General features: G+C 32.7%; 1 protein-coding gene across 1 annotated transcript; it reads right to left on the reverse strand.

Annotated features, from left to right (window-relative positions):
* Nucleotides 1–11322: 11322 nt before the first annotated feature.
* LOC145390228 (putative zinc finger protein 876) lies at nucleotides 11323–34648 on the reverse strand (the record flags this gene model as incomplete). Its single annotated transcript, XM_080265223.1, has 3 exons — nucleotides 34549–34648; nucleotides 29747–29801; nucleotides 11323–11454 (listed from the first exon to the last, which is right to left on the reverse strand). Coding segments are annotated over exons 1-3 (287 nt in total), but the record flags the coding sequence as incomplete, so codon positions are not given.
* Between the last annotated feature and the right edge of the window lie 30364 nt (nucleotides 34649–65012).

Consider the following 65012-nt stretch of genomic DNA (forward strand, 5'->3'; position numbering starts at 1 on the left):
TTTTAATATATATATTATTTTTTTTCAAGGTATTGCTATACATAATGATGATGAGTATATGGATTGTTCTTCTGATGGCGACTATATTCGGAGAAAGATATGCAGATGAAGTATGTCCAACCCTGTTCGCCCAGGACAAGATGCCAAAACCTCGGCCCCTCCCTGTTGCCTTACAACTGGAACCGACTACTACCCCCAGCTGGATGAGTTACTGGCAGATAGTTGATGGAAAAGATGTACACCCCCTAGCCTGTCTGATGATAGAAGGAGATTTCAACCACACTACTATCCACTCGGCAACCACCTCCTGTGAAAATGTTTCCCACTGGAACCACTCGGTTGTCTGGCCCCCTTTTCTTCGTGGTGGTGAAAAATGGTTTAATCAGTATACAGTGTTCATAACCACAAAAAATAACACCTTTAGTGTACAATTGAACCAACGAGTTGACTCTCAGTTGATTGAATATACTATTTCGAAAACAATCGGAATTAAAAAGTTGGATATGACAACTTGGGGGCCAAAGGTGAAAATATTGAACCTACGAGAACAGAAAGGTTGTCTCATCCTGACCAACTGTGATAATTGGAATGGATGGAACTACCTCAGCATTAATTCTTCTGACGACACCCTTCTTCTCGCACCTAAAAGTATCGATAAAATTGAAGTCAAGGTGACACTATCTAGTTGTTTTCCTGAATACCAGTATGGTATATATAATGTGAAAGGAAGAGATTTTCTACCTCTAGAAGTATCCTACTCTAATGTTGATCTATACCACACTCTTAGTGCTAAGGTCAACTCTAGTATCATCTCCTTAAATACAATGTATTATTTAGAGTCTAATTGTTCTTTCCAGTGGTATTTAGTGGGGGTCAAGGGTGCGGATCTGATAATAAATTGCTTTCCAGAAGAAGAAATGAAAAGGGAACAAATAAAAGAAAATAGAAAAGGAAAATATAGAACAGTGAAAGAAAAAGATATAAAAAAAAGGATAAATTCTGCATCTGTCTTTTTTTCATCTATTATAAAAATAATATTTTTAAACCTTTTACTAACCCTTTAGCGGGCAAGTGGTTATATAAGGTTATCAATAAAGTTGGTTTTTGAATATTTTTTATTTTTACATCTTACTATAGACAATTAATATCACTCTCGTCGACGAATGGAACACGTCGAAAGTCTGCCACAGATGAAAGGGACCTCTGAAAATCGTAGGGTTTAAGAAAGAAGGAGGTGTACCTTCGGGGTCTAGGTCGTTGCTCTGCCAAGAGTGATATTACCTACAACGACAAAGTCCCCCCAACACAGAAACATTCTCCAAACTTTCAGCTCCACCAGCAGTTAAAGTAATAAGAACAACAACAACTTTTTGTTCAATCAGTGGATAGAGACTGTAATGCGGCTGTCAATATTGTTCAAAAACTCTTTCTAGCGGCACCGTCCACCACTCTAGTTCGAGAAGTTAAGGTTCAAATGAAAGAGGTGTTTTGGTTGAAATATTATTGTGAAACAAAAAACAATCCAACACTAACTACTACTACTCACTACTCTGTGCATTTAAGACAAAGGTGTAGTCGTATGACCATATAGTCGAAAAGGCAACCTTGCTGACCTATCTGGCTGCCCGCTAAAAGGTCATATTTTTTACTTTAGATTTTTCCTTAATCTTCTTCTTCTTCTTCTTCTTCTATTTCTTCTTCCTCTTCTTCTTCTTCATAACAATATTCACTAGATTTTTCACTATCAGGTTCTTCTTCTTCTTCTTCTTCTTCCTCCTCCTCTTCTTCTTCTTCTTCCCTATTATTATAATTTTTATAATTATTTTTAATTAGTGAATATATAATTTTATGTGAATCAATATGAAATTTGATACAATTCATACAATGCATTTCATTATAGTTGAAAATTTTTTCCAACCATAGGTCACTATATTGGGTGTAATATATGTTCCCCTTCCAATACCTCTCAAAATTAAGTTCTGAAATAAAAAATAAATATTGATCTAACATTTTTATTCTGAAAACAAATTTATAATTAGCTTGGAATAAATTATTATTAATTTTTTTTTCACATTTACAAAATAGGGCTAATAAATCCATATTTTTTAATAATACTTCCTTGTTCACTTCACTTGGTTTTATAATAACATTTTCAGAAAAATGATGGGATATTTCATATTTACTCCAAAATATATTAAATATTTTCTTAATGAATTCATACTTCTTTGTTAAATTTTTATAGTTTGATAAAATATTATAAACTTCAAGATTGTTTTTATTTTTGTACATTTCAATCCCCTTTTCCATTTTTAAAATAATAATTCTTATCTTTTAAAATAAAAAAACGACAGCTCGTTTTTCTTTCCCTTCAAGTATATATATATAAGGAATGCTCTCCGATAAGCCTTTGCCGAGAGTCAGACACGTAAAAAAATCTCAAAATCAGCTCACCATGAATTCTTTCAAATTCAAATATTTGGATTTACTAAATTACTCTGAGGAAAGATATAAAACATTCAGAGAGTGGAAACCTTATTATAAAATAAAAGCTAAAACTTTAGCTGAAAATGGATTTATCTCTATCAGACATAACGATTGGGTAATGTGTATACATTGTTATACAAAAATAGGATTATGGAAAGAAGATGAGAATCCCTCAAGAGAACATCAAAAATTATCAAGAGGAAAATGCCCCAATTCAAGTAAGATTAAATCCTTTAGCGGGCAAGTAGTTATATCAGGTTATTATTAGGTTTTGAATATTTTATATTTTACATCTTACTATAGAAAATTAGACAGTAGACTTTTCTGGGAATCATAAATGCGTTTCAACCCTTTAGCAGACAAATGGCTATATCGGATTGTTATCAATAAAGTTGGTTTTTGAAATTTTACTGTAGATCATTAATACACAGTAGACTTTTTGGGATCATAAATGCCCAAGGAACAAGAAGGATGGAACTTCGTCTTTAACGCGAAACTATTAGCTCGCATGGGATGGACGTTTGACCGCTGCGTATGGAGTGGCTTCCAGCACAGAAAAATTCTCCAAACTTCCAATTCTATTCCATCAGCACTAGCAGTTAAAGTAATAACAAAAACAACTACTTTTTATCCAATCGGTGGAGCCTTTCTGGATAGAGACTAATGCGGCAGTCTCTTTCTAGCGGCACTGTCCACCACTCTAGAGTTAAGGTGTTTTGGTTGAAATATTATTGTAGAACAAAAACAATCCTATTACTACTCCATGCATTTATGACAAAGGTGTAGTCCTATATAAAACTGTTATTTTTCATTACAGCGTTAATGAAGCCCACTAAAAAATGGACAGAGGACATTATCAAGGAGAGGCCCAGATTGAGTAGTAAGTATATAATTATCTAAATATGTTTTTATGATATATTGTTATTCCTGCTTGATATATAATTTGAATTAATTTTTTCTCTATTTTTAGGTGTGTGGAGAGAAGAAAGTACTCGACTGGATACCTATGCTGATTTTCCAAATATTGATATAGATGTAAATTATTTGGCAAGAGATGGATTTATATACACTGGTAATTATAATTTTTTCTCTAACTAAAATTGAAAAAAATTAAAATCAAGTGAAAAAAATACTACTATTTTACTTATATACATTTAATTTTTTTCTCCTCTTTTTTAACAGGAATAAGTGATATATGCAAATGTTTTGCTTGTGGTCTTCTTATCGGAAGTTTTGTAAGGGGAGCAGACATAACAGAGGAGCATGAAATCTTCTCACCTACTTGTATAATGGTTACCCTAAATGAAGTGGATTAATCCTTTAGTTCTTCTTCGTCCCCACCTCCTCTAGCAACCGAGAAGGGAAATCGGCCCTAGTAGATTGAAAAGTCATTTATATATTGTTATTTGAGATATAATAAAAAATCGAGTTTATTTAACCGCTAAAGGGTTAAATAAATTATATATAAAAACAATTTAGACAACGCCATTCAATTGTAGATATGTTTAATAATGGTTGTTCTTCTAAACATTCTAGATGATAGGCTGAATCACAGGAGTTGCAAAATACAAATCTTTCTTCATTGTTATTATTGCCACATACCTGTAAAATATATATGTATATATATTAATTTTAGAATTACTCACTAATTTTTATTTGTTACCTATCTTGGTGATATATTTAAAATAAAAAAGGTGAACTTTAATTTTTATATAATTTCTCCTATATTTATTTACCGATAATTCTAATAAAGAATATTCCTAATCTTGAAACAATTATACATAACTTTAGATTATACATACCTCACAGAATATAGATCTTTGCTTTTTTGGTTTAATCATTATAGGACGTAAATGTTTTCCATCAAACGTTTTTACAAAAATCAAAGAAAAATCGATACGGTCTTGAGGACAGGTATTACAGATCTGAAAAGATAAAAAAAAGGTATTATTTTTTAATATTAGAAAATCTTTGCATAAAAAATTAATAAAAATAATAATTCATACCTTACTCCACTCCAAAATACAATGAAGACAAAAAAAATGATTACATTTCCCTGGGGAACCAAAAGCACCTTTGATCTTTCCTAAACAAATAGAACATAACATTTATTATAAAAAAAAATAAAAAAAATATTTAGGACTGTATAAGAGAAGAAAAAATTAAAGCTACTGAATTTTTTTATAAATATAAAAATATTATAAATATACAATATTTGAGAGAATTTAAAAAATGACAGATTTAGGTAAAGACGATCTTAGCGATGCCATACTTTATGCATGTAAAGCCACTGAGGATATAAAATATTCCATAGCACTCAAATATAGACCTGATTTATTTCGGGGAATGAGACTTATAAATAAGGGAAAATCAGGATGGAAAGAAATTGGTGTTTATGTCGAGGAAAACCAAAAAATAAATGACTATTTAGAACTTGAATGGGATCAAGATCTCTTTGACTGTACAGCCTTTAATTGTCATCCCAATGATCCATCTAAATTTAAGGATGAGGATCCTGGCACTCATGTGGCTTGCGATTTTTATGAATCGGCACACAGTGAGGTCAATGCAGGAGGTATGAAGTTTGAGACTTGTCAGGCTAATTGCTTTCTTATAAATAAACAGGTGGATCCTCTTTCAGGAAAACCTATACCATCAGGAAATTATTTCCTTCCTGGTTTAGATAAAAATGGTTTCTGTCGAGCCATAAACCCACAATTGTTGACCTGGGCCACGATACCCGTATCGCGTTTCAGTTCTGCTGGAAGGGTAGAAGGTTTCAACAACCCCGATCTACCCCCATTTACAGTAGTAGATAAAAATGTTTCCAGTATAGTACCAAATTACCCCTACTGTCAATATTTTCAAAAAGAGTTTGATCCAGAAGGAAAAGATTGTTATACAACAGCAGGTGGATATATTGCTAGGTTTTTTTTGGGTGATGTTCTGACGAACTTTATCTATTTAGAAAATAATACAGCCATTCAAGAGAGTTTACCAAAAATTACTAAAATAGGTCCCTCAGCGAAAGAGGTAACTTTAGATAACGGGTCTGTCGTAAACCTGGAGGAGGAGAAAAAGGATGGTTTAAATTACAGAAAGGTGCTTCAGTCTTTATTGTTGAGAGATATGGATAAGGACTTTGAGAAGGATCTCATCCGAAGGTTTTCATCTTCTTATAGTAAGAAATATCCCGACACCTTCAAAGAGGAGGAGGTATATGGTTTAATAAATGATCTGATGTTTCTTTTCACAAAAATATCTGTAGGTGTGAATAGTATAGATGAAATAAAAAAAATATTTTTATCAGAAGTTGTAAATATAGGAGAAAGTGAAATGAGCGAAAAAGAAAGAGCGTATTTTATTACAATATTAAATATATTATTTAAATATAAAAGTAAAATTATTTCTAATATTCGTCAGAGGGAAGGAGATTGTAAGAATTATTATTTGGTTACACGAATAAGAAACCCATCAAATAACGATCTCATACCGATACCACACGTCCCGACAGAAAATTTCTGGGATGCTCCTGTTCAGAATATTGCTTTAAAGATTTGGGAAGATTTATTAAGTATAGGTCGGTTGATGCAGGGGTTAGAGGATAATTTTGATTTTTTGAATAATATTGTAGCCAATCTAGGAACCGATGTTGTGGTGGACAAGATTTTAGATATTTTGGCGGAGGGTGGTAAAAAAATAACAGCTAAACTGACAAGCGCTACAATGGGTAAAATAAGTACTCAGGCTGGTGTCAAGGCGGCTTCCTTTTTTGTGGCTGCTTCAATCGGTAGAAGATTTATTGGTCTAGCAGTGAAATCCTTAGTGAAGGTGGTAGTTCAGATGCTGAAATTGTTGGCCAAATTAGCGACTATAGCATTTAATGTTGTTGCTATGGTTTTAACCTTCATCTCTATTATCGGACTCATTTTGGATTTTGCCATAGATACGAGCTGGATGAATGAAATTAAATACAGAGCTGATCTTGAAAAATATGCCCACTCTTTCAACGAATCATTCCGTATTAAAATGAATATAACAGATGCTGAATCTACAACAGCTCCCTTCAGTCCCCGTGATTTACTCAATTATGTAATAGATTCAAATCTTTCTTTCTCATCTTCTTTTGAGAGTTCGGTAGATCCAGTCACGGGAGAAACTTATTCTACTTATCAACAGTTAATGATGGATTTATTTAATGATAAACCAATGTTCCAAGAAGAAGAAAACCAGCTATACTTAAAATATTATTATCAATATCTTGGTTCGAGAACTATTAATCAGTATGGCCAGCCCATTAAAGGCGATGAAATAATGGAACATTTTGATGAAAAAGCTAAATGCGATAAAATTAAGGAAGATGTTTCAAAAATTCTTCAAAAGGCATCTATTCATGGAAAAGTTATAGGTTATAATGCACGTCGTCTCCTTCTCAAAGCAACTCTAGAGAGAGAGAGGGAGCGCTGTAATGATAATAATAATATTGTTACTTTCATTCTACTTTCCTTATCTTTTTTTATTCCTTTGGCTCTTGTACTGAATATGGCTCTTTCTCTACCAATTCTTGCATTTTTAATATATTGTTTATTATTATGTGTTTTAGTTATTAAAAGGAGATATATAGAATTTATAAAAGGAACGAGATTATTCAATTTTGATAAAAACTTTGATGATTCTATAAATATGGGAGCGATGAAATATAAAGACATCCTTAAAGAAGTGGCGATGTTCTCCAGAAAATTCCTCATTCCTTTCAATAAAGAAATATATGATGAATACGAAGGAATAAATGCTTTTCTTAAAAGAAATCAGTAAGTTACTTATGATGGATCATTCTGACAAGAGAGAAACAGAAGTTATAGAGTTATTCTTTTCTAAGAAGAGAAAAGAGGAACAACAAGAAAAACTTGATCCCATTATAACTGAAACCCTTATGGAAAAAGATGGAAATTCATGTTTTTCACCTTTATCTTTCAAATATTTTGTAAACTTCTTATCGATGTTGAATGAAGGTTTTGAATCTTTATCTAGATTTTTAAATTTATCTGAAGAGTTGTACAACCAGGTGTGCATTGGTGTTTATTTTAGTAAAAATTTAAGTATAGAAAAATCTTATTGGTTAGAATTAAAAAAATGAATTTATCAGTCGATCGATTCATCCAGGGTTCGAAAGATAGTCTAGGAAAAACAATAGAGAAGCTGATGAAAGAAAAATTTGGTGATAACTATAAATTTACAGTGGAAGGATTAGAACATTTCAGTATAGTTCCCTGTATTGGAATCAATGTAGGTTTTTATTGGCTCGAAGATATAAAAGATGTTGGTAATCGACCTTTTTGGGAAATAAATAAAATAAAACCTCAACGATATGCTCAAATGTTTTCAGGAAGATTATGTAAAATAGGGATTGTAAATGGTGTAAGAATATTTGAAATGAAAACAAAATTTAATGGTGTAATAACAATATTTACTCTTTGGTCTGAATTTCGAAATGAGTTGTTCAGTGCACGAAGAAATAAATATACCAGGGAAGATTTTTACCGATTAAAAAATATAGTATTCAATGACAATGTATTAACAAACTATAAAATTGAGAAATATTTTGGTTTAAATATTGTTGAAATTCCCAAAGTTAAAATATCTACTTTTCACTGTTTGAATGTTCCTTCTAATTTAAGAGAAAAGTTTTTTATGAAACCATATATTGATAAAAATATACATTTATATGAAATATATTTAGAAAGTGCATTTGAAATGGGTAAAAGGGGAATTAGGACTGAGTCAGAAAATACTGGAGTGTCAAAACTTATTATCAACGAACCTTTTATTTTACGTTTTAGGGATAAAAATGGTTTAGCCACTGTAGGTGTAGTAACAGAGCCTATATGGGCATAATAGAATATTATGCATGTGAATAAATATTTTTTAAAATAATAATCTATAGAGAAATGAAATTGATATATGTTTGGATTTTTGATTCTTATAATAAAATATTGTATAAATTATTCTCAAAATAATAAGTTATATGAAACAGAAAAAATAAAAACAAAAAGGAAAGGGGCAACAGGGGATATATAAAGCTCCTCTCATCCCGACAAGAGCTATAAGAAAAGATGGAGGCGCCAGAAGAGGAACCCCTGTTGGAAGAAAAGGATTGGGATAAATCCATTATAATAGAGGCTCTCAAGAATGATAATGGGAATACATGCATCTCGTTCTTTGCTTTCAAGTATCTCCTTGATATTATATGGCACTTAGATAAAGGAGATGAAGCTGTATCTGTTTTTATGTCTCATTTTGCTGAGTTACACGAAAGTGGAAGAATGAATGTGGGTGTATTTCTCGCTAAAGATTTGAAAATGAAAGAAAAATCTTATTTATCCAAGTTAAGAAAAGAGAAATATTTATCGGTTGATCAGTTCGAGCGAAGAAATCAAGAAAGTCTAAGAAAACTGATTGAAGAGATGATGAAGAAGCTTTTCGGTAGTAGTTATGAGTTGAAATTACTACCCTCATCATATCTGGCTTTTGTTGCCTGTATTGGTCTTAATGTAAACCTCCGTTGGAAGAATAACATGAAAGATGCTGGTACTCAACCCTTTTGGGGAATAGATGAAGAAAAACCCCAAAGAAAAGCTAAGATGTTTTCAGGCAGTCTTAGTAAAATTGGCTTTTCAGATGGGATTACTTTTTTTGAAATAAATACAGAAGATAATAGTGTAGTGACAATATTCATATCTTCCAAGAAAGATTTCTTCTTTACTGCACGAGATGAGAAATTTACTAGAAATGAACTAAACCATTTAAAAAGGGTGGTCTTTGATAAAAATTTGTTGGAAAAGTATGAAGTTATGAAATATGATGGTATTCATGAAGTTGTGCTTCCAAAAGTTAAAATAAGCAAATCACATTCTTTGGATGCACCTCCTTATATGAGGGGAAAATTTATGTCAAAGTTTATTGAAGAAGGTGTATATCTGAATGAAATTCACTTGGAAAATAAATTTGAGATGGATGAAAAAGGGGTCAGAATTGCATCGATTGGTATCGCCTGTTGTATTGATGGGGTTATACCAACTCTTACCGTTAATCAACCTTTTATTATGTCTTTGAGAAATAAATATGGATTAATCTCAGTAGCTGTAGTAACAGAACCCATTTGGGAAGACTAGAGACCTTTCAAATAAATATTATATTTTATAGCAGATTTTCCTTTCATCTTTTGACTGAAGAGTAAGATAGAAATATATAAATTTTCATTTTTGAATATAAAATATAATACCTTTTTTATTTTTATATATAGAGAAATGAAATTGATATATGTGTTTGGATTTTTGTATATTTTGATTCTTATAATAAAATTTTGTATAAATTATTCTCAAGATAATAAGTTATATGAAACAGAAAAAAGAGAAAAAATAAAAACAATATAGGAAAGGGGCAACAGGGGATATATAAAGCTCCTCCCATCCCGACAAGAGCTATAAGAAAAGATGGAGGCGTACAAGAGAGAAGAGGACCCCCTGAAGAAGAATCGGGATAAATCCATTATGATAGAGGCTCTCAAGAATGATAATGGGAATACATACATCTCGTTCTTTGCTTTCAAGTATCTCCTTGATATTATATGGCACTTAGATAAAGGAGATGAAGCTGTATCTGTTTTTATGTTTAATTTTGCTGAGTTACACGAAAGTGGAAGAATGAATGTGGGTCTATTTCTGGCTAAAGATTTGGAAATGAAAGAAAAATCTTATTTATCCAAGTTAAGAAAAGAGAAATATTTATCGGTTGGTCAGTTCGAGCGAAGAAATCAAGAAAGTCTAAGAAAACTGATGGAAGAGATGATGAAGAAGCTTTTCGGTAGTAGTTATGAGTTGAAATTACCACCCTCATCATGTCTGGCTTTTGTTCCCTGTATTGGTCTCAATGTAAACATCCGTTGGAAGAATAACATGAAAGATGCTGGTACTCAACCCTTTTGGGGAATAGGTGAAAAAAAAACCCAAAGAAAAGCTAAGATGTTTTCAGGCAGTCTTAGTAAAATTGGGTTTTCAGATGGAATTAATTTTTTTGAAATAAATACAGAAGATGATAGTGTGGTGACAATATTCATATCTTCCAAAAAAGATTTCTTCTTTACTGCACGAGATGAGAAATTTACTAAAAAAGAACTAAACCATTTAAAAAGGGTGGTCTTTAATAAAAATTTGTTGGAAAAGTATGAAGTTAGGAAATATAATGGTCTTCATAAAGTTGTGCTTCCAAAAGTTAAAATAAGCAAATCACATTCTTTGTATCCACCTCCTTATATGAGGGGAAATTTTATGTCAAAGTTTATTGAAGGAGGTGTATATCTGTATAATATTCATTTGGAAAATAAATTTGAGATGGATGAAAAAGGGGTCAGAATTGGTGTCGACTCTTATGTTGATGGGGTTCCAACTCTTACCGTTAATCAACCTTTTATTATGTCTTTGAGAAATAAATATGGATTAATCTCAGTAGCTGTAGTAACAGAACCCATTTGGGAAGACTAGAGACCTTTCAAATAAATGTTATATTTTATAGCATCCAAATAATTCAAGTATTATTTAGATTTAAGATTTTTACTGAAGAGTAAGATAGAAATATATAAATTTCCATTTTTGAATGTAAAAATTAATAGGCTAAAATAAAAAAGAATATAATACCTTTTTTTTATTTTCCCAAGACGAACAACACAACCTTGAGAGAGAGAAAAATTCCAAATATAATACAATCATTTACCTGCTAAAGGGTTTAAAGGAGAGGAAAAAACTTTATTAAAAAAAAAAACATTATACAAAGAATTTTTACAGATGTGTTTTGATGTGGGCTCTGATATGAGACCGAGTTCGAAAACTACGATCACATTGAGGACATATATATGGCTTTTCTCCTGTATGAATGCGTTCGTGAACCATCGTGTCCTCTTTCCTCATAAACTTCCTACCACAGTATTTGCAAACAAACAATTTTACCCCTGTATGTATCCTCTCGTGTGTTTTTAGATATTCTTTTATTTTAAAAGATTTATTACACTTATCACATTTATAGGCCCTCTCATCGCAATGTATAGCCATGTGTCTTTTCATATATGCTTTCCTTAGGAATGACTTATTGCAATAGGAACAGCAGTAAATTTTTTTATCCGTATAAATTTTATTTAAAAAATTAGATGATTCCAGAGGTTCTTCTTTTATATCCACCTCTTCTTCTTTTATATCATTCTCTTCTTCTTTTATATTTTCCTTCGAGATCCCATTTGGCTCCTCTCCAAAAGATGTGGCCCAACAATCAACCTAAAAAATTCTCTTTTTAGATAATTATGTTACAAAGAAAACCTTTAGAATATTTAAAAAATTAAAATATAAATATTCTTTCTTCAGAAAACTAAAAAAAAAATAAAAAGATTTGGGAAAATTTTTTTAAAAATAAAAAAACTAAAGTTGAAGCTATAGTATAATTTTTCATTATGGTTGTAAAAGAATTAATTACCTTTTCATCAAAAGGTTCCAGAGGTTCTTTTTTGATGATATTTGGATCCATAGTCACACCCCTACTTCGGTGAGTGTTTGCTGAAAAATGAAAAGAAATTTCAATCCTATATGGTTGGCGGGTGGTTGCCCAGTAAAGGATTAGTAGTAGATGATGATTTTTCTTTTATAGAATCTTTACGTTTATAATTAATTGTAGCTAATATTATAATCAATATTATTAATATAACAATAACTAAAATTAATATGGCCCAATCTGATTCAAAGGGGAAAGCCATTTCATTAACTTTATTTTATATTTATTTTAAAAATATAAATATCTATTATAATAATTTACTTCAAAGATTTTAACAAGGGCCTTTTCGCCTCAGTGTTATACAACCATATGGTCATACGACTACACCAATGCACGGAGTAGTGCTAGTGTTGGATTATTTTACAATATTTCAACCAAAACACCTCTTTCATTTAACGGTGCCGCCGCTGAAAAGAGTTTTTGAGCAATATTGGCTGCCGCATTACAATCTCTATCCAGAAAGGCTCCACGTTGTTGCTGGTGCTGGGATGGAGCTGGAAGTTTGGAGAATGTTTCTGTTCTGGAAGACTTTGTCGTTTTAGTAGGTAGTATCACTTTTGGCAGAGCAACGACTTAGACCCCGAAGGTACACCTCTTATTGAACCCTTATAGTATCGTTTGGTCTTGGAGGACCTCATGGCCTAGCCTAGCCTGGCTGACAATTGAGAAGGGAAGGTCTGTCTCATTTTTTTTTTCCTCAATAGGTTTAAAAGATATTTATGATCCAAAAAGTCGCCCGCTAAAGGGTTGATAATCCCCCCAAAAGTTTACAATCAACTTTATTGATAATAACCTAATATAGCCACTTGCCAGCTAAAGGATGTGAAATATTAATTGTCTATAGTAAGATGTAAAATAAAAAATATTCAAAAACTAACTTTATTGATAATAACCTTATATAGCCACTTGTTTACCGTCTGTATTATTATTAAATTGCAGTTGTGTCATATATCTGTATCATGCTGTGATGTGGTTTCAAATCACCTTCCATCCTCTTGTGGTAAAACATTAAAATCAGGCATTATGCATACTCTGATAATTTACCATAGAAACATCACCATTTCTTCATAATAAAATGATTCAGTCCAAAGATCTCTTTCATTTGAACCTTTATTTCTCGAATTGGTTGTCGTTGTGTAATCTTTCTGAGCTGTTGCATTACAATATCTATCCAGAAAGGTTCCACCAATCGGACAATTGACCGCCATATATTATCGGAATACTCTGGAAGCGGGTATCACTCTTGGCAGAGCAACAGCCGAGACCTCGCAGATACTTCCTTCTTCGTCCTCAAATCTTTTACGAATTCTACTGTATTCAGAAATTCCTTGCGTTTGTGGCGTGGACCGGTTTTCTCTCATCACAAGTGAGCTTTAAAAAAAGAAAAAAATTAATGAGTTCAGTTATGGATGGTAAATCCTCAGATACTACTAGTAAATCTATTATAGGGAAAAAACGGAAATTGTGTCTAGAAAGCACTTCTCAATTGAAAATCCAAAAAATTATGGATAAGGTAGATACTATGGAAAAAGAAGAAGAAGATGGGATTGAAAATGAAAATATTGAAGAAAGTGATATAGAAATAATTTCTGAAAGTGATGATGGAGATACTGAAAGTGACATAGAAGTTATTTTGGATGATGACTCTGATGATCAAGCTATTGATGAGGAACAATGGTTAAATGTGACTGATAGTTTTCTTGAATGACTAACCCTTTAGCGGGCAGCCAACTGCCAACCAGATAGGTCAGCATACGACTACACCAATGCACGGAGTGTTGATATTTCAACCAAAACACCTTTTTCAACTCTTCGGACTAGAGTGGTGGTGCCGCCGCTAGAAAGAGTTTTTGAGCTGCCGCATTACAGAAAGGCTCCACCGATTGGACAAAAAGTAGTAGTTGTTACTTTAACTGCTGGTGCTGATGGAAGTTTGGAGAATGTTTCTGTGCTGGGGGACTTTGTCGTTGTGGTAGGTAATATCACTCTTAGCAGAGCAACGACGTAGACCCCGAAGGTACACCTCCTTCTTCTTTCTTAAACCCTATGATAATCAGAGATTCTTTGCATCTGTGGCAGACTTTCAACATGTTCCATTCGTCGACGAGAGTGAAGTTTGTCGGACCGGCTCCTCTCTCTTTCATCACTCTGGCCTCCCCTCCCAGTGCAAGAAAACTTGGCTGAACCGTACGCTACTTTGAAGGGTTTCTTAGTATCTCCCAAAACCTTGTTTAGAGTCTTTTTGATTAGACAGTAGACTCGAAATGATCCAAAAAATAAAAGTCACCCGCTAAAGGGTTGAAAGGCATTTATGATCCCAAAAAAAGTCTACTTTGTAGTAGTGATCTACAGTAAGATGTAAAATAAAAAATATTCAAAAACCAACTTTATTGATAATAACCTAATATAGCCACTAAAGGATGCGAAATATAAAAAACAACTTTATTGATAACAATCCGATATAGCCACTTGCTCGTTAAAGGGTTGAAAGGCATTTATGATTCCCAAAAAGTCTATTGTCTATAATAAGATTTAAAATAAAAAATATTCAAAAACCAACTTTATTGATAATAACCTAATATAGCCACTTGCCTATTAAAGGGTTAAAATTTCTCTTTGTCTCGGGGTTTATGTATAATTATATAGTAGTATGACTATCTTTGTCTAAATGGTATAGTAGAATTTGTTTCTAATAAACTTCAACTATTCATTTAATTTCTGGTATTATTGAAGTTTGAAATGGGGCAATAATGTCGTTGTGAAGATCATTTTTTTAGCAGAGCAACGACAGATACCCTCTCCTGTAGCAACCTGAACTTTATTACAACCTGAGCCATAAATTAACCTAATCAGTTATGGGGTATAGGCCACTTACCCGTTAAAGGGTTAAAAATAGATAGACTATCTATAAAATAAAATAAAAATATTTCACTCCAGTATATTTTTGTCAATTTATAAAGTTCTGGGCAATGTTGGCTGTTGCTGAATTATAGTCTTCATAAAAGCTTAAATTTTATATAATTTATTTGAAAACCGGATACAAAAGGGTATATAAATTTTTACAATCTTTCACAGATAATAACAATGGACCTTATTAGACCTGATACCTCTTGTGAGAAATGTTTTAATATTTTGACAGATAAATATAAATTTTCAAATAAAAGTCAAGGATATCTCCTTTTTGCTATATATGAAAATACTTTGGAATGTAGTAAAGAAAACATTATAGAGAGACTAAATAACAATCTCAAAAGGATAATTTCTTTAAAGAGAGATGGTGACATGAGAAAAAACCTTTTTGAATCAATGATAAGTGAAAATCCGAAAGAAGAAGAGGAAAAAGAAAATCTTCCAATTCCTAATAAAAAAGAGAAAGAGTCTTGTTTCGGAATATGTTTAAAAGAAGGAGAAAATACGACTGATTGTGTATTTTTCCCAATCTCAGTTGAAGTAACAACATTCGAAAATAGATGGCGTGGTTATGAGTATTTGATATTTGGAGCAGAACGCATTCTTTGTAATGAAGAAATTGATACTGAACCATATATTAATCATAAAGATGGAAGAATTCATTTTCTTCAGTTTATTAAAACTGAAAGAGTTAAAAATTCTGTTGATAGTGTATATGCGGCAGGTAAACTCAATATGAAAGAATATAATGAGAATCTCTCAATGGCATTAATATTTTCTATAAAAAACTCTATCTTTTGGGAAGATTTTTCATTATCTGATCTTTATGTACAAACAGTCTCTTCTGAAAGAAATGATAAAGATTTTAAAAATATGATTATTAGTCGAGATATTATTCTTCACTTAAAATATATATATAATTGCATGTGTAATTATATGGAACAAGAATATAATATTTATTCTACAATAGATTATTTAAAAAATAAGTTTGATGTAACTGATACTTCTTTTTCATTAAATTTAAATGAAAAAGTAATTGAAGAAGTTAGGTATATGCTGCCATTCCGTTCCTCTAACCCATTTCCTAGTAGTGCTATAGAAATGTGTTTCAAGTCATTGAAAGATAAAAAATTACCCCAATAAATATCCAGAAAAAAAAAGCTTAAAACTCAAAAGAGAGAAAAAATATAAACTATTTTTTATTAACTACTATGTGGAAGGGGCCGAGGTGGGGGGGAGGCGGCCCCCCCCCGAAATAGTATTAAAAAAAAAATAGTTAAATAGATATTTGAGTTTTAAACTTTTTTTTTCTGGGAAGAATAATTAAAAAAATAAAGAGTTTAATTATCCTTAACCCTTTAGCGGGTAAGTGGCTATATAAGGTTATTATCAATAAAGTTGGTTTTTAAATATTTTTTATTTTACATCTTACTATAGAAAATTAATATTTCGCATCCTTTAGCTGGCAAGTGGCTATATTAGGTTATTATCAATAAAGTTGGTTTTGCATCTTATGGTAGATCACTACTACATAGTAGACTTTTTGGTGGATTATCAATCCTTTAGCGGGCGACTTTTTGAATCATAAATGTTTTTTAAACCTATTGAGGAAAAAAAATTTACTAGATAAATGAGACAGACCTTCCCTTCTCAATTATCAGCTAGGCTAGGCTAGGCCATAAGGTCCTCCAAGACCAAACGATACTATAAGAATATTAAATGTTCCCTGGGCAAAATACTGTTGGACTCGAAGAATGTCACTCCTCTCTTCGAAAAGAGATGTCTGGCCATCTCTCGGATGGCCATCAGCTGTGCAGTGCGATGATAGAAGATCTACTCCAAAGACAACGACGAGCTACCTGAAAACTTCCAAACTTCCAGCTCCATCCCAGCACCAGCAACAACAACATAGTCCGAGGAGTTAAGGTTCAAATGAAAGAGGTGTTTTGGTTGAAATATTATTGTAACAACCCAACACTAACTACTACTACTACTCCGTGCATTTATGATAAAGGTGTAGTCGTATGACCATATGGTCGTATATAACACTGAGGCGAGTTTATACAGCCACTAAGAGGATAATGGAGAATATCTTTGCTTGCTATAATTTACTAGAGTATGATTTACCCGAAGGAAAAAAAATAAGTCCAAATTTTGATAATATGATTGAAGATATCATAAAATTTCAGAAATTATGGAAAACTAATGAGAAATTAGTAGATAAAGTGAAAGTAAAAAAAGCTAAGAAAAAAATGGTAGAAAAATTCATTCATAATATAATTATTAATGAAAAAATTGCAATCCAAGATTATAAAACTACACAAAAGATAATTGATAATTTTGAAGGAGCCCTTTCTACTGAGAATAAGAAATTCTATAAGATTCCTGGTGAGCTGGAAACCAAGAATTTATACAAAGCATGGTTAAAACTAATGGAAATGGATGAGAAAGAAAAACAACGAAATCCATCAAATTTGGGATTTTTAGAAATTAGAAAATACATTATTGATATTCATAAAATTCTAATGACTGGAGTAATTGATGAGAAAATTATGACCCCCCCGGGAATATTTAGTACTTTTGATAGAGTAGCCGAATATAAGGGTGAAATTCATAAATACCCAAGAAAGGGAAGTCAAGAAGAATGGGAAACAGAGATTTGGACTTGTCTGGACCAGTATAATAGTTTTATTATAAACATGAAGAAAAACATTGAAGAAAAAAAAGGTGTAGAGGGTATCTTTAGGTGTGCCGCATGGCTTCTAGTTAAACTGGTTTCGTTGCATCCCTTTAGTGATGGAAATGGCCGCCTTAGTAGATTGTTGGCAAGTTATTCTCTTAATTTAATTACACCATTTCCATCTCCAATAAGTAAAAATCGAGAAGATTTTATTGATGCACTTATCAATGCACGTAAATCTTTTCCAAGTCATATTACTGGTATGATGATTGAATCAAATTGGTGGGCGTGGATGGAATTTTTAAATATGGTAGGAATCTCCTATTAGAATTTTTCTTTCTAGTTGTAAGAAAATGGTTTTCAAACTCTAGGCTAAATAAAAAAATATTTTCCGTTTTTAGGTGATATTTCTTAACCTTCAACCAGGTTGAAAATATTTTTCATCTCAGTGACCATCGCATCTCTTTTACTTATATAGTCTACTGGTGTTTATTTCTTTTTTTGATAATAAAATTCAACAAAAAACACTTCTTTTATTCCAACCTAATTCCTTAACCCTTTAGCGGGCAAGTGGCTATATCAGGTTATTATCAATAAAGTTGGTTTTTTAATATTTTTTATTTTACATTTTATTATAGACAATTAGACAGTAGACTTTTTTGGGAATAGCGGACAAGTGGTTATATCGGATTGTTATCAATAAAGAAGGTGGTGTACCTTCGGGGTAAAAAACAATCTAAAACTAACTACTACTACTACTATCACTACTTTATATATTTATGACAAAGGTGTAGTAGTATGACCATATGGTCGTATATAACACTGAGGCGAAAAGGCTGCCCGCTAAAGGGTTAATAATATTTTGTAATAACTATTTTTTATTTGTTCCTAAAATTAGTAGATATGGAAGATTCTCTGGAACGGGCCGGTGGGAGTAACATCCAAGAGGAACCCCTAGATCTTACTACACAAGAAAACCATAATAATAAGGAATATAGAGAAAAGCATAAGAATACTTATTTGGGTAAAAATATATTTAGGTTTTATAAGTTGAAATTAGAAAAGAGTGAAAAATTATCAGAATGTCCAGAGGTTTCTACTAATTCTGTGAACCTTATTATGGCCACCCATTCTCAAGAGAAGCCGTATAAATGCGGTGATGGAGCTATTTTAAAAAAACATGAGATGATACATACTTGTGAATACTGTGAGAAGACTTTCTCATATAAATCGATCCTAAGAATTCATATGCGGACTCATACAGGGGAAAAGCCGTTCATTTGTGAATACTGTAAGAAGGATTTCTCATTAAAATCGAACCTAACAGTACATAAACGCATTCATACGGGGGAAAAACCCTTTTCTTGTAAATATTGTGAGAAGACTTTTTCGAAAAAATACAACCTAAAAACTCACATACGTACTCATACAGGAGAAAAACCGTTTACCTGTGAATATTGTAGTAAAAGATTTCTCATTAAAATCGAACCTAACAGTACATAAACGCATTCATACAGGAGAAAAACCGTCTACCTGTGAATACTGTAGTAAAAAATTCAACATGAAAGAAACAATGAAAAAACATAAACGTATTCATACAGGAGAAAAACCGTTTACCTGTCGAAACTGTAGTAAAACATTCAGGGAGAAAGAACACATAAAATCTCATGAACGTACTCATACGGGGAAAAGGCCGTTTGTTTGTGAATACTGTGCGAAGAGTTTCTCATTAAAATCGAACCTAATAAGACACACATGTACTTATACAGGAGAGTAAAAAGAATAGAAATCCATACGAGGGGAAAAACGTTTGTCTGAATACTGTTAAAAGGCTGTTTGTTTGTGAATATTATCAGAAGATTTTCTCAGATAACACATACATATTCAAAGGGTAAATATAATAAGGGGAGGGAGGGGAAACATTTGCTAGGAAATTTTTTTTTAGTGTAAGAGAAGGAAATATAAACCCTAAGGAATCATATAAGTATTTATTTATATGAGAAAGGTATGAGAATGTTGCCTGCAGTCTCAGTCTAAAAGCTCTACCGATCGGACAAGTGGCCGAACAACGGTGGAGGTTCATCCTTCTTCTTCGTCCTCATACTAAAATAAATAATATTTAAAAAATTTATTTTATTTAACAATACTGCTATTTTAGTAACTATTTATAATAACTCTTTTTTTTCTTTTTTAAAATTAATAGACATGGAAGGTTCTCTGGAACAGGCCAATGGGAGTAATATCCAAGAGGAACCTTTGGATCTCAGTACAAAAAAAAATTATACTTATGATGAAAAATCTTTGTTGAAGAATATTCATTTCGATAAAAACATATTTAAATGTTATAAGTTAAAAATGAAAAAGAGTGAAAACTTACCGGAATGCTCGAAGGTTTTTACTAATTCTGTGGACCTAAGTGAGAAGACTTTCTCACACACACGCACCCATACAGGAGAAAAACCAGTTACCTATGAATACTGTAGTAAAACATTCAAACAGAAAAGAGACGTGGAAGATCATAAGCTCATCCATACAGGGGAAAAACCGTTTACCTGCGGATACTGTAGTAAAACATTCAGGCGGAAAAGAGACATGGAAGTTCATAAGCGCATTCATACTGGGGAAAAACCGTTTATCTGTGGATACTGTAGTAAAACATTCAGGCAGAAAGGACATATAGAAATTCATAAACGTATTCATACGGGAGAAAAACCATTTATCTGTAAATATTGTCAGAAAACTTTCTCGGATAAATCGAGCCTAAAATGTCATATACGCACTCATACAGGGGAAAAACCATTTACCTGTGGATACTGTAGTAAAACATTCAGGCAGAAAGGATATATGAAAATCCATAAACGCATTCATACGGGGGAAAAACCGTTTGTCTGTGAATGCTGTCAAAAGACTTTCTCAGATAAATCAAACCTAAGGACTCATAAACGCATTCATACATGAAAGAACCCTTTAGCTGGCAAGTGGCTATATAAGGTTATTATCAATAAAGTTGGTTTTTGAATATTTTTTTATTTTACATGGATTATCAACCTTTTAGCGGGCGACTTTTTGGATAATAAATGCTTTTTAAACCTATTGAGGAAAAAAATTAGTACTAGACTCTAGACACATTCGTAAACAAGGTTTTGGGAGACACTAAGAAACCATTCAACGTAGCGTACGGTTCAGCCAAGTTTTCCTGTACTGGGAGGGGGGAAGAAGGAGGAGGTGTACTACCTTCGGGGTCTACGTCGTTGCTCTGCCTACTAAAACGACAAAGTCCTCCAGCACAGAAACATTCTCCAAACTTCCAGCAACAACAACAATTACTAGTTTTTGTCCAATCGGTGGAGCCTTTCTGGATAGAGACTGTAATGTGGCAGCCAATATTGCTCAAAAACTCTTTCTAGCGGCGGCACCGTCCACCACCACTCTAGTCCGAGGAGTTAAGGTTCAAATGAAAGAGGTGTTTATATTATTGTAACAACCCAACACTAACTACTACTACTACTCCGTGCATTTATGATAAAGGTGTAGTCGTATGACCATATGGTCGTATATAACACTGAGGCGAAAAGGCAATTGCTGACCTATCTGGTTGGCAGTTGGCTGCCCGCTAAAGGGTTAACTCCGAGGTTAACAATCATTTGGAATTTTTCTAATAACTATTTTTTTTTTTCAATAGATCTAATAAAAATGGAAACTAGAAGTGATAATCAGGTACTGGTATCATATAATCCTTTGCAAGAAATCGAAGAGGAGTCTCCCTCTCAAGATAAAAATCACAGTATTTATATAAAGGAATGTGAAGAAGCCGCTGATAAAGTGTCACAATATGTATTATATCAAAAGAGAGAAAATAAACTATCGGATCTGCTTCATTTATTTGGTCATAGCGCTTCGTGTCCGTCTCCAATGTGTTCCTCTATCTGCCGGATATTCTGTCGTATTCGGCACCATCTGAAAGAGAAGAAAGAACATAAATGTAAAGTGCTAATTATATACACCGCACTATATAGGGCTTGGTGTAAAACCTATGAAAGTAATAAAAGAAAATTGGTTGAAGATCTCTATGTCTGCGATCAATGTGATCTTTTCTTCGTCAGCAAATCCTCATTAGATATTCATAAGAACAACGCCCATACAATCACACATTGTGATGAGAGGCTCCATAGATGTGACCGATGTGATAAATTCTTCAAAAATAAAGAGGGGCTAAGGCGGCACAAAAAAAGACATGACGATGAGAGGCTCCATAGATGTGACCGATGTGATAAATTCTTCAAAAATAAAGAGGGGCTAAGGCGGCACAAAAAAAGACATGACGATGAGAGGCTCCATAGATGTGACCGATGTGATAAATTCTTCAAAAATAAAGAGGGGCTAAGGCGGCATCTAAAAAACACACACCGATAAAAAAAAAAAATTGCCTGTAAATTCTGTGACAAAACATTTCATCAGAAAGTACATTTGATAAAGAAAAACCATTTATGTGTTTTCAATGCAATCACAGTTTTCGAACCCAGACGGCTCTTTCAAGCTATTATCCATCACACAGCAATCAGAGACCCTTTACCTGTGATCAGTGTGAAAGAAAATATAAGAGAAAGTCAGCTTTGAAATGTCATGGCTGTATCAGGTTATTATCAATAAAGTTGGTTTTTGAATATTTTTTATTTTACATCTTACTATAGACAATTAATATTTCGCATCCTTTAATTGGCAATTGGCTATTATAAATAAAGTTAGTTTTTAAATATTTTATATTTTAAATCTTACTGTAGATTACTATTATATAGTAGACTTTTTGGCCGACTTTTTGTATTTTTTGGATCATAAATGCCTTTTAAACCTTCTTATTAAAAAAGCAATTATACTGTAAAATTAAAAAAAAATACATCTACACACAAATGGAAAGGGGGGGAAGAGATATAATATTAGTTTCCATTGGCTCAAGGTTTTTATCCTCACTCTTCTGACTACGATTTCGTTGTTTTTTCTTGTAGTTTCTTCGATTAGTTAAGTTTTCGGATCGTAGATGTTGACAATGCTGGCATTTCGGGAAGTTCCAGCGAAAGTCATTTTCTCTGAGGAAACTTTCCTTGTCTGGCATAAAGAAGGCCAAGGGCGATTCATCTTTCTGTGGATTCGCCACATTGGAAGGTAGCAGCTGTGATGAGATTTCTGGGGTGGAAGACAACTCTTCTATGTATTTCCATCCAAAAATAACAAATCCCAGAAGAACAGCAAATATACTCATCACCAACACACATAACACAATCTTGAAAAGAAAAGAAAAAAGAGAGTTGTAATGTATACTGAAACTTCAAAAAACACTACATAGAAAAAAATTGCTGATAAACACTGTTTCATATAGGTAGTTCAGAATGTTTTTTGGCGCAAAGAAACAGCGCCAAAAGTGGTAACTGGACGAGAACGCTGAAGTTGGTTACCAGTTAAAGAAACAATAATATTTAGATCTTTGATTACAAAAAAACATCTAGTCGCCAAAATATAGGTAATTGCTAAAAAAAAGTAGCTAAGCTACATCAAAAGTCTCCAAATCTAAAAACAAAACTAAGTTGACAACAAACTATTTTAATTTTTTCGATCTAAATGCTTTTTTTTTTAATCTATCAGAGTTGTCTACTAAAAAGTTAATATCTTACCTCTAAAATTAAATGAAGAAAAAATAATAGAGACGAAAACATCCGGACGAGGTAAGGGGAGGGGTAGGAGTTGACGGACGAAGAGGTGTGCACTCAATGTGAAGGCTGGATTTAAGAGGTATATATATATGAAGCTTCACGTCATAGAAAGCAGAGGGGTTTCCATCTTTTACCATCCACAGGATTATATACAACCATCTAGTGTTTATCCAAAAAATTGCCACCAATCGAACAAGTGGCTGCCAATGTTGTTGGAAGTTTAGGGCGGAGCAACAATGTTCCTTTGAAAAATAACTCTTTGGCATAGCAACGACACAGCCCCCACACCACCTGTAGCAACTCTACTGACCATCAGCTTCAGAAGGGAAGCCGGTCCTGCAAGATTAACCCTTTAGCGGGCAGCCAACTGCCAACCAGATAGGTCAGCAAGGGCCTTTTCGCCGGAATATTTAAACTTGTGAGTACAAAATTTTTATAGTCACTTTCCATCTAAAGGATTAAAAATAATTTCTAAAGAATTTTTAATAATTGTTTGTAATAACTATCTTTTCTTTGTTTCAGAAATTAATAGATATGGAAGATTCTCTGGAACAGACTAGTAGAAGTAACATCCAAGAGGAACCCCTTAATCTCAGTACAAAAAAAAAGTATAATTATGACGAATACGGCATTAAAAAATCTTTTTGAAGATACAAACAATTTCTGGAATGCCCGAAGGTTTCTACTAATTCTGTGGACACCCGCATAAATATGATTAGTGCTTGTTTAAAAAGATGATACATACTCAAGAAAAACCGTTTACCTGTGGATACTGTAGTAAAACTTTTAGGCAGAAATACAACATGGAAATTAATAAAAAGACTCAGACAGAAGAAAGTGAATATTGTGAGAATTTTCTTGACTAAATTGAAACTAGAAAAACCGTTTACCTATGGATACTGTAGTAAACCATTCAGCCGAAAAATAAATATGGAAGTTCAAAGACCATTTCTCTGTAAATATTGTGAGAAGACTTTCTCGGTAAAATCGAGCCTAATAAAACACATTCGCACTCATACAGGAGAAAGGCCGTTTACCTGTGGATATTGTGAGAAGACATTCTCAGAGAAATCGATCCTAAGAACACACATACGCACCCACACGGGAGAAAAACCGTTTACCTGTGGATACTGTAGTAAACCATTCAGCCGAAAAATAAATATGGAAGTTCATAAACGCACTCATACAGGGGAAAAGCCATTTGTCTGTGAATATTGCGAGAAGACTTTCTCGGTAAAATCGAGCCTAATAAGACACATTCGCACTCATACAGGAGAAAGGCCGTTTACCTGTGGACATTGTGAGAAGACATTCTCAGAGAAATCGATCCTAAGAACACACATACGCATCCATACGGGAGAAAAACCATTTACCTGTGGATACTGTAGTAAAACATTCAGGCAAAAAACACAAGCAAACGTTCATAAGCGCATCCATACAGGGGAAAAACCACATACTTGTAAATATTGTAACAATACCTTCTCCAGAAAAAGGCAGATGAGAAAGCATGAATTAATTCATTTGAGTGGTAGGTAAAAAATAATCATGGAAATTCTCGATATACACACTTATAAGAGAAGATTCCAATACAAACTCATATAGGAGAAAACCTGTTTGTCTATAAAAAAAAATATTTAACCTTCTTAGAAGAAATGTAGTAAGAAATTTAAATATAAAATAATTTTTAGTTCCTATCTTTTGAAATTGGTTGAAAATAAGGGAAGAAGAAAATAATATTATTAGAATTTTTTTTCATTTTTAGTGGGCAACCAGTGGAGCGCATTGTGAGCAACTCTGGAGATCTAGCAGATGGTTCCAAACTGAAAAGGTAATTATATATAATTGTCTAAAGTGATATCAACTTTATACAGTCACTATAGATTGAAAAAAATATTTCTGAAGAATTTTTAATAATCGTTTTTCTTTGTTTCTAAAATTAATAGACATGGAGGCTTCTCTGGAACAGGGCAGTGGGAGTAACATCCAAGAGGAACCCCTAGATCTCAGTACAAAAAAAAACTGTAATTGTGATGAATGCAGTATTGAAAAATCTTCTTTGGAAATGCATAAGAAAAATATATTCAAGTATCATAAGTTTAAAATGAAAAAATATAATTCTATGGACCTAGTAGTAGACAAGCCGCATAAATGCAACAAATGCGATCGGTGCTTCAAAGAAAAAAGCAATCTAAAAAGACACGAGATGATACACACCGAAGAAAAACCATTTACCTGTGAATGTTGTAATAAAAAATTTAGGCAAAAAGGAAACATGAAAATTCATGAACGTATTCATACAGGGGAAAAACCATTTGTCTGTGAATATTGTGAGAAGGTTTTCTCGACAAAATCGAGCCTAATAAGACACATACGCACTCATACAGGAGAAAAGCCGTTTGTCTGTCAATACTGTGAAAAGAGTTTCTCACATCAATTGAGCCTAAAAATTCATTTACGCACTCATACGGGGGAAAAGCCATTTACATGTGAATACTGTAAGAAGACTTTCTCGGCAAAATCGAGCCTAATAAGTCACATTCGCACTCATACAGGGGAAAGGTCGTTTACCTGTGGACATTGTGAGAAGACATTTTCAAATAAATTGATCCTAAGAACACACATACGCACCCATACGGGAGAAAAACCATTTACCTGTGGATATTGTGAGAAGACATTCTCAAATAAATTGATCCTAAGAACACACATACGCACCCATACGGGAGAAAAACCATTTACCTGTGGATACTGTAGTAAAACATTCAGGCAAAAAACACAAGCAAATTTTCATAAGCGCATCCATACAGGGGAAAAGCCATTTGTCTGTGAATATTGCGAGAAGACTTTCTCGTTAAAATCGAGCCTAATAAAACACATTCGCACTCATACAGGAGAAAGGCCGTTTACCTGTGGACATTGTGAGAAGACATTCTCAGAGAAATCGACCCTAAGAACACACATATACGTTCATACCGAGGAAAAACCCTTTTCCTGTGGATACTGTAATAAAACATTCAGGCAAAAAACACAAGCAAACGTTCATGAACGCATCCATACAGGGGAAAAACCATATACTTGTAAATATTGTAACAATACCTTCTCTAGAAAAAGCCAGATGAGAAAGCATGAATTAATTCATTTGTAAAAAAATAATTATGGTTTCTCGATATACACACTTATAAGAGAAGACTCGAATACAAACTCATATAGGAGAAAACCCGTTTGTCCATGAAAAAAATATTTAACCTTCTTAGTAAATATAAAATAATTTTTAGTTCCTATCTTTTGAAATTGGTTGAAAATAAGGGAAGAAGAAAATACTATTATTAGAATTTCTTTTTCATTTTTAGTGGGCAACCAGTGGAGCGCATTGTGAGCAACTCTGGAGATCTAGCAGATGGTTCCAAACTGAAAAGGTAATTATATATAATTGTCTAAAGTGATATCAACTTTATACAGTCACTATAGATTGAAAAAAGTATTTCTGAAGAATTTTTAATAATCGTTTTTCTTTGTTTCTGAAATTAATAGACATGGAGGCTTCTCTGGAACAGGGCAGTGGGAGTAACATCCAAGAGGAACCCCTAGATCTCAGTACAAAAAAAAAAACTATAATTGTGATGAATGCAGTATTGATAAATCTTCTTTGGAAATGCATAAGAAAAATATATTCAAGTATCATAAGTTAAAAATGAAAAAATATACTCATTGCCACGACAAGCCGCATAAATGCAACAAATGCGATCGGTGCCTTTAAAGAAAAAGGCAACCGTTCCTAAAAAGACAAGAGATGATACACACTGAAAGAAAAACCATTTACCTGTGGAAGGAATGTTGTAATAAAACATTTAGGCAAAAAGGGAAACATGAAAATTCATGAACGTATTCATACAAGGGGGGAAAAACCATTTGTCTGTGAATACTGTGAAAAAGGTTTCTCGAGCAACAAGAAATCGAGCCTAATAAGAGAGCACATACGCACTCATACAGGAGAAAAGGCCGTTTGTCTGTGGACAATACTGTGAGAAGAGTTTCTCAAATGAATTGAGCCTAATAACACACATTTTTATACATTCATGCGGAACATTCACAGGTAATAAAAGATTCAGGCAAAAACACAAGCAAACGTTCATGAACGCATCTCGTGTCTTTAGAAAGGCCGTTTATCTGTGGACATTTTGAGCCCGTCATTTATTGCATTTATAACACACATATCGTGGCAATACGGAAAAACCCTTTTTTCATACTGTAATAAAAGATTCTTGCAATATACGTTTTCTTATGCATTTCCATACAGGGAAAATTTTTCAATGGACTGCGTTCATAACATTTGCTTGTGTTTTGCCGAGATCTTTGCAATCTAGGAAAAGGGTTCTGAGATGTTACTCCCACTGCCCTACAGCATGTATATGTTATTGAATGTCTTCTCTGAAAAACGAGTTATCTCCCAAAAATGGATGCGTTCATGAGCTCTTAATGCCTGTTGTTTATGAAAGTTGACGTATCCACTAGACAAGTTGTATATGAATTGTCTTTTCACAATGTCTGGGCTACTCTGCTTCCAAGAGTTACTTTCACAATGTCTCACTAATTGCCCAGACTAAAATGAAGAAAACGTTCATGAAAAATGGTATTTTCATGTCTTCCACTTTGCCTAAGTGTGTCCATCAGGCGTTACAAAAATAGGAACATTTTGAAACACCGGTCGCATTTGTTTATGATAAATGGCAAGGTTAATGTACTTTTTCATTTTTTCGTGAACATGAGTTTTTGTAACATGCATTTCCAAAAAGTCTTCTGCTTACTGGGTTTGTGTCGAATTTTAGTTATTTTTCTACAAATGAATTAATTCATGCTCTACATCTTGTTTATAAGAAGTAATTTCAGAAACAGAAAATTATTAAAAAATTCTTGTGAGTTTTCAATCTGTATGAATTACTGTGTCGCCTTAAAGTTATATCCATAATGTACCTTTCTGCCTGAAACATGCTCTGCAGTATCCACAGGTAAATGAGCTGTTGCTCCGTATGAGGATGGGGGGGGGGTGTAGTCTACAACAATATTGTTCTTAGGGTCAGTTTCACCCAAGATAGGAACTAAAAATGTATTTGTTAATTATTTACAAGTAGTAGCGTAGTTTTCCCCTGTATGGACTACGTTCATGAACGTTTGCTTGTGTTTTTGTGCAGATGTTTTGGCCACGTATCCCACAGGAAAAGGAGTTTCCCGGTATAATTTATATGTGTGTTCTTGGGGTCGATTTTTCTCTGAGGAATATCTTCTATCCACGAGGTAAACGACCTTTTCTCCTAGTATGAGAGAAATGCTTGAATATATTTTTATTAGACTCGATTTTGCGAGAAAGTGTCTTTCTGTATTGCCTAATATAATTGCGCTTATGCAACATTGTTTTTGCCTGAGTGTTTTGCACAGTATCCGCAGGTATATTCCGCGGTAATAGTGGCAGGTATGTGTGTTCTTAGGATCAATTTATGGTGTCTTTTCTCACAATGTCCGTATGTGCGAGTACATGACGGTATATTTCTCTGAGAAAGTCTTACAGCATATCGCATGCAGGTCCCATATAGTGGCGTAAGCAAATTTTTAACCTCATTTATGTGAGGAAACTCTTTTCTGGCCTGTTGACGCTGAACCCAAACGGCTCCTGTACTGAAATGCGCATATGAAGTATTGCTCAAGTTTATTTATCAGAGAAAATTACAGCTATTCACGTATTCATAACTTTTCCCCGTATGAGTGCGTGTTTTAGGCTCAATTCATGTGAAAGCTCTTTTTCACAGTGTGACAGATTAAGCCGGCAGCTTTCTCCCTAGTATGAGAAGTACGTATTATCTTATTAGGCTCGATTTTCTCGAGAAACCTTCTCATGCAATATTCACAGACAAAATGAAGTTTTTCCCCCTGTATGAATACGATTCATGAATTTTCATGTTTCCTTTTTGCCCTAAATTTTTTATTTTATTACAACATTCACAGAGTAAATGGTTTTCTATCAGTGTCGTGTCTCACAGATTGCGCTCTGAGCGCGATTCGCATTTATTCACATTTCGATAATAGTGGCAATAATGATTTTTTCATTTTAAACAGTGATACTTGAATATATTTTTCTTATGCATTTTAAAGAAGATTTTTCAATACTGCATTCATCACAATTACAGTTTTTTGTACTGAGATCTAGGGGTTCCACTTGGATGTAACTCCCACTCCCCTGTTCCAGAGAAGCCTCCCTGTCTATTAAATTTAGAAACAAAGAAAAACAATTATTAAAAAATCTTCAGAAATATTTTTTTCAATCTATAGTGACTGTATAAAGTTGATTTTTTAAATATCACTTTAGACAATTATATATAATTACCTTTTCAGTTTGGAACCATCTGCTAGATCTCCAGAGTTGCTCACAATGCGCTCCACTGGTTGCCCACTAAAAATGAAAAAAATTCTAATAATAGTATTTTCTTCTTCCCTTATTTTCAACCAATTTCAAAAGATAGGAACTAAAAATTATTTTATATTTAAATTTCTTACTACATTTCTTCTAAGAAGGTTAAATATTTTTTTTATAGACAAACAAGTTTTCTCCTATATGAGTTTGTATTGGAATCTTCTCTTATAAGTGTGTATATCGAGAATTTCCATGATTATTTTTTACCTACCACTCAAATGAATTAATTCAATCTTTATCATCTGCCTTTTTCTGGAGAAGGTATTTTTACAATATTTACAAGTATAATAGTGTGGTTTTTTCCCCTGTATGGATGCGCTTATGAAAGTTTGCTTGTGTTTTTTGCCTGAATGTTTTACTACAGTATCCACAGGTAAATGGTTTTTCTCCCGTATGGGTGCGTATGTGTGTTCTTAGGGTCGATTTCTCTGAGAATGTCTTCTTACAATGTCCACAGGTAAACGACCTTTCTCATGTATGAGTGCGAATGTCTGTATTAGGCTGATTTTACGGAGAAAGTCTTCTCGCAATATTCACAGACAAATGGCTTTTTACCTGTATGAGTGCGTTTATGAATTTCCATATTTTTTTTTCGCCTATATGTTTTCCTGCAGTATCTACAGGTAAACGGTTTTTCTCCCGGGTGGGTGCGTTCTTAGGATCGATTTCTCTGAGAATGTCTTTCTCACAATGTCCACAGGTAAACGGCCTTTCTCCTGTATGAGTGCGAATGTGTCTTATTAGGCTCGATTTTACCGAGAAAGTCTTCTCGCAATATCTCACAGACAAATGGCTTTTACAGAGAAATGGTCTTATGAACTTTCCATATTTTTTTTCGGCTGAATGGTTTACTACAGTATCCACAGGTAAACGGTTTTTCTCCCGTATGTGTTCTTAGGATCTATTTCTCTGAGAATGTCTTCACAATATCCACAGGTAAACGGCCTTTCCCCTGTATGAGTGCGAATGTGTTTTATTAGGCTCGATTTTACCGAGAAAGTCTTCTCACAATATTTACAGAGAAATGGTCTTTGAACTTCCATATTTATTTTTCGGCTGAATGGTTTTTCTAGTTTTTCTAGTTTCAATTTAGTCAAGAAAATTCTCACAATATTCACTTTCTTCTGTATGAGTCTTTTTATTAATTTCCATGTTGTATTTCTGCCTAAAAGTTTTACTACAGTATCCACAGGTAAACGGTTTTTCTTGAGTATGTATCATCTTTTTAAACAAGCACTAATCATATTTATGCGGGTGTCCACAGAATTAGTAGAAACCTTCGGGCATTCCAGAAATTGTTTGTATCTTCAAAAAGATTTTTTAATGCCGTATTCGTCATAATTATACTTTTTTTTTGTACTGAGATTAAGGGGTTCCTCTTGGATGTTACTTCTACTAGTCTGTTCCAGAGAATCTTCCATATCTATTAATTTCTGAAACAAAGAAAAGATAGTTATTACAAACAATTATTAAAAATTCTTTAGAAATTATTTTTAATCCTTTAGATGGAAAGTGACTATAAAAATTTTGTACTCACAAGTTTAAATATTCCGGCGAAAAGGCCCTTGCTGACCTATCTGGTTGGCAGTTGGCTGCCCGCTAAAGGGTTAATCTTGCAGGACCGGCTTCCCTTCTGAAAGCTGATGGTCAGTAGAGTTGCTACAGGTTGTGTGGGGCTGTGTCGTTGCTATGCCAAAGAGTTATTTTTCAAAGGAACATTGTTGCTCCGCCCCTAAACTTCCAACAACATTGGCAGCCACTTGTTCGATTGGTGGCAATTTTTTGGATAAACACTAGATGATTGTATATAATCCTGTGGATGGTAAGATGGAAACCCCTCTGCTTTCTATGACGTGAAGCTTCATATATATATACCTCTTAAATCCAGCCTTCACATTGAGTGCACACCTCTTTCCGTCAACTCGTCCGGATGTTTTCGTCTCTATTATTTTTCTTCATTTTAATTTTAGAGGTAAGATATTAACTTTTTAGTAGACAACTCTGATAGATTAAAAAAAAAGCATTTAGATCGAAAAATTAAAACAGTGTTGTTGTCAACTTAGTTTTGTTTTTAGATTTGGAGACTTTTGATCTAGCTTAGCTACTTTTTTTAGCAATTACCTATATTTTGGCGACTAGATGTTTTTTTGTAATCAAAGATCTAAATATTATTTGTTTCTTTAACTGGTAACCAACTTCAGCGTTCTCGTCCAGGTACCACTGTTGGCGCTGTTTCTTTGCGCCAAAACATTCTGAACTACCTATATGAAACAGTGTTTATCAGCAATTTTTTCTATGTAGTGTTTTTTGAAGTTTCAGTATACATTACAACTCTTTTTTCTTTTCTTTTCAAGATTGTATTATGTGTGTTGGTGATGAGTATATTTGCTGTTCTTCTGGGATTTGTTATTTTTGGATGGAAATACATAGAAGAGTTGTCTTCCACCCCAGAAATCTCATCACAGCTGGTACCTTCCAATGTGGCGAATCCACAGAAAGATGAATCGCCCTTGGCCTTCTTTATGCCAGACAAGGAAAGTTTCCTCAGAGAAAATGACTTTCGCTGGAACTTCCCGAAATGCCAGCATTGTCAACATCTACGATCCGAAAACTTAACTAATCGAAGAAACTACAAGAAAAAACAACGAAATCGTAGTCAGAAGAGTGAGGATAAAAACCTTTGGAAAACTAATATTATATCTCTTCCCCCCCTTTCCATTTGTGTGTAGATGTATTTTTTTTTTAATTTTACAGTATAATTGCTTTTTTAATAAGAAGGTTTAAAAGGCATTTATGGTCCAAAAAATAAAAAAAGTCGGCCACTAAAGGGTTAAAAGGCATTTATGAGCCCCCAAAAAAGTCTACTATGTAATAGTAATCTACAGTAAGATTTAAAATATAAAATATTTAAAAACTAACTTTATTTATAATAGCCAATTGCCAATTAAAGGATGCGAAATATTAATTGTCTATAGTAAGATGTAAAATAAAAAATATTCAAAAACCAACTTTATTGATAATAACCTGATACAGCCATGGCATTTCAAAGCTGACTTTCTCTTATATTTTCTTTCACACTGATCACAGGTAAAGGGTCTCTGATTGCTGTGTGATGGATAATAGCTTGAAAGAGCCGTCTGGGTTCGAAAACTGTGATTGCATTGAAAACACATAAATGGTTTTTCTTTATCAAATGTACTTTCTGATGAAATGTTTTGTCACAGAATTTACAGGCAAATTGTTTTTTTTTTTTTTTTCATCGGTGTGTGTTTTTTAGATGCCGCCTTAGCCCCTCTTTATTTTTGAAGAATTTATCACATCGGTCACATCTATGGAGCCTCTCATCGTCATGTCTTTTTTTGTGCCGCCTTAGCCCCTCTTTATTTTTGAAGAATTTATCACATCGGTCACATCTATGGAGCCTCTCATCGTCATGTCTTTTTTTGTGCAGCCTTAGCCCCTCTTTATCACATCGGTCACATCTATGGAGCCTCTCATCACAATGTGTGATTGTATGGGCGTTGTTCTTATGAATATCTAATGAGGATTTGCTGACGAAGAAAAGATCACATTGATCGCAGACATAGAGATCTTCAACCAATTTTCTTTTATTACTTTCATAGGTTTTACACCAAGCCCTATATAGTGCGGTGTATATAATTAGCACTTTACATTTATGTTCTTTCTTCTCTTTCAGATGGTGCCGAATACGACAGAATATCCGGCAGATAGAGGAACACATTGGAGACGGACACGAAGCGCTATGACCAAATAAATGAAGCAGATCCGATAGCTTATTTTCTCTCTTTTGATATAATACATATTGTGACACTTTATCAGCGGCTTCTTCACATTCCTTTATATAAATACTGTGATTTTTATCTTGAGAGGGAGACTCCTCTTCGATTTCTTGCAAAGGATTATATGATACCAGTACCTGATTATCACTTCTAGTTTCCATTTTTATTAGATCTATTGAAAAAAAAAAATAGTTATTAGAAAAATTCCAAATGATTGTTAACCTCGGAGTTAACCCTTTAGCGGGCAGCCAACTGCCAACCAGATAGGTCAGCAATTGCCTTTTCGCCTCAGTGTTATATACGACCATATGGTCATACGACTACACCTTTATCATAAATGCACGGAGTAGTAGTAGTTAGTGTTGGGTTGTTACAATAATATTTCAACCAAAACACCTCTTTCATTTGAACCTTAACTCCTCGGACTAGAGTGGTGGTGGACGGTGCCGCCGCTAGAAAGAGTTTTTGAGCAATATTGGCTGCCACATTACAGTCTCTATCCAGAAAGGCTCCACCGATTGGACAAAAACTAGTAATTGTTGTTGTTGCTGGAAGTTTGGAGAATGTTTCTGTGCTGGAGGACTTTGTCGTTTTAGTAGGCAGAGCAACGACGTAGACCCCGAAGGTAGTACACCTCCTCCTTCTTCCCCCCTCCCAGTACAGGAAAACTTGGCTGAACCGTACGCTACGTTGAATGGTTTCTTAGTGTCTCCCAAAACCTTGTTTACGAATGTGTCTAGAGTCTAGTACTAATTTTTTTTCCTCAATAGGTTTAAAAAGCATTTATTATCCAAAAAGTCGCCCGCTAAAGGGTTGATAATCCATGTAAAATAAAAAATATTCAAAAACCAACTTTATTGATAATAACCTTATATAGCCACTTGCCAGCTAAAGGGTTCTTTCATGTATGAATGCGTTTATGAGTCCTTAGGTTTGATTTATCTGAGAAAGTCTTTTGACAGCATTCACAGACAAACGGTTTTTCCCCCGTATGAATGCGTTTATGGATTTTCATATATCCTTTCTGCCTGAATGTTTTACTACAGTATCCACAGGTAAATGGTTTTTCCCCTGTATGAGTGCGTATATGACATTTTAGGCTCGATTTATCGGAGAAAGTTTTCTGACAATATTTACAGATAAATGGTTTTTCTCCCGTATGAATACGTTTATGAATTTCTATATGTCCTTTCTGCCTGAATGTTTTACTACAGTATCCACAGATAAACGGTTTTTCCCCAGTATGAATGCGCTTATGAACTTCCATGTCTCTTTTCCGCCTGAATGTTTTACTACAGTATCCGCAGGTAAACGGTTTTTCCCCTGTATGGATGAGCTTATGATCTTCCACGTCTCTTTTCTGTTTGAATGTTTTACTACAGTATTCATAGGTAACTGGTTTTTCTCCTGTATGGGTGCGTGTGTGTGAGAAAGTCTTCTCACTTAGGTCCACAGAATTAGTAAAAACCTTCGAGCATTCCGGTAAGTTTTCACTCTTTTCCATTTTTAACTTATAACATTTAAATATGTTTTTATCGAAATGAATATTCTTCAACAAAGATTTTTCATCATAAGTATAATTTTTTTTTGTACTGAGATCCAAAGGTTCCTCTTGGATATTACTCCCATTGGCCTGTTCCAGAGAACCTTCCATGTCTATTAATTTTAAAAAAGAAAAAAAAGAGTTATTATAAATAGTTACTAAAATAGCAGTATTGTTAAATAAAATAAATTTTTTAAATATTATTTATTTTAGTATGAGGACGAAGAAGAAGGATGAACCTCCACCGTTGTTCGGCCACTTGTCCGATCGGTAGAGCTTTTAGACTGAGACTGCAGGCAACATTCTCATACCTTTCTCATATAAATAAATACTTATATGATTCCTTAGGGTTTATATTTCCTTCTCTTACACTAAAAAAAATTTCCTAGCAAATGTTTCCCCTCCCTCCCCTTATTATATTTACCCTTTGAATATGTATGTGTTATCTGAGAAAATCTTCTGATAATATTCACAAACAAACAGCCTTTTAACAGTATTCAGACAAACGTTTTTCCCCTCGTATGGATTTCTATTCTTTTTACTCTCCTGTATAAGTACATGTGTGTCTTATTAGGTTCGATTTTAATGAGAAACTCTTCGCACAGTATTCACAAACAAACGGCCTTTTCCCCGTATGAGTACGTTCATGAGATTTTATGTGTTCTTTCTCCCTGAATGTTTTACTACAGTTTCGACAGGTAAACGGTTTTTCTCCTGTATGAATACGTTTATGTTTTTTCATTGTTTCTTTCATGTTGAATTTTTTACTACAGTATTCACAGGTAGACGGTTTTTCTCCTGTATGAATGCGTTTATGTTTTTCCATTGTTCTTTTCGCGTTAAATCTTTTACTACAATATTCACAGGTAAACGGTTTTTCTCCTGTATGAGTACGTATGTGAGTTTTTAGGTTGTATTTTTTCGAAAAAGTCTTCTCACAATATTTACAAGAAAAGGGTTTTTCCCCCGTATGAATGCGTTTATGTACTGTTAGGTTCGATTTTAATGAGAAATCCTTCTTACAGTATTCACAAATGAACGGCTTTTCCCCTGTATGAGTCCGTATATGAATTCTTAGGATCGATTTATATGAGAAAGTCTTCTCACAGTATTCACAAGTATGTATCATCTCATGTTTTTTTAAAATAGCTCCATCACCGCATTTATACGGCTTCTCTTGAGAATGGGTGGCCATAATAAGGTTCACAGAATTAGTAGAAACCTCTGGACATTCTGATAATTTTTCACTCTTTTCTAATTTCAACATAAAACCTAAATATATTTTTACCCAAATAAGTATTCTTATGCTTTTCTCTATATTCCTTATTATTATGGTTTTCTTGTGTAGTAAGATCTAGGGGTTCCTCTTGGATGTTACTCCCACCGGCCCGTTCCAGAGAATCTTCCATATCTATTAATTTTAGAAACAAAAAAGTTATTACAAAATATTATTAACCCTTTAGCGGGCAGCCTTTTCGCCTCAGTGTTATATACGACCATATGGTCATACTACTACACCTTTGTCATAAATATATAAAGTAGTGATAGTAGTAGTAGTTAGTTTTGGATTGTTTTTTACCCCGAAGGTACACCACCTTCTTTATTGATAACAATCCGATATAACCACTTGTCCGCTATTCCCAAAAAAGTCTACTGTCTAATTGTCTATAATAAAATGTAAAATAAAAAATATTAAAAAACCAATTTTATTGATAATAACCTGATATAGCCACTTGCCCGCTAAAGGGTTAAGGAATTAGGTTGGAATAAAAGAAGTGTTTTTTGTTGAATTTTATTATCAAAAAAAGAAATAAACACCAGTAGACTATATAAGTAAAAGAGATGCGATGGTCACTGAGATGAAAAATATTTTCAACTTGGTTGAAGGTTAAGAAATATCACCTAAAAACGGAAAATATTTTTTTATTTAGCCTAGAGTTTGAAAACCATTTTCTTACAACTAGAAAGAAAAATTCTAATAGGAGATTCCTACCATATTTAAAAATTCCATCCACGCCCACCAATTTGATTCAATCATCATACCAGTAATATGACTTGGAAAAGATTTACGTGCATTGATAAGTGCATCAATAAAATCTTCTCGATTTTTACTTATTGGAGATGGAAATGGTGTAATTAAATTAAGAGAATAACTTGCCAACAATCTACTAAGGCGGCCATTTCCATCACTAAAGGGATGCAACGAAACCAGTTTAACTAGAAGCCATGCGGCACACCTAAAGATACCCTCTACACCTTTTTTTTCTTCAATGGTTTTCTTCATGTTTATAATAAAACTATTATACTGGTCCAGACAAGTCCAAATCTCTGTTTCCCATTCTTCTTGACTTCCCTTTCTTGGGTATTTATGAATTTCACCCTTATATTCGGCTACTCTATCAAAAGTACTAAATATTCCCGGGGGGGTCATAATTTTCTCATCAATTACTCCAGTCATTAGAATTTTATGAATATCAATAATGTATTTTCTAATTTCTAAAAATCCCAAATTTGATGGATTTCGTTGTTTTTCTTTCTCATCCATTTCCATTAGTTTTAACCATGCTTTGTATAAATTCTTGGTTTCCAGCTCACCAGGAATCTTATAGAATTTCTTATTCTCAGTAGAAAGGGCTCCTTCAAAATTATCAATTATCTTTTGTGTAGTTTTATAATCTTGGATTGCAATTTTTTCATTAATAATTATATTATGAATTAATTTTTCTACCATTTTTTTCTTAGCTTTTTTTACTTTCACTTTATCTACTAATTTCTCATTAGTTTTCCATAATTTCTGAAATTTTATGATATCTTCAATCATATTATCAAAATTTGGACTTATTTTTTTTCCTTCGGGTAAATCATACTCTAGTAAATTATAGCAAGCAAAGATATTCTCCATTATCCTCTTAGTGGCTGTATAAACTCGCCTCAGTGTTATATACGACCATATGGTCATACGACTACACCTTTGTCATAAATGCACGGAGTAGTAGTAGTAGTTAGTGTTGGGTTGTTACAATAATATTTCAACCAAAACACCTCTTTCATTTGAACCTTAACTCCTCGGACTATGTTGTTGTTGCTGGTGCTGGGATGGAGCTGGAAGTTTGGAAGTTTTCAGGTAGCTCGTCGTTGTCTTTGGAGTAGATCTTCTATCATCGCACTGCACAGCTGATGGCCATCCGAGAGATGGCCAGACATCTCTTTTCGAAGAGAGGAGTGACATTCTTCGAGTCCAACAGTATTTTGCCCAGGGAACATTTAATATTCTTATAGTATCGTTTGGTCTTGGAGGACCTTATGGCCTAGCCTAGCCTAGCTGATAATTGAGAAGGGAAGGTCTGTCTCATTTATCTAGTAAATTTTTTTTCCTCAATAGGTTTAAAAAACATTTATGATTCAAAAAGTCGCCCGCTAAAGGATTGATAATCCACCAAAAAGTCTACTATGTAGTAGTGATCTACCATAAGATGCAAAACCAACTTTATTGATAATAACCTAATATAGCCACTTGCCAGCTAAAGGATGCGAAATATTAATTTTCTATAGTAAGATGTAAAATAAAAAATATTTAAAAACCAACTTTATTGATAATAACCTTATATAGCCACTTACCCGCTAAAGGGTTAAGGATAATTAAACTCTTTATTTTTTTAACTATTCTTCCCAGAAAAAAAAAGTTTAAAACTCAAATATCTATTTAACTATTTTTTTTTTTAATACTATTTGGGGGGGGCGCCCCGCCCCCCACCTCGGCCCCTTCCACATAGTAGTTAATAAAAAATAGTTTATATTTTTTCTCTCTTTTGAGTTTTAAGCTTTTTTTTTCTGGATATTTATTGGGGTAATTTTTTATCTTTCAATGACTTGAAACACATTTCTATAGCACTACTAGGAAATGGGTTAGAGGAACGGAATGGCAGCATATACCTAACTTCTTCAATTACTTTTTCATTTAAATTTAATGAAAAAGAAGTATCAGTTACATCAAACTTATTTTTTAAATAATCTATTGTAGAATAAATATTATATTCTTGTTCCATATAATTACACATGCAATTATATATATATTTTAAGTGAAGAATAATATCTCGACTAATAATCATATTTTTAAAATCTTTATCATTTCTTTCAGAAGAGACTGTTTGTACATAAAGATCAGATAATGAAAAATCTTCCCAAAAGATAGAGTTTTTTATAGAAAATATTAATGCCATTGAGAGATTCTCATTATATTCTTTCATATTGAGTTTACCTGCCGCATATACACTATCAACAGAATTTTTAACTCTTTCAGTTTTAATAAACTGAAGAAAATGAATTCTTCCATCTTTATGATTAATATATGGTTCAGTATCAATTTCTTCATTACAAAGAATGCGTTCTGCTCCAAATATCAAATACTCATAACCACGCCATCTATTTTCGAATGTTGTTACTTCAACTGAGATTGGGAAAAATACACAATCAGTCGTATTTTCTCCTTCTTTTAAACATATTCCGAAACAAGACTCTTTCTCTTTTTTATTAGGAATTGGAAGATTTTCTTTTTCCTCTTCTTCTTTCGGATTTTCACTTATCATTGATTCAAAAAGATTTTTTCTCATGTCACCATCTCTCTTTAAAGAAATTATCCTTTTGAGATTGTTATTTAGTCTCTCTATAATGTTTTCTTTACTACATTCCAAAGTATTTTCATATATAGCAAAAAGGAGATATCCTTGACTTTTATTTGAAAATTTATATTTATCTGTCAAAATATTAAAACATTTCTCACAAGAGGTATCAGGTCTAATAAGGTCCATTGTTATTATCTGTGAAAGATTGTAAAAATTTATATACCCTTTTGTATCCGGTTTTCAAATAAATTATATAAAATTTAAGCTTTTATGAAGACTATAATTCAGAAAAAGCCAACATTGCCCAGAACTTTATAAATTGACAAAAATATACTGGAGTGAAATATTTTTATTTTATTTTATAGATAGTCTATCTATTTTTAACCCTTTAACGGGTAAGTGGCCTATACCCCATAACTGATTAGGTTAATTTATGGCTCAGGTTGTAATAAAGTTCAGGTTGCTACAGGAGAGGGTATCTGTCGTTGCTCTGCTAAAAAAATGATCTTCACAACGACATTATTGCCCCATTTCAAACTTCAATAATACCAGAAATTAAATGAATAGTTGAAGTTTATTAGAAACAAATTCTACTATACCATTTAGACAAAGATAGTCATACTACTATATAATTATACATAAACCCCGAGACAAAGAGAAATTTTAACCCTTTAATAGGCAAGTGGCTATATTAGGTTATTATCAATAAAGTTGGTTTTTGAATATTTTTTATTTTAAATCTTATTATAGACAATAGACTTTTTGGGAATCATAAATGCCTTTCAACCCTTTAACGAGCAAGTGGCTATATCGGATTGTTATCAATAAAGTTGTTTTTTATATTTCGCATCCTTTAGTGGCTATATTAGGTTATTATCAATAAAGTTGGTTTTTGAATATTTTTTATTTTACATCTTACTGTAGATCACTACTACAAAGTAGACTTTTTTTTGGGATCATAAATGCCTTTCAACCCTTTAGCGGGTGACTTTTATTTTTTGGATCATTTCGAGTCTACTGTCTAATCAAAAAGACTCTAAACAAGGTTTTGGGAGATACTAAGAAACCCTTCAAAGTAGCGTACGGTTCAGCCAAGTTTTCTTGCACTGGGAGGGGAGGCCAGAGTGATGAAAGAGAGAGGAGCCGGTCCGACAAACTTCACTCTCGTCGACGAATGGAACATGTTGAAAGTCTGCCACAGATGCAAAGAATCTCTGATTATCATAGGGTTTAAGAAAGAAGAAGGAGGTGTACCTTCGGGGTCTACGTCGTTGCTCTGCTAAGAGTGATATTACCTACCACAACGACAAAGTCCCCCAGCACAGAAACATTCTCCAAACTTCCATCAGCACCAGCAGTTAAAGTAACAACTACTACTTTTTGTCCAATCGGTGGAGCCTTTCTGTAATGCGGCAGCTCAAAAACTCTTTCTAGCGGCGGCACCACCACTCTAGTCCGAAGAGTTGAAAAAGGTGTTTTGGTTGAAATATCAACACTCCGTGCATTGGTGTAGTCGTATGCTGACCTATCTGGTTGGCAGTTGGCTGCCCGCTAAAGGGTTAGTCATTCAAGAAAACTATCAGTCACATTTAACCATTGTTCCTCATCAATAGCTTGATCATCAGAGTCATCATCCAAAATAACTTCTATGTCACTTTCAGTATCTCCATCATCACTTTCAGAAATTATTTCTATATCACTTTCTTCAATATTTTCATTTTCAATCCCATCTTCTTCTTCTTTTTCCATAGTATCTACCTTATCCATAATTTTTTGGATTTTCAATTGAGAAGTGCTTTCTAGACACAATTTCCGTTTTTTTCCTATAATAGATTTACTAGTAGTATCTGAGGATTTACCATCCATAACTGAACTCATTATTTTTTTTTCTTTTTTTAAAGCTCACTTGTGATGAGAGAAAACCGGTCCACGCCACAAACGCAAGGAATTTCTGAATACAGTAGAATTCGTAAAAGATTTGAGGACGAAGAAGGAAGTATCTGCGAGGTCTCGGCTGTTGCTCTGCCAAGAGTGATACCCGCTTCCAGAGTATTCCGATAATATATGGCGGTCAATTGTCCGATTGGTGGAACCTTTCTGGATAGATATTGTAATGCAACAGCTCAGAAAGATTACACAACGACAACCAATTCGAGAAATAAAGGTTCAAATGAAAGAGATCTTTGGACTGAATCATTTTATTATGAAGAAATGGTGATGTTTCTATGGTAAATTATCAGAGTATGCATAATGCCTGATTTTAATGTTTTACCACAAGAGGATGGAAGGTGATTTGAAACCACATCACAGCATGATACAGATATATGACACAACTGCAATTTAATAATAATACAGACGGTAAACAAGTGGCTATATAAGGTTATTATCAATAAAGTTAGTTTTTGAATATTTTTTATTTTACATCTTACTATAGACAATTAATATTTCACATCCTTTAGCTGGCAAGTGGCTATATTAGGTTATTATCAATAAAGTTGATTGTAGACTTTTTGGGGGATTATCAACCCTTTAGCGGGCGACTTTTTGGATCATAAATATCTTTTAAACCTATTGAGGAAAAAAAAATGAGACAGACCTTCCCTTCTCAATTGTCAGCCAGGCTAGGCTAGGCCATGAGGTCCTCCAAGACCAAACGATACTATAAGGGTTTAATAAGAGGTGTACCTTCGGGGTCTAAGTCGTTGCTCTGCCAAAAGTGATACTACCTACTAAAACGACAAAGTCTTCCAGAACAGAAACATTCTCCAAACTTCCAGCTCCATCCCAGCACCAGCAACAACGTGGAGCCTTTCTGGATAGAGATTGTAATGCGGCAGCCAATATTGCTCAAAAACTCTTTCTAGCGGCGGCACCGTTAAATGAAAGAGGTGTTTTGGTTGAAATATTGTAAAATAATCCAACACTAGCACTACTCCGTGCATTGGTGTAGTCGTATGACCATATGGTTGTATAACACTGAGGCGAAAAGGCCCTTGTTAAAATCTTTGAAGTAAATTATTATAATAGATATTTATATTTTTAAAATAAATATAAAATAAAGTTAATGAAATGGCTTTCCCCTTTGAATCAGATTGGGCCATATTAATTTTAGTTATTGTTATATTAATAATATTGATTATAATATTAGCTACAATTAATTATAAGCGTAAAGATTCTATAAAAGAAAAATCATCATCTACTACTAATCCTTTACTGGGCAACCACCCGCCAACCATATAGGATTGAAATTTCTTTTCATTTTTCAGCAAACACTCACCGAAGTAGGGGTGTGACTATGGATCCAAATATCATCAAAAAAGAACCTCTGGAACCTTTTGATGAAAAGGTAATTAATTCTTTTACAACCATAATGAAAAATTATACTATAGCTTCAACTTTAGTTTTTTTATTTTTAAAAAAATTTTCCCAAATCTTTTTATTTTTTTTTTAGTTTTCTGAAGAAAGAATATTTATATTTTAATTTTTTAAATATTCTAAAGGTTTTCTTTGTAACATAATTATCTAAAAAGAGAATTTTTTAGGTTGATTGTTGGGCCACATCTTTTGGAGAGGAGCCAAATGGGATCTCGAAGGAAAATATAAAAGAAGAAGAGAATGATATAAAAGAAGAAGAGGTGGATATAAAAGAAGAACCTCTGGAATCATCTAATTTTTTAAATAAAATTTATACGGATAAAAAAATTTACTGCTGTTCCTATTGCAATAAGTCATTCCTAAGGAAAGCATATATGAAAAGACACATGGCTATACATTGCGATGAGAGGGCCTATAAATGTGATAAGTGTAATAAATCTTTTAAAATAAAAGAATATCTAAAAACACACGAGAGGATACATACAGGGGTAAAATTGTTTGTTTGCAAATACTGTGGTAGGAAGTTTATGAGGAAAGAGGACACGATGGTTCACGAACGCATTCATACAGGAGAAAAGCCATATATATGTCCTCAATGTGATCGTAGTTTTCGAACTCGGTCTCATATCAGAGCCCACATCAAAACACATCTGTAAAAATTCTTTGTATAATGTTTTTTTTTTTAATAAAGTTTTTTCCTCTCCTTTAAACCCTTTAGCAGGTAAATGATTGTATTATATTTGGAATTTTTCTCTCTCTCAAGGTTGTGTTGTTCGTCTTGGGAAAATAAAAAAAAGGTATTATATTCTTTTTTATTTTAGCCTATTAATTTTTACATTCAAAAATGGAAATTTATATATTTCTATCTTACTCTTCAGTAAAAATCTTAAATCTAAATAATACTTGAATTATTTGGATGCTATAAAATATAACATTTATTTGAAAGGTCTCTAGTCTTCCCAAATGGGTTCTGTTACTACAGCTACTGAGATTAATCCATATTTATTTCTCAAAGACATAATAAAAGGTTGATTAACGGTAAGAGTTGGAACCCCATCAACATAAGAGTCGACACCAATTCTGACCCCTTTTTCATCCATCTCAAATTTATTTTCCAAATGAATATTATACAGATATACACCTCCTTCAATAAACTTTGACATAAAATTTCCCCTCATATAAGGAGGTGGATACAAAGAATGTGATTTGCTTATTTTAACTTTTGGAAGCACAACTTTATGAAGACCATTATATTTCCTAACTTCATACTTTTCCAACAAATTTTTATTAAAGACCACCCTTTTTAAATGGGTTAGTTCTTTTTAGTAAATTTCTCATCTCGTGCAGTAAAGAAGAAATCTTTTTGGAAGATATGAATATTGTCACCACACTATCATCTTCTGTATTTATTTCAAAAATTAATTCCATCTGAAAACCCAATTTTACTAAGACTGCCTGAAAACATCTTAGCTTTTCTTTGGGTTTTTTTTTCACCTATTCCCCAAAAGGGTTGAGTACCAGCATCTTTCATGTTATTCTTCCAACGGATGTTTACATTGAGACCAATACAGGGAACAAAAGCCAGACATGATGAGGGTGGTAATTTCAACTCATAACTACTACCGAAAAGCTTCTTCATCATCTCTTCCATCAGTTTTCTTAGACTTTCTTGATTTCTTCGCTCGAACTGACCAACCGATAAATATTTCTCTTTTCTTAACTTGGATAAATAAGATTTTTCTTTCATTTCCAAATCTTTAGCGAGAAATAGACCCACATTCATTCTTCCACTTTCGTGTAACTCAGCAAAATTAAACATAAAAACAGATACAGCTTCATCTCCTTTATCTAAGTGCCATATAATATCAAGGAGATACTTGAAAGCAAAGAACGAGATGTATGTATTCCCATTATCATTCTTGAGAGCCTCTATCATAATGGATTTATCCCGATTCTTCTTCAGGGGGTCCTCTTCTCTCTTGTACGCCTCCATCTTTTCTTATAGCTCTTGTCGGGATGGGAGGAGCTTTATATATCCCCTGTTGCCCCTTTCCTATATTGTTTTTATTTTTTCTCTTTTTTCTGTTTCATATAACTTATTATCTTGAGAATAATTTATACAAAATTTTATTATAAGAATCAAAATATACAAAAATCCAAACACATATATCAATTTCATTTCTCTATATATAAAAATAAAAAGGTATTATATTTTACATTCAAAAATGGAAATTTATATATTTCTATCTTACTCTTCAGTCAAAAGATGAAAGGAAAATCTGCTATAAAATATAATATTTATTTGAAAGGTCTCTAGTCTTCCCAAATGGGTTCTGTTACTACAGCTACTGAGATTAATCCATATTTATTTCTCAAAGACATAATAAAAGGTTGATTAACGGTAAGAGTTGGTATAACCCCATCAATACAACAGGCGATACCAATCGATGCAATTCTGACCCCTTTTTCATCCATCTCAAATTTATTTTCCAAGTGAATTTCATTCAGATATACACCTTCTTCAATAAACTTTGACATAAATTTTCCCCTCATATAAGGAGGTGCATCCAAAGAATGTGATTTGCTTATTTTAACTTTTGGAAGCACAACTTCATGAATACCATCATATTTCATAACTTCATACTTTTCCAACAAATTTTTATCAAAGACCACCCTTTTTAAATGGTTTAGTTCATTTCTAGTAAATTTCTCATCTCGTGCAGTAAAGAAGAAATCTTTCTTGGAAGATATGAATATTGTCACTACACTATTATCTTCTGTATTTATTTCAAAAAAAGTAATCCCATCTGAAAAGCCAATTTTACTAAGACTGCCTGAAAACATCTTAGCTTTTCTTTGGGGTTTTTCTTCATCTATTCCCCAAAAGGGTTGAGTACCAGCATCTTTCATGTTATTCTTCCAACGGAGGTTTACATTGAGACCAATACAGGCAACAAAAGCCAGATATGATGAGGGTGGTAATTTCAACTCATAACTACTACCGAAAAGCTTCTTCATCATCTCTTCCATCAGTTTTCTTAGACTTTCTTGATTTCTTCGCTCGAACTGATCAACCGATAAATATTTCTCTTTTCTTAACTTGGATAAATAAGATTTTTCTTTCATTTTCAAATCTTTAGCGAGAAATACACCCACATTCATTCTTCCACTTTCGTGTAACTCAGCAAAATGAGACATAAAAACAGATACAGCTTCATCTCCTTTATCTAAGTGCCATATAATATCAAGGAGATACTTGAAAGCAAAGAACGAGATGCATGTATTCCCATTATCATTCTTGAGAGCCTCTATTATAATGGATTTATCCCAATCCTTTTCTTCCAACAGGGGTTCCTCTTCTGGCGCCTCCATCTTTTCTTATAGCTCTTGTCGGGATGAGAGGAGCTTTATATATCCCCTGTTGCCCCTTTCCTTTTTGTTTTTATTTTTTCTGTTTCATATAACTTATTATTTTGAGAATAATTTATACAATATTTTATTATAAGAATCAAAAATCCAAACATATATCAATTTCATTTCTCTATAGATTATTATTTCAAAAAATATTTATTCACATGCATAATATTCTATTATGCCCATATAGGCTCTGTTACTACACCTACAGTGGCTAAACCATTTTTATCCCTAAAACGTAAAATAAAAGGTTCGTTGATAATAAGTCTTGACACCAGTATTTTCTGACTCAGTCCTAATTCCCCTTTTACCCATTTCAAATGCACTTTCTAAATATATTTCATATAAATGTATATTTTTATCAATATATGGTTTCATAAAAAACTTTTCTCTTAAATTAGAAGGAACATTCAAACAGTGAAAAGTGAATATTTTAACTTTGGGAATTTCAACAATATTTAAACCAAAATATTTCTCAATTTTATAGTTTGTTAATACATTGTCATTGAATACTATATTTTAATTTCATTAAAAATCTTCCCACAATATATTTATTTCTTCGTGCACTGAACAACTCATTTCGAAATTCAGACCAAGAGTAAATATTGTTATTACACCATTAAATTTTGTTTTCATTTCAAATATTCTTGCACCATTTACAATCCTATTTTACATAATCTTCCTGAAAACATTTGAGTATCGTTGAGGTTTTATTTTATTTATTTCCCAAAAGGTCGATTACCAACATCTTTTATATCTTGAGCCAATAAAAACCTACATTATTCCAATACGAAAGGAACTATACTGAAATGTTCTAATCCTTCCACTGTAAATTTATAGTTATCACCAAATTTTTCTTTCATCAGCTTCTCTATTGTTTTTCCTAGACTTTCTTTCGAACCCTGGATGAATCGATCGACTGATAAATTCATTTTTTTTAATTCTAACCAATAAGATTTTTCTATACTTAAATTTTTACTAAAATAAACACCAATGCACACCTGGTTGTACAACTCTTCAGATAAATTTAAAAATCTAGATAAAGATTCAAAACCTTCATTCAACATCGATAAGAAGTTTACAAAATATTTGAAAGATAAAGGTGAAAAACATGAATTTCCATCTTTTTCCATAAGGGTTTCAGTTATAATGGGATCAAGTTTTTCTTGTTGTTCCTCTTTTCTCTTCTTAGAAAAGAATAACTCTATAACTTCTGTTTCTCTCTTGTCAGAATGATCCATCATAAGTAACTTACTGATTTCTTTTAAGAAAAAGCATTTATTCCTTCGTATTCATCATATATTTCTTTATTGAAAGGAATGAGGAATTTTCTGGAGAACATCGCCACTTCTTTAAGGATGTCTTTATATTTCATCGCTCCCATATTTATAGAATCATCAAAGTTTTTATCAAAATTGAATAATCTCGTTCCTTTTATAAATTCTATATATCTCCTTTTAATAACTAAAACACATAATAATAAACAATATATTAAAAATGCAAGAATTGGTAGAGAAAGAGCCATATTCAGTACAAGAGCCAAAGGAATAAAAAAAGATAAGGAAAGTAGAATGAAAGTAACAATATTATTATTATCATTACAGCGCTCCCTCTCTCTCTCTAGAGTTGCTTTGAGAAGGAGACGACGTGCATTATAACCTATAACTTTTCCATGAATAGATGCCTTTTGAAGAATTTTTGAAACATCTTCCTTAATTTTATCGCATTTAGCTTTTTCATCAAAATGTTCCATTATTTCATCGCCTTTAATGGGCTGGCCATACTGATTAATAGTTCTCGAACCAAGATATTGATAATAATATTTTAAGTATAGCTGGTTTTCTTCTTCTTGGAACATTGGTTTATCATTAAATAAATCCATCATTAACTGTTGATAAGTAGAATAAGTTTCTCCCGTGACTGGATCTACCGAACTCTCAAAAGAAGATGAGAAAGAAAGATTTGAATCTATTACATAATTGAGTAAATCACGGGGACTGAAGGGAGCTGTTGTAGATTCAGCATCTGTTATATTCATTTTAATACGGAATGATTCGTTGAAAGAGTGGGCATATTTTTCAAGATCAGCTCTGTATTTAATTTCATTCATCCAGCTCGTATCTATGGCAAAATCCAAAATGAGTCCGATAATAGAGATGAAGGTTAAAACCATAGCAACAACATTAAATGCTATAGTCGCTAATTTGGCCAACAATTTCAGCATCTGAACTACCACCTTCACTAAGGATTTCACTGCTAGACCAATAAATCTTCTACCGATTGAAGCAGCCACAAAAAGGAAGCCGCCTTGACACCAGCCTGAGTACTTATTTTACCCATTGTAGCGCTTGTCAGTTTAGCTGTTATTTTTTACCACCCTCCGCCAAAATATCTAAAATCTTGTCCACCACAACATCGGTTCCTAGATTGGCTACAATATTATTCAAAAAATCAAAATTATCCTCTAACCCCTGCATCAACCGACCTATACTTAATAAATCTTCCCAAATCTTTAAAGCAATATTCTGAACAGGAGCATCCCAGAAATTTTCTGTCGGGACGTGTGGTATCGGTATGAGATCGTTATTTGATGGGTTTCTTATTCGTGTAACCAAATAATAATTCTTACAATCTCCTTCCCTCTGACGAATATTAGAAATAATTTTACTTTTATATTTAAATAATATATTTAATATTGTAATAAAATACGCTCTTTCTTTTTCGCTCATTTCACTTTCTCCTATATTTACAACTTCTGATAAAAATATTTTTTTTATTTCATCTATACTATTCACACCTACAGATATTTTTGTGAAAAGAAACATCAGATCATTTATTAAACCATATACCTCCTCCTCTTTGAAGGTGTCGGGATATTTCTTACTATAAGAAGATGAAAACCTTCGGATGAGATCCTTCTCAAAGTCCTTATCCATATCTCTCAACAATAAAGACTGAAGCACCTTTCTGTAATTTAAACCATCCTTTTTCTCCTCCTCCAGGTTTACGACAGACCCGTTATCTAAAGTTACCTCTTTCGCTGAGGGACCTATTTTAGTAATTTTTGGTAAACTCTCTTGAATGGCTGTATTGTTTTCTAAATAGAGAAAGTTCGTCAGAACATCACCCAAAAAAAAACTAGCAATATATCCACCTGCTGTTGTATAACAATCTTTTCCTTCTGGATCAAACTCTTTTTGAAAATATTGACAGTAGGGGTAATTTGGTACTATACTGGAAACATTTTTATCTACTACTGTAAATGGGGGTAGATCGGGGTTGTTGAAACCTTCTACCCTTCCAGCAGAACTGAAACGCGATACGGGTATCGTGGCCCAGGTCAACAATTGTGGGTTTATGGCTCGACAGAAACCATTTTTATCTAAACCAGGAAGGAAATAATTTCCTGATGGTATAGGTTTTCCTGAAAGAGGATCCACCTGTTTATTTATAAGAAAGCAATTAGCCTGACAAGTCTCAAACTTCATACCTCCTGCATTGACCTCACTGTGTGCCGATTCATAAAAATCGCAAGCCACATGAGTGCCAGGATCCTCATCCTTAAATTTAGATGGATCATTGGGATGACAATTAAAGGCTGTACAGTCAAAGAGATCTTGATCCCATTCAAGTTCTAAATAGTCATTTATTTTTTGGTTTTCCTCGACATAAACACCAATTTCTTTCCATCCTGATTTTCCCTTATTTATAAGTCTCATTCCCCGAAATAGATCAGGTCTATATTTGAGTGCTATGGAATATTTTATATCCTCAGTGGCTTTACATGCATAAAGTATGGCATCGCTAAGATCGTCTTTACCTAAATGTCATTTTTTAAATTCTCTCAAATATTGTATATTTATAATATTTTTATATTTATAAAAAAAATTCAGTAGCTTTAATTTTTTTCTTCTCTTATACAGTCCTAAATATTTTTTTTTATTTTTTTTTTATAATAAATGTTATGTTCTATTTGTTTAGGAAAGATCAAAGGTGCTTTTGGTTCCCCAGGGAAATGTAATCATTTTTTTTGTCTTCATTGTATTTTGGAGTGGAGTAAGGTATGAATTATTATTTTTATTAATTTTTTATGCAAAGATTTTCTAATATTAAAAAATAATACCTTTTTTTTTATCTTTTCAGATCTGTAATACCTGTCCTCAAGACCGTATCGATTTTTCTTTGATTTTTGTAAAAACGTTTGATGGAAAACATTTACGTCCTATAATGATTAAACCAAAAAAGCAAAGATCTATATTCTGTGAGGTATGTATAATCTAAAGTTATGTATAATTGTTTCAAGATTAGGAATATTCTTTATTAGAATTATCGGTAAATAAATATAGGAGAAATTATATAAAAATTAAAGTTCACCTTTTTTATTTTAAATATATCACCAAGATAGGTAACAAATAAAAATTAGTAATTCTAAAATTAATATATATACATATATATTTTACAGGTATGTGGCAATAATAACAATGAAGAAAGATTTGTATTTTGCAACTCCTGTGATTCAGCCTATCATCTAGAATGTTTAGAAGAACAACCATTATTAAACGTATCTACAATTGAATGGCGTTGTCTAAATTGTTTTTATATATAATTTATTTAACCCTTTAGCGGTTAAATAAACTCGATTTTTTATTATATCTCAAATAACAATATATAAATGACTTTTCAATCTACTAGGGCCGATTTCCCTTCTCGGTTGCTAGAGGAGGTGGGGACGAAGAACTAAAGGATTAATCCACTTCATTTAGGGTAACCATTATACAAGTAGGTGAGAAGATTTCATGCTCCTCTGTTATGTCTGCTCCCCTTACAAAACTTCCGATAAGAAGACCACAAGCAAAACATTTGCATATATCACTTATTCCTGTTAAAAAAGAGGAGAAAAAATTAAATGTATATAAGTAAAATAGTAGTATTTTTTTCACTTGATTTTAATTTTTTTTCAATTTTAGTTAGAGAAAAAAATTATAATTACCAGTGTATATAAATCCATCTCTTGCCAAATAATTTACATCTATATCAATATTTGGAAAATCAGCATAGGTATCCAGTCGAGTACTTTCTTCTCTCCACACACCTAAAAATAGAGAAAAAATTAATTCAAATTATATATCAAGCAGGAATAACAATATATCATAAAAACATATTTAGATAATTATATACTTACTACTCAATCTGGGCCTCTCCTTGATAATGTCCTCTGTCCATTTTTTAGTGGGCTTCATTAACGCTGTAATGAAAAATAACAGTTTTATATAGGACTACACCTTTGTCATAAATGCATGGAGTAGTAATAGGATTGTTTTTGTTTTACAATAATATTTCAACCAAAACACCTTAACTCTAGAGTGGTGGACAGTGCCGCTAGAAAGAGACTGCCGCATTAGTCTCTATCCAGAAAGGCTCCACTGATTGGATAAAAAGTAGTTGTTTTTGTTATTACTTTAACTGCTAGTGCTGATGGAATAGAATTGGAAGTTTGGAGAATTTTTCTGTGCTGGAAGCCACTCCATACGCAGCGGTCAAACGTCCATCCCATGCGAGCTAATAGTTTCGCGTTGAAGACGAAGTTCCATCCTTCTTGTTCCTTGGGCATTTATGATCCCAAAAAGTCTACTGTGTATTAATGATCTACAGTAAAATTTCAAAAACCAACTTTATTGATAACAATCCGATATAGCCATTTGTCTGCTAAAGGCTTGAAACGCATTTATGATTCCCAGAAAAGTCTACTGTCTAATTTTCTATAGTAAGATGTAAAATATAAAATATTCAAAACCTAATAATAACCTGATATAACTACTTGCCCGCTAAAGGATTTAATCTTACTTGAATTGGGGCATTTTCCTCTTGATAATTTTTGATGTTCTCTTGAGGGATTCTCATCTTCTTTCCATAATCCTATTTTTGTATAACAATGTATACACATTACCCAATCGTTATGTCTGATAGAGATAAATCCATTTTCAGCTAAAGTTTTAGCTTTTATTTTATAATAAGGTTTCCACTCTCTGAATGTTTTATATCTTTCCTCAGAGTAATTTAGTAAATCCAAATATTTGAATTTGAAAGAATTCATGGTGAGCTGATTTTGAGATTTTTTTACGTGTCTGACTCTCGGCAAAGGCTTATCGGAGAGCATTCCTTATATATATACTTGAAGGGAAAGAAAAACGAGTTGTCGTTTTTTTATTTTAAAAGATAAGAATTATTATTTTAAAAATGGAAAAGGGGATTGAAATGTACAAAAATAAAAACAATCTTGAAGTTTATAATATTTTATCAAACTATAAAAATTTAACAAAGAAGTATGAATTCATTAAGAAAATATTTAATATATTTTGGAGTAAATATGAAATATCCCATCATTTTTCTGAAAATGTTATTATAAAACCAAGTGAAGTGAACAAGGAAGTATTATTAAAAAATATGGATTTATTAGCCCTATTTTGTAAATGTGAAAAAAAAATTAATAATTTATTCCAAGCTAATTATAAATTTGTTTTCAGAATAAAAATGTTAGATCAATATTTATTTTTTATTTCAGAACTTAATTTTGAGAGGTATTGGAAGGGGAACATATATTACACCCAATATAGTGACCTATGGTTGGAAAAAATTTTCAACTATAATGAAATGCATTGTATGAATTGTATCAAATTTCATATTGATTCACATAAAATTATATATTCACTAATTAAAAATAATTATAAAAATTATAATAATAGGGAAGAAGAAGAAGAGGAGGAGGAAGAAGAAGAAGAAGAAGAAGAACCTGATAGTGAAAAATCTAGTGAATATTGTTATGAAGAAGAAGAAGAGGAAGAAGAAATAGAAGAAGAAGAAGAAGAAGAAGAAGATTAAGGAAAAATCTAAAGTAAAAAATATGACCTTTTAGCGGGCAGCCAGATAGGTCAGCAAGGTTGCCTTTTCGACTATATGGTCATACGACTACACCTTTGTCTTAAATGCACAGAGTAGTGAGTAGTAGTAGTTAGTGTTGGATTGTTTTTTTGTTTCACAATAATATTTCAACCAAAACACCTCTTTCATTTGAACCTTAACTTCTCGAACTAGAGTGGTGGACGGTGCCGCTAGAAAGAGTTTTTGAACAATATTGACTGCCGCATTACAGTCTCTATCCACTGATTGAACAAAAAGTTGTTGTTGTTCTTATTACTTTAACTGCTGGTGGAGCTGAAAGTTTGGAGAATGTTTCTGTGTTGGAGGCTTTGTCGTTTGTAGGTAAGGTAATATCACTCTCTTGGCAGAGCAACGACCTAGACCCCAGAAGGTACACCTCCTCATTCTTTCTTAAACCCGATCCCTTTCATCAAGGTCCAGACAGTTTCGACGTGTTCACAGACTTAAATTAAACGAGTGATATTAATTGTCTAGTTGACAAAGATGTAAAATGTAAAAATCATATATCAAAAATAACTTTATTAATAAATAATATTTTTATTCTTTTCCTGTTAAAGGGTTAGTAAAGGTTTAAATTATAAATAATATTATTATTATAAGCTAAAGGGTGAAGTAAAGTTTAATGCAGAATTTATCCTTGATAGAATTATATCTTTTTCTTTCACTGTTCTTTCTATGTTTCCTTTTCCTTTTTTTTCCAGTATTTGTTCCCTTTTCATTTCTTCTTCTGGAAAGCAATTTTATTAAGTCAGCACCCCTTGACCCCCACTACTATGGAAACCACTGGAAAGAACAATTAGACTCTAAATAATACATTGTATTTAAGGAGATGATACTAGAGTTGACCTTAGCACTAAGAGTGTGGTATAGATCAACATTAGAGTAGGATACTTCTAGAGGTAGAAAATCTCTTCCTTTCACATTATATACCATACTGGTATGCCACTGGTAATCAGAGCTCAACTAGATAGTGTCACCTTGACTTCAATTGCTTGACTTCAATTACATTATAGATACTCATATTAGTCAGAAAATTAATTCTCGTCAGGAAGAATTAATCCATTCCAATTAGGTAGTTTCCGTCCAGGATTTATATCATTGCAATAACTCTGTTCCCGTAGGAGTTCACTATTTTCTGTTTGGGATTCTTCTCATTTTCAACTTCAGTTGTCATATCAACTTTAATTCCGATTGTATATTCGAAATAATTATACAATGCCGTTGGTTCAATTTCAAAAGAAAGGTGTTATTTTTGGTTCAAATATACACTACTGTGTTGATTTTTGTGGTTACCTACGAAGAACAGGGCCAGACAATATGGATGGGGAAACCATTTTCACAGGAAGACGTTGCCGAGTGGATAGCAAGACAACAAGAAAAGTCCTTCTATTTTCACAAGAAATTGGGTTCCTTAATTGGTGGATAGTAGTGTGGTTGTAAATCATCCAATTTCTCATCAGACAGGCTAGGGGGTGTACATCTTTTCCATCAACTATTGGGACCAGTACTTCATCATCCCAGCTGGGGAGCGTGCAGTGGTTCAGTTTCTCGAATAGCGTAAGAAGAATCCAGTAAACTCATGGCATCATTATGTCCTACAAGCCCGAACATACCTTGAAAAAAATAATGTATATATTACCTAGAAATTCTTTAATTCTATCGAACGATTCATATTCTCTATGTTATAGCAAGACCTTGAAATTAATTAAATATGTAAATATCTAAAAATGTAAACCTTTAAGTCTAGAATTAAAGTTTTTTTAAGAGAATAGAATAATTTTTTCTTAAAAACGATTTTCAGAGGTCCCTTTCATCTGTGGCAGACTTTCGACGTGTTCCATTCGTCGACGAGAGTGATATTAATTGTCTATAGTAAGATGTAAAATAAAAAATATTCAAAAACCAACTTTATTGATAACCTTATATAGCCACTTGCCCGCTAAAGGGTTAGCCCTTTAACGGGCAGCCAGGCTATATATGACCATATGGTCATACGACTACACCTTTTCGAAGAGAGGAATGACATTCCAATAGTATTTTGCCCAGAGAATATTTAATTTTCTTATAGTATCGTTTGGTCTTGGAGGACCTCATGGCTGACAATTGAAAAGGGAAGGTCTGTCTCATTTATCTACTACTAATTTTTTTCAATAGGTTTAAAAAAGGCATGTATGATCCAAAAAATTAAAAAAAAATCGCCCGCTAAAGGGTTGAAAGGCATTTATGATCCCAAAAAAAGTCTACTATGTAGTAGTGATGAGTAAAAAAAACCAATTTTATCGATAATAACCTAATATAGCCACTTGCCAGCTAAAGGATGTGAAATATTAATTGTCTATAGTAAGATGTAAAATAAAAAATAATCAAAAACCAACTTTATTGATACCATTTACCCTAAATCATATAAGGCTAACATATTTTTTTTTACATATTAGAGATTCAGAAAAATATTTAGGAGTGATATATCAAACTTCCAATTTTTTTTAATGGTAGGTTATCCACAATTCTTTTTCTTAATTTTTTTACACCTTAGAAATTCAGAAAAATATTTAGGAGTGATATATCAAACTTCCAATTTTTTTTAATGGTAGGTTATCCACAATTCTTTTTCTTAATTTTTTTACACCTTAGAAATTCAGAAAAATATTTAGGAGTGGTATATTATACTTCCAATTTTTTTTAATCATAGGTTATCCACAATTCTTTTTTTAGGGAAGGGGGGGAAATTCAGAAAAAAACTATGGGAGTAACACAACGTAGTTCAGATTTTTTTATTTTTTCAATAGGGGGGAAATTCAGAAAAAAAACTATGGGAGTAACACAACATAGTTCAGATTTTTTAATTCTTTTTTTAGGGGGAAAATTCAGGAAAAAAACTACGGGAGTAACACAACATAGTTCAGATTTTTTTTATATTCAACGACAGCCCAGTAAATCATATAAGGCTAACTTAATTTTTTTTACATCTTAGAGATTCAGAAAAAATATTTAGGAGAGAGATAATGTATTTCAGATTTTTTTTATTTTAACTTAATTTTTTTTACATCTTAGAGATTCAGAAAAAATATTTAGGAGAGAGATAATGTATTTCAGATTTTTTTTATTTTCAACGACAGCCCACTAAATTTTTTTTTTTAGGGGGGAGGATTCAGAAAAAAAATATGGGAGTAACACAACATAGTTCAGATTATTTTTTATTTTCAACATCCCAGTAAATCATATAAGGCTACCTTAATTTTTTTTACATCTTAGAGATTCAGAAAAAATATTTAGGAGAGAGACTATATTTCAGATTTTTTTTTTATTTTTAACGACAGCCCACTAAATCATATAAGGCTAACTTAATTTTTTTTACATCTTAAAGATTCAGAAAAAATATTTAGGAGAGAGATAATGTATTTCAGTTTTTTTTTATTTTCAACGACAGCCCAGTAAATCATATAAGGCTAACTTAATTTTTTTTACATCTTAGAGATTCAGAAAAAATATTTAGGAGAGAGATAATGTATTTCAGTTTTTTTTTATTTTCAACGACAGCCCACTAAAAATTTTTTTTTGGGAGGGGGGATTTTAGGAGAGACAATATAGTTCAGATTATTTTTTATTTTCAATGACAGCCCACTAAATCATATAAGGCTAACTTATTTTTTTTACATCTTAGAGATTCAGAAAAAATATTTAGGAGAGAGATAATGTATTTCAGATTTTTTTATTTTCAACGAAAGCCTAATAAAATCATATAAGGCTGTTAATTTTTTTTTACACCTTTAGAGATTCAGAAAAAATATTTAGGAGAGAGACAATATAGTTCAGATTATTTTTTTATTTTCAACGAAAGCCTAATAAAATCATATAAGGCTAAGTTAATTTTTTTTTTACACCTTTAGAGATTCAGAAAAAATATTTAGGAGAGAGACAATATAGTTCAGATTATTTTTTTATTTTCAACGAAAGCCTAATAAAATCATATAAGGCTGTTAATTTTTTTTTTACACCTTTAGAGATTCAGAAAAAATATTTTGGAGAGAGACAATATAGTTCAGATTATTTTTTTATTTTCAACGAAAGCCTAATAAAATCATATAAGGCTGTTAATTTTTTTTTTACACCTTTAGAGATTCAGAAAAAATATTTTGGAGAGAGACAATATAGTTCAGATTATTTTTTTATTTTCAACGAAAGCCTAATAAAATCATATAAGGCTGTTAATTTTTTTTTTACACCTTTAGAGATTCAGAAAAAATATTTAGGAGAGAGACAATATAGTTCAGATTATTTTTTTATTTTTAACGACAGTCCATTAAATCATATAAGGCTAAGTTAATTTTTTTTTTACACCTTTAGAGATTCAGAAAAAATATTTTGGAGAGAAACAATATAGTTCAGATTATTTTTTTATTTTTAACAACAGCCAACTAAATCATATAAGGCTAACTTAGATTCAGAAAAAATATTTTGGAGAGAGACAATATAGTTCAGATTATTTTTTATTTTGAACGACAGCCCACTAAATCATATAAGGCTAACTTAGATTCAGAAAAAATATTTGGGAGAGAGACAATATAGTTCAGATTATTTTTTATTTTCAACGACAGCCAACTAAATCATATAAGGCTAACTTAGATTCAGAAAAAATATTTGGGAGACAATATAGTTCAGATTATTTTTTATTTTTAACAACAGCCAACTAAATCATATAAGGCTAACTTAGATTCAGAAAAAATATTTTGGAGAGAGACAATATAGTTCAGATTATTTTTTATTTTCAACGACAGCCCACTAAATCATATAAGGCTAACTTAGATTCAGAAAAAATATTTAGGAGAGAGACAATATAGTTTAGATTATTTTTTATTTTTAACGACAGCCAACTAAATCATATAAGGCTAATTTAATTTTTTTTTTACACCTTTAGAGATTCAGAAAAAATATTTAGGAGAGAGACAATATAGTTTAGATTATTTTTTATTTTTAACGACAGCCAACTAAATCATATAAGGCTAATTTAATTTTTTTTTAAATCTTTAGAGATTTAGAAAAAAGATTTGCATCTATCGCGACCGGGATGACCCGCTTGAGGTACGTCATGAACTAACTGTAGCACGGCTTGTTGTAAGGTAGCAGGAAAAACCAACTGATATGCAGTGTCCTTCCCTGGGGGTTGCTTGTACAAAAGACCCTGTTGAAGATGGAACTGGGAGTTCAGGTAGACAAGTCTTGTCGCCAGACTCCAAGGCGATAAAAAATATTTAGGAGAGAGACAATATAGTTCAGATTATTTTTTTATTTTTAACGACAGCCAACTAAATCATATAAGGCTAACTTAGATTCAGAAAAAATATTTTGGAGAGAGACAATATAGTTTAGATTATTTTTTATTTTTAACGACAGCCAACTAAATCATATAAGGCTAACTTAGATTCAGAAAAAATATTTTGGAGAGAGACAATATAGTTCAGATTATTTTTTATTTTCAACGACAGCCCACTAAATCATATAAGGCTAACTTAGATTCAGAAAAAATATTTGGGAGAGAGACAATATAGTTCAGATTATTTTTTATTTTCAACGACAGCCCACTAAATCATATAAGGCTAACTTAGATTCAGAAAAAATATTTGGGAGAGAGACAATATAGTTCAGATTATTTTTTATTTCAACGACAGCCCACTAAATCATATAAGGCTAACTTAGATTCAGAAAAAATATTTGGGAGAGAGACAATATAGTTCAGATTATTTTTTATTTTCAACGACAGCCCACTAAATCATATAAGGCTAACTTAGATTCAGAAAAAATATTTGGGAGAGAGACAATATAGTTCAGATTATTTTTTATTTTCAACGACAGCCCACTAAATCATATAAGGCTAACTTAGATTCAGAAAAAATATTTGGGAGAGACAATATAGTTCAGATTATTTTTTATTTTCAACGACAGCCCACTAAATCATATAAGGCTAACTTAATTTTTTTTACACCTTTAGAGATTCAGAAAAGCCATTTCGGTCTGCGGCAACACACATTCAACACTGATTTGATTTATATTTCCCTGATGATCCTCAATGGAGTCTTCAGAAGCTTTATCGTCCAGCAAGTCCTTCAGGGACCCGATGTAAGAAGAGGCCGATCTAAAGATAGCTTTCTGAGTCTTTCGTTTGTACATCGGCGGCAGAATACTATGTAGCCTTTTGAAGGCATGTTTTTTCTGTCGTGTTAAATAGTTTTATTTTTTTGGATACCCTAGAAGAGCGCAACTTATTTACTCTCCAAAAATTTCACAAAGTTTCCAAGTCTCTCTTTACTCCTGAAAAGGTTATGGAACATAGCAAGACGACGATTCAGGTCAGCAATCTCGCCCTGTAGCTTCTCGCATCTTCTCTGTAGTTTGGCAACCTCCTCTCCATCACTTTTTTTTTTTTTTGGTCACGTTTCCTTTCAGATCAGATACATTGTTACGTTTAATCCCCTGCTTTTTCTTCTTCTTCGAGTTATCGAAAGTCATAGATGAGTGAACAGGAACAGCCCCTGCCACAGAAGAGGCCCGAGCTAGGTCCAAGCATAGCGGCCTAGCCCTTTTGTCAATTCCAGTCCCTGACACAAACACAAATGATCTTACAGGATTACCTATCTCATATGGAATCCCCATTTTTTTTCAATGCTCTCGAGCTGACAGTACTTCTCAGTCACCTGTTGAAAAAAAAAAACAATTTTAGTTTATTAAAAAATATATATATTTAAAAAAGCTACTCCTTTTAAAGTAGAACAAACCTACATTTCATTTCTGATGTTATTGAAATATAGGAAGTTTAAAAATCACTTTTTAATAAAACAATAAAAACCTCAATGTATACCTTCTTCTTTTCCTAACCTCCTTTAGTCCAAGATATAGGCTGTCCTTAAAAAAATATATGAGAAGGACATGACCTAGGGATTACCTAACACATAAGTTCTGTTTCTTGGCTGACTTTGTAGGTTGTATCTGCCTTGATTAAATTCTATTCCATCAGTACCAGCAGTTAAAGTAACAAGAACAACAACTACTACTACTACTACTTTTTGTCCAATCGGTGGAGCCTTTTGGATAGAAACTAATACGGCAGACAATATTGCTCAAAAACTCTTTCTAGCGGCACCGTCCACCACTCTAGTCCGAGGAGTTAAAGTTCAAATGAAAGAGGTTTGTAATAACAACAAAAAACAATCAAACACTAACTACTACCACTACTCCGTGCATTTATAACCAGATGGTCGTATATAAAAAGGCAATTGCTGTGGCAGTTGGCTGCCCACTAAAGGGTTATAAATAATTAAATAAAGGATAACTTACTTATGGTGGATCCACTTCTCGTTATATAGTATCAATTGAAGTGAGGTATGCAACACAAATTCCTCAGGGGGGTCTTATCCTCACAAATTGGCACCTTTACAGAGTCTCACTGTACCCATCCTTCTCTCCTTGTGACTACCCAAATACTGCTCATCACGCTCTCCCTTGGCCTCTGTTCTGCAACCAATCGCCAACCAGAGAGATCGGCAAGGGTTGAAATTGGCTTTCATCTCAGGGGGTTGAGGGTACATCCATTGATCATTATCTTCATCATATAAACCAAATATAATTTTAAAAAGGTTTCTCTTTTGAGTATTATTTCAATGGTTTTTATTTTGAAGAGTAATAACATTGAAAAAAAATGAAAGATTTTTCATATAATAATTCTCAAATAATTTTTAAAAATATCTCTTTGGAATGGGTAAATATTAACTGACAATCTTTTTTGGTAAAAAAATAGATGGTCTGAGTAGCCCATGAAATTGAGAAAATAAAGTTTCCTTTTCACAAAAAAATGTTAACTAAATATAGAATCTTGGAGGTCGAGGGTACTTCCATGGATCGTCATCCTCATCATCTAAACCAAACATGACAATATACCGAAAATCTAAATACTGGAATAATCGGATTTTCAGTATTTTTGGAAGAACTTTGAAAGGAATTCCTTTTTTAATTATTATTTCAATGGTTTTATCTTGAAGAGTAATAACTGTTGGATATTCTAGATGGTAAAAAATGAGAGATTTCTTGATGTGATAATTCTCTTGTACATGAATAATTTTTAAAAATATCTCTTTGGAATGGGTAAATATTAATTGACAGTCTTTATTTTGTTTTCTTTCAATAAAAAAATAGATGGTCTGAGCAGCCCATAAAATTGAGAAAACGAAAATACCAGTTTCCTTTTCCCAATCTGCCATAAAAAAATTGTTAATTAAATATGGAATCTTGTAATATATGTCAAATATTTCCATTGGATGTTTATCTGGACACCGGAAAAAGATATCATTTCTAAATATATAAAGAAAATCAGATAAGTCAAATATATACATATTAGTAACTGAAGGAGTGTAAAGTGAATAAATCATAGAAGGCCAACTTGTTTTTTTAATATTTTTTAGTTTGGAGTTGAAGACCCGGCTATAAATTAGCCCCTGACTGGTTTTGTGGTGTGATAGGCCCAAAAGGTATTTATATATAGAAAAATATATAGCCAAAAATCAATTTTATTCTTATATAGCCACTTACACTTTAAAAGGTTAATTTAAAAGCATAGAAGGCCAGTTTTCGCTGTCAACTTTTTAAAATAATTTCCTACAAGAGACCTTCTCGCCATCATCTATAAATACGCCAAAGCCCTTACCATAGAAGCATACTAACATTAATTCTATACCATCCTTTTTCAGAGCTTCCAATTTGTCTAAGAGTTCTTTTTCATTGAGATGGAATATAGGGTCTTGTACCTCAAGTTTGATCTGGCACTTTTTTTCATTGAGGTCAAAAAAGGGGTTTCGTACTTCAATTTCTTTTTTTTCAAGAAGTTCTTTTATGACTCTTATATATTCCCAAATTTCTGGATGGTTATCATCGCTTACTGTTAGTAAAGTTGCTTTAAACGTTTCCATTCTATATTATAGTTTCTTTAATACCTCCTCACCCCATATTTATAAGATATTTCTACATCCCAAATTCCAAGGTGGTGGAATTCAAAAATTCATACTTCCAATTATCTCCTTTAACCTTTAACGGGCAGCCAACTGCCCTTTTCGCCTCAGTGTTATATACGACCACATGGACCTTTTTTTCTATAATAAGATGTAAAATAAAAAATATTCAAAAACCAACTTTATTAATAACTTGATATAGCCACTTGGTTAATTCTAAATCATAGAAGGCTAACTTTTTAAAATATTTTTAACCCTATAGGTAGTTTACATTTGAAAATCAAACCATAAATTAGCCCCGGGCATAAGTTCCTGGCTGGTTTTATGATGTGATAGGACCAAAAGGTATTTATATATAAAAAATATGATATTCAATAACACCCAGTTACCCGCTAAAGGGTTAATTTAAAAGCATAGAAGGCCAGTTTTCGCTGTCAATATTTTTAAATAATTCTCTACAAGAGAGTTTCTCGCCATCATCTATAAATACGCCAAAGCCCTTATCGTAGAAAAATACTAACATTACTTCTATATCATCCTTTTTCAGAGCTTCCATTTTGTCCAAGAGCTCTTTTTCATTGAGATGGAAGAGAAGGTCTTGTACCTCAAATTTGATTAGGTACTTTTTTTCATTGAGATCGAAGAAGGGGTCTCCTACTTCAATTTCCTTTTTTCCAAGAAGTTCTTTTAAGACTCTCGCATGTTCCCAACTTTCTGAATGGTTATCATCGCTTACAATCAGTGCAGTTGCTTTAATTGTTTCCATTCTATATTATGGTTTCTTTTAATCCTCACCCCATATTTATAAGATATTTTTACATCCCAAAAAAATCTATAGGAATGACACATTCTAAATTATAGGTCAACATTTTTTGGAATTTAATTTTTTTCATAGCCCTGAATAAAGGAATTTACTACTTCCTAATCTTAACGCTTCAAAATAGGAGTAATGGGTCTCATCTATTTTACGAAAGGTTTTTCTCATAGAGAACTTCAAAGTGCACTTCTAAAACATCTGCCATATTTTCTAACCTTAAGTTTGATTTGTGAGAAAATCTTCTCAATATTAATAGGTTTAAGGTTTTTTTTAGTGTGTATTATTTCGTGTCTTTTTAGAGTATCTTTTTTTTTTGCTTTCCCCCCCGTGTGAGTGAGTTTATGTTTTATTAGGTTCGAAACTTCCATATCTATTATTTTTAAGTATAAAGAAAAAATAGTTATTAAAAATAATTATTTAAAATTCTTCAGAATAAATAAAGTACACTTCTTTTTAGGTTATTTTTTATAGTTTTCTCCACTGCAGGACCGGCCTATTCCTACTGAAGCAAGGACGGTACAAGTGGCTTAGGCTGTCTGGTAGAGATTGTATATAGGGGGAATAGTTACTTGTGTTAGAACACCAAGCAATCTGCTTTCTCTTCGTATGTGATTTCTTAGGTTTGATTTATCTGAGAAAGTCTTCTTACCGTATTTACAAGCAAAAGGCTTTCCTCCTGTATGAGTCTATTAGCTCGCATGGGAGGTAAGAAGGTGACGTTCGATCAACCGACGGAGTGGCTTGTTCAGTTAGGTATTACAGATACCACGACGTCGATAATACTTTTTCTTCCGAGAAGAAGAAAAAGAGAAACGACGGGACTGCGGCGCCATCGATTCCCACCCCGTCGTCATCTTTGGATGGGAAGAGGATCATCGGAGTCGATCCGGGCAGAAAGAATATCGCTTTCTTTGTAGAGCTGGATCCCGAAACTCGAAAAATTATTAAAAAGAATAGACTCACTTCAAAACAGTACTACTGCGACTCGGGGATGATTAAGTTGAAAAAACGAGTCGACTCTTGGCTAACCGGAGAATACAAGCGAGTCAACGAATAATAAGAAAGATGAGGAGGGGAAGAAGAAGGAGGTGTACCTTCGGGGTCTACGTCGTTGCTCTGCCAAGAGTGATACTACCTACTACAACGACAAAGTCCCCCAGCACAGAAACATTCTCTAAACTTCCAGTTCCATCCCAGCACCAGCATTTAAAGTAACAAGAAGTACTTTTTGTCCAATCGGTGGAGACTGTAATGCGGCAGCCAATATTGCTCAAAACTCTTTCTAGTGACGGCACCGTCCACCACCACTCTAGTCCGAGGAGTTAAGGTTCAAATGAAAGAGGTATTTTGGTTGAAATATTATTGTAACAATCCAACACTAACTACTACTACTCCGTGCATTTATGACAAAGGTGTAGTCGTATGACCATATGGTCTTATATAACACTGAGGCGAAAAGGTAATTGCTGACCTATCTGGTTGGCAGTTGGCTGCCCGCTAAAGGGTTAGATACTATAAAAAGAAAATTTATATTGAATTATCATATTTGTAGTTGACAGCAATTGTAATTGTAATAATTATTATTAATATAATAATAAAAAAAACAAATGTAAAATAATCTGAATCCAAAATTTCCATTATAATTGATTTGAATTATAGAAATGAAAAATAAAAAT

This window comes from Coenobita brevimanus, unplaced genomic scaffold (assembly GCF_032717465.1).
Source record: "Coenobita brevimanus isolate Jiangsu-jjx unplaced genomic scaffold, ASM3271746v2 jjx.HiC_scaffold_3666, whole genome shotgun sequence".
NCBI lineage: Eukaryota > Metazoa > Arthropoda > Malacostraca > Decapoda > Coenobitidae > Coenobita > Coenobita brevimanus.